General features: G+C 38.5%; 1 protein-coding gene and 1 pseudogene across 1 annotated transcript; one reads left to right on the top strand and one right to left on the bottom strand.

The window, feature by feature from the left end:
- The first annotated feature begins 28,105 nt into the window (after positions 1-28,105).
- Positions 28,106-30,690, top strand: LOC138242033 (uncharacterized). Its single transcript, XM_069196747.1, is given in 6 exon segments — positions 28,106-28,978; positions 28,980-29,105; positions 29,108-29,218; positions 29,220-29,947; positions 29,949-30,382; positions 30,602-30,690. Coding segments are annotated over 6 exon segments (2,361 nt in total).
- A 26,242-nt stretch (positions 30,691-56,932) lies between these two features.
- LOC138242031 (general transcription factor II-I repeat domain-containing protein 2A-like) lies at positions 56,933-57,626 on the bottom strand (annotated as a pseudogene).
- Positions 57,627-72,089: the final 14,463 nt, after the last annotated feature.

Genomic DNA, 72,089 nt, shown 5'->3' with positions numbered 1-72,089 from the left:
TAGTTTTAAGCTATTTTAATGAAAATGTTTATACATTTTTTAAAAAAAACATTATGTATACATAACAGTACATAATTGCTGCCAATGTATTGTTAATATAATGGCAAAATGGATAAGGCTAATTCCATGCATGTCTAATAGTAAAGTAGAAATGTTTCCAAATATAATAATGGATAAATGTTAAGTGAAATAAGATGGGGAGAGTAGTTAGAGACAAAGAAGCATGTTGAAAACATAACGTTAATTATAAAAAGTAAACTTACAGTACAATCTAGCTGTTCCAACTTCATAGCCAATTTCTCAGAGCATTCAGTTTTAAAATTAAGTTGTTCCTTCCGAGGCACTGCTTGTGTGGCTACCTGTTGGCTTGCAATTGAAAACTGTTTACTATTTTTTCCTTTTATTATGGTTTGGTGTTTTTCATTTTTTTCCCCCGTTTGTCCATCAGTCCTAGAAAATGTTTTAAGGCTTTTATTTTCTTTCACTGGCAGCACTATGTATTTTTATTCACCGATTTCTTGGATAACATGATTTTTTGGAACAAGAGTATACACCTACATTGAGCAGGAATTTTGTTTCTAAATCTCCAGCAGTGGTCAATGCTACAGTGGAGCAGGCATGATCTATCTGTATTGGAATATATTTTTGGAATTTGACATAGAGAAACTTAGTTTGATCATTGATACGCCCAAAAAAGAAACTGGAAAGAAGGGTGAGTTGAGACAAAAAACTGAAACTATCAATTAAAAGAAGGCCTATTTTAAATTACATATTCAATTGTTTGCCTAGCCTGATGTCTTTTTTTTTTTGCTTGTCTTGGGCTGCTGTAACACATCAATTTCCCTTTGGGATCAATAAAGTCTTATCAATGATATAGTATATCTAAAGCAGTTATTGCAGCAAAAAGCATCTCTTGCAAATGTTATGTGGGGTCTGAACACTTATGCAAACAGCATATTTTAGTTTAAGAGTTGTTGACAAAAATAATTTTGTGTTTATAAAAAAAAAAGTATTTAGACCTTGAAGTTTACAGTGAAAATACTGATTGGAAAAAGATGTACATTTGTAATCCAGCAACATTTGAAAACTTTTGAAGGGTTTGAATACTTTTCAGATCTACAGTACCTTGTATCACAAATGACCTGCTGAGCAGACAGGAAGATGAACTCTATGCAGTACCTTAGGGGTTAAGGTATAAGTGAGAAGTCTCCAGAGAAAACGGCTAGACGAGGGGCAAGGTCCAAGCTGAGTTCAGAGGTCCTTAATGAAGGTCAGTGAGAAGGTTTACAATCCAAAGGGTAAGACAGAAGATGTAGTCAAACAAAAGTTCCAAGGTTCAATACAAGTTGAGAGTAGAATCCAAAAACAAAGGCAAAATAGGCTCCAAAGAACAGCCAATACCAGGCAAAAAGCAGAGCGTTTAAGAGGGTTTAAGTATTGTGAGATGGAGGGGGTGTGCTGATTGATGGAGAGTCGTGGTTGACTGATTGACAGTAACGGTGTCGTTTGACAGAAGTGCTCAGGGCAGGTGTGTAATTAGCGTGGGTGCGTTTCCGTGCAAGAATGTGGTAGGAAGAGGGCGTGACACTTTGCAGATCATTCTCCGTGCCTGGATTTGGTTCTGCTGACCATAATACCACACCACATTTTCTTGCCTACAAGCCAGTCCAGCATGCAGGGGCAGTTGTGAAAACTGTTAAAGTTAAACAGTTCAAGAGTCAAGTACTTAAACTTTGAAAGGCTGCATTAACTGCATCAGTTGGCTCTCATAGCACTATGCTCAGATCGTAATGAGCAAGTTGGCCTAATTTCTTCATACCTTTTTTTCTGTGGTGATAATGAAATTAACTCCAAGAGCATCACTATCTAAATAATAAGCCATGGGTCACCAAAGAGCTCATGAGTATCCTCAATAAAAAGAAGAGCTATTCTACTGTGGATCACTGGAGGAAAGAATATAAGTGAATAAAGAAGTGAAACATGCAATATCGCAATCAAAAATTATTTATAAAACCTTAAGCAAGGCAATCTTTGCACTGCCCAGCAAAGAGATTAAAACAATGGCTGTGGTGAATATCAATGAGGGTTGCAAAACTCATCCTAGTGGTTGAAGTTAGGGGGCAGACACTACCTGACAAGTTAAACAAGTTTTTTTTACTAATTTCAAAAGTTGTAATTTCTCCATTCAACTCGGTGATCTCCAACAGCAAAAACACTGCAAATATCAACTTGTGTAGACGCAAACTATTTTAAAAATATCCAGGTCAAACAACGGGTCCAAGAGGAATATGTGACAGAGCATTAAAATATTGTGCTGAAGGTCTGAGTGGAGTGCTTCAAAACCTATTCCAATACTCTTTAGTCAATGGCACTATTCTACAGTAGCTATTGGAAGCACTCTACAGTTGTACCTGTTCTTACGAAGAAGACCTAATGCTGTCAATGACTTAAGGCCTACAGCTCTGACTTCATTAATGATGAAGACTTTTAAAAAAATAGTCAAGTCACGTTGTGACAATAGAGTCAGATCTTGACCCCCTTCAGTTTGCCTACTGTCCTGGAAGGTCAGTTGTGTAAAGATTCGGCCAATGAAACCGAAACCAAGTAATGAACCCACTTGCGGGAACTGAACAAATCACCCTGAAGGAGATCTATACTGAGAAACAAAACCAAGTCCAAAGAGGAAGCCAGTAATCCAAAACCAGGGAGAGAGTTACCGAAGCCAAGCTGTAATCCAAAAGCCGTAGTTGAAGGAGAAAATCAAGAGTCCAGGGGAAGCCAGTAAAACTAAACCAGGGAGAAAGTTACCGAAGCCAAGCTGTAATCCAAAAGCCGTGGTCGAAGGAGAAAACCATGAGTCTGTAACCAAAAAGTAACAACAAGAAGTAAGGCGAAGCGCAACAAAGTAGCTCAAACTGAAAACCAGTACTGAACGAGGAGGGAAGGAAAAACTGTGCTTAAGTAAAAGATGAGACGGAGGTGTGGTGGTGAATACGTGCTCTTATAGGTTGTCTTATTGAACTTGGGCTACGCCTTCTTCTGCCTCTTCCATTGCCGGGAAGCAGTTAGTTGACTATGCTTACATTTTTCTACTAGATGTTCTTTATAAACATGTAGGGTAGAAAAACTCTTCAGCTAGACCATTTTTGCTAATTTTTCATCAGCCTTTAATACAATGCAGCCACACATTTTGGTTGAAAAACATTTTCATGTTGATCATTAGTTTTCTGATAACAGAACAAAAAATGCACTTATTAATGGGCTGGCATCTGACGCTGTTTGTACTTTTACTGATTCACCACAAGGCTGTAATCTTTCCCTCCTCCTTTTATTCTTATATGCTGATATGGGCTAAGAAAACTGAGTTCCTTTGGAGTAAAAAAAAATCTATCAATATTTTATAACTCTTTTATGAAAAGTATTTTAACTTTTTCTTATATCTGTTGGGTCAATTGACTCGGTCAAGAAGACAAAACATCTTCAAAATGTTGTAAACCAAAATCATTGGTGAGCCTTTAAGACCCCCGAGCACAGCATTATTTTCAGCAGATCCTGAGGAAGGTCTGTGCCACCACTGAAGACCCATCTCATATCCTTCATCAGTCTTTTGAACTTTTGCCTTCAGGAAGTCTTCTTTTGCTGTCTACAGTGCAAAACAAATAAAAGGAAATTTAGCTTCATTCCAGAGAAATGAAGTTGAAAAATCACTTTTATTGGATAGTTCCACCTCTACAAATGTGCATGTACTTTAATACCTTCTTAAATATTGTTAATTACATCATTTTTATGGTCCTTTTGCTTTATATATATTTTTATTTGTAATGTTTTATTTGGTATGTATTGTTTGTTGCACTGCTTGCTGCTTAAACTAGCCCCCTGGGGATGAATAATGTATTTTGAATTGAATTGATATGGTTGAAAAATGGCTTACTATTGAGTAAGATTGTACAGCACAAGCCAACTTGTGATATATATTTATTTTCTGAGGGGGTCTGGGTGCAAGCAAAATAAAAATAATAATATCAAGTCCTCCCATAAGTCTGTGACTAGAAATTCCGTATCCAGATCACTTAGGTATCCAAGTGTACACACATATACACATATGCAAACATTTCACTATTTAAACAAAGGCAATAAATCTGATTTCAAACATAAACAAACTAGTCTGGAATTCCAGGGATATCTTTACTGTAACGAACAGTTCTTTCCAGACCCTATGCGGACGACACAGTCCGACGGAGTGGGGGAACACTAGGGAAACGTCATGCAGGAAAACGGGGCTGAAGACAAGGGGGCGTGTCCAAGGTGCGCTGGTGCACGGGGGAGGCGTGGCCGAGGCGAACAATCCCAAAGAGTAATCCTTAGAGTATCCAAAAACACATGAGTAAGTCCAAAACCAGGAGATCCATCAAAACAAGGGAATTAAAACCACGAAGGCCGGGTCGGAACCAGCGGACAGGGAACAGGAACAGGAACAGAGGTTAAAACCTTAACGGGACCAGGCGCTTCCAGGTCCCGGACTCGCACGATACGGAAATCAGATGCAGAGCCCGGATGAGCGTCAGCGCCTAGCTTTTAAGGTGGGCTGGGAATAGGGAGCAGGTGCACAGAATAAAGTCTCACGTGAAAGGGCTGGAGCACCCTTAAGGAGGGGGGACTATAATCGTGACAGTACGCCCCTCCTTTTCAGGGCGGCTCCGAACCCCTAAGAAAAAAAAAGGGGAGAAAAAAAAACAATGGAATCCAGGCTGCCAGGGTGCCGTCCGCGGGGTCCAGGTGTTGGCTCTGCATTCTGTAACGAACAGTTCTTTCCGGACCCTATGCGGACGACAGTCTGACGGAGTGGGGGAACACTAGGGAAACGTCATGCAGGAAAACGGGGCTGAAGACAAGGGGGCGTGTCCAAGGTGCGCTGGTGCACGGGGGAGGCGTGGCCGAGGCGAACAATCCCAAAGAGTAATCCTTAGAGTATCCAAAAACACATGAGTAAGTCCAAAACCAGGAGATCCATCAAAACAAGGGAATTAAAACCACGAAGGCCGGGTCGGAACCGGCGGACAGGGAACAGGAACAGGAACAGAGGTTAAAACCTTAACGGGACCAGGCGCTTCCAGGTCCCGGACTCGCAGGATACGGAAATCAGATGCAGAGCCCGGGTGAGCGTCAGCGCCTGGCTTTTAAGGTGGGCTGGGAATAGGGAGCAGGTGCACAGAATAAAGTCTCACGTGAAAGGGCTGGAGCACCCTTAAGGAGGGGGGACTATAATCGTGACATTTACTTGCTTTGTGGGTGCACACACAGAATAAAGTAAGGTTGTTCATGTATGGTCAAAATTAAACTAACTGAAACAAAACACCTGTTTTTCTTTGTTTTATAAGTGAAATGAACTAAACTGGTGTTTAACTCACGTGTTTCAAGTAAACACCTTGTTCTCATCTGCAAAATTATTTCTCCCGCAACCTGTAGGACCCTAACCTTAGCATGGCAACAGTGGCTGGCTTAGTAGTGCCTGTTCCAGGGTTGTGTATGCGTGGATTGATTTATAAGATACCATTGATAGGGGGTAGTGTTTTGTTAAAAATATGTATGTACATAAAAGGAGTAATGACATTTTATTTTTGTTAATAATATCTTAATCGTTTAATTGTGTATTTACTGGGGAAAGGTGTATAACAATCTATTTTCTAAATCAATTAATGTATATATTCTTGCACTATGGTTTTGTTGGAGTTGGTTTGTATTTTTCACTTTGTTTTATTTTTTTGGATGTGGACTTTGGGAACACAGTTCCTCACAATAAAAAATCTTTGCAGTTCATTGTAATTGTGTCTGTTCTATCATTATTTCTCAACCCATCTACGCTTCTAAACTTTTGAAGGACAAGACTGTGACAAGGTCTGACATTTTTAAAATGTATCTCTAAAATGTTTACTTTTTTATTCAAAATAAACTTTATTGCGCAATATATGTAAATCTTATAATGAGTGTATACCGTAACAGAACTTAAAATGTCTACTTAAAAAAGCTCTTAAAAGATGATTGTCCTTTTTCATTCTGTTTGCTGTGCAAGTGGTTTCTGGGACTAGATAAGAGAGTCCCACCAAACTCTACTACTTGCTGTTGTCCATGCCTTTTTTTCTGTCTTGGCTCTGAAAATGTGGTTGTCCAGTCCTCCTGCAGGAGCTAGAAGGAACAGGTTTTTCATCCTTAGTCCCTGTACAGGGCCCACAGTCTTTTCCAGCTCTCCTTCGCCATGGAGAAACTCCATTTGGTGACATTCCACTTCATCATCCTTCTGAGGTTCGCACGGATCCTCTCCTCCAGCTCCCTCTCTCCCCACCCTGTGTTGTGCTGGATGATGTTTTCCTTGTGGTCCCCAGACCTTGTTTTATTAGAGATACAAGCAGCCATAGCAGGTACCGTGTCAATTTGTCCAGTCCGGTCGGTGCTTGCACCGGCTCTGAAGCATTCACACATCTTTAGTATGTTATATACAAATGTTACATGAATTATTAATGAATTAAGTATTTTAGTTGTTGTTATTAGCACTAAACCTCATACTAGTGATTCAGGGTGGCTTCTAATTTTATTTTGTAACTTTGTTCTGTATAAAAGTTTTAAATATAACTTGTTAAACTGTCAATATGACATTATTTAAATATATCTTTAAAACACTTTAAGTTTATACTCTCTGTAGCTTGATATAGAGTCATTAGTTAAATGTATTAATACACTATTTGCATATCTAATAACAGAAACAATTCATAGATAAGGTAGACCCTATCAAATCTGCAAATGTTTTTTTCTCAGGTTCTAGAGTATCACAGAAATAAGTCTCGTTGGCACAGGGCTTTAGCACAGCAATACAACAAGGAAGTTTAGCTGTAGTCAGGAAGCGGTGCTGTAGATTGTTTGAATGCCATTCCTACAAAGTTTTTCTTTCAACATTGAAAACGTAAACAATTTACTGTATGCCTGGCAGGTGCCATTATGATTTTATGTTTTTTGGAAACTAAAAACAAATCTACATTCAGGGGCACTCTGAATGATTTGAATAAAACACCCTCAATCTCCACAATATACTTACAGATGCAGCCATTCAAAATACGCGGGCGATACCGCATTATTTTGCGGTACGCTGTACGCAGTCTACCGCGAGTTACCGGTAAATACCGCAAGTTACTGTAAATTCTCCTATAATACAGCAAGCAAAATAATAGTATCCAGAATTTCCGCAAGGTGGAGCTAATAAAGCTCAACCTCTCATGTTTTGAGCTGTCGCCATCAAAGTCTTTAACGAAGATATTACTAATAGTATTAATAATGAATGACCTTGGACAAGCTGTAAGTGTAAACTCAAAGTATTGCCCTGGTCAACATTCTTTTTTTCATTGACCGTCTTTGTAAAAGTAACACCACAGCATTTTGCAATCACGCATTTGTTTCCAATCATGCAAAGTACAGTGATTCACCATGCCTTTCACATGCTCATAAAAGAGATTGATTTAGGAACATAAACATATTACCGTATGCAAACTGTACTGTATACAGTATGTATATGTATATTTAATGTCTTAACTGTGCCCGTTTAAGTATTGAATATTCATATCTAATTTTACCACTGAAGGGAAATCTTAGTAGCTGAGCATAAAAAGAATAGGAGCATACTACAACGTGTGTGAAGGCCATAAACGATATTAATTTTGGAACATAAACATACAGTATATGGCTGGTCTCGGTACTTTAAAGAAAACATACACAAAACATGGTTTCATTATGACCAGAATCGGTCTTGAGATATTTTTAACTTGATTTACTGTATTTGAGAGGTATGTCTTAACACCGATACTACAGTGCTTAAGTACTGCTCATGTATATGTTTCTAGGTTTATATTATGCATTTCATACGGTCAAATTACTTTTGAGCAACTAATAAGAAGCGCGAAACGGTATGCGTTTTAGTTTCGTTTTGTGCTTGGACCCGTGGATTGATTAGAGATATCAAGTACATACAAGTCATTTTTTAAATGTTGTAGTTCGTCTTGAAAAAATTTTACGAGTACATCATCTATCAACAATTACACAGGTTCTGTTTCCATATTGCGGATTTTGGTTACATAATATTATTTTCTAGATTTCACGTTGTGAATATATGATTTGGGCAAACAGAGCCGCAAAGAAGTACATTATAGGTTGTTGGTTTTTTTTTGCAGTTTTATTTTTTTGCGATGCTTAAACCTTTGTCTGATTCTTGTGAAACTATCCACACGACAGTTACAGTACCTAGGAGTTGACTTCAGTGATGTCACTGATGGGATGTTTCTAAAAATCAATCCACTGTAAAATGTCTTCTCCAGTTGCCCTGCATATGTATTCGCTAATGAAGCTGTGTGTTCTGAGCCTGGTTCTCTACATTTCTGTATGAACCAGCTTAGAAGGCTAAAGACAGCCTGTTTTTAAATTGAGTGTAAGGTAATTTATGCTTCTAAAGTTAGGTCAGTATTTATTATTGTACTGTGTTGTAAACTTGTTCTGTGCCTAATTACATTATTTTATAGCTTTATCAAATCTGTACATTGTCTGTCGATAATGTTTCTGTAGTGCTTTTTCAGCACTCAGCATGTGACCGTGCCGGTGGCGCTGTGGGTTAGGTTCCTGACTCCCATATCACATGGTCTGTGATCAAATTCCATGGAACTATGACTATTTTTTAACAAACATTTCTTTGAAAAAATGAAACGTTTCCCTTGGTCAGAGATTAAATAAAACCTCACTCGCACCAAACAAATTTATATTTCTAAATATCACAACATGATTGAATTTAAGTCTTTTTAATAACAATGAATAGTCACCTATGCGTTACAAAATAAACATTTAAACAAGAACACTTCCTAATGGGGTTAGGCATACTTTTGATGAAGATGATGAAGTTAACAGACTATATGTTAACATAGATACTGAAATAAGGATTGTATTTTAGATTATGTGTAGTTGCTGGCATTGAACTGTGTGTTGGATGCACATGAATTGAAGGAATGGGCAAACATAGCTGATGCGGATCCACAGAGCCAGCATATTAAGATGTTTATAATTAGAGGCAATTTGTTTAAATAACTAGGTATGGATACTGATGTGCAAGAGAGGTGGAAAGGCTGTTTCCTTAAGCCAGCACTATAAAATGTTTTATTCTCAGTGAGATGCTGCCATTTCATAGTGGGTTTCTGGGTTTCTTCAGTGCCTTTACTTCCATCCATTTCTAATCTCTTTATCCAGTACAGAGGATTTGGAGCCTATCCCAGTAAGCGCGGACACAAGGCAGAATACACCCTGGACATAGCGCCAGTCCATCACAGGACAGACAGACACAAACACACACACACCAGGGCCAGTTTAAATCTAACCTCAGAACCTTTCTTTTCAGAAGACTTAGTGTCTGTATCTGCTTCATTTTCTAATTTTGGTAGCACCTCTAACTGCTTGTCTTTCTTATATGCATTTACTTTGTAATCTGTGGTCCTTTTATCTGTTTTTACATCTACTGTATTGCTTTGAGATGCCACCTTAAATGGTGATATATCAAATAAAGTTTTTTATTATTGTTATAGGGAAACATGATCAGATTTTCCCTGGTTCAGAAAAAAAGATCTAAAGTATACTAGTTTGTCACTCTTCTCATTCCCTTTGCTAAATGACTTTTCATACTAATCTGGTCAATCTAACTGACAGTTTTCTGTGCTTTCTCTATCTTGCTAGATTTGCAATTATTCTGAAAATTTTCATCTTGAAATAACTCATTTCTAAATACCTTTTTCACTGTTAACATCTTGCAGCAACTCTGCGACAAAATATACACTCTGACAGTTCATCCTGCTACCAACATTAAATAAAACAAATCTTAAGATTTCTATATTTATGCCTTTATTTAGTGGTTTCATTAGTGACAAAGGCTAAACTTTCTTGGAAAAATGTCTTTTATGTGTTGCGGAAAAAACTAACTTGCTTTAACAAAATATGTTTACAAATCCTTTCACCTGGCATTTTCGTAGTTAGAAATTATGGAACGCTCTGTTAAAAGCAAGGGAGTTTTTATGTCAGTTGCAGTTCTTTTGCAACATGAATATAATTATATCGTTATTAATTTCTTGAGATACGCGATTCCATATTATATTCCCTTTTAATCAAATTCTAAAAGTATGCTTGTTGACTCCGGTATCGCGTTAGTTAAAGACTTCGATGCTTAAAATGTTTAGGGAGAAATGGAATACTGGTGTGTATGTTTTCTTTAAAGTACCGAGACCAGCCATATACTGTATGTTTAAATTCCAAAATTAATATCGTTTATGGACTTCACACGCGTTGCAGTATGCTCCTATTCTTTTTATGCTCAGGCACCAAGTAAAAGGAGATGCTTCATATTGCTTGACTAATTTTAAAAACTAAGTTATAAATGCAGACGCTCCCTCGGTGCGCTGCTCTGGTGTGTCGGCTCTTACACAGTGCCTCTCTGCCGTAAGCGTTACAATATACATACCCAACACTGCTTGTACAAATCTGTCATGCAAATAAAACACCTTGAATTGAATTGAATTGAGGGGAGAAGGGGGGAATACTAAAGCCAATACTGGCTCAATGGGCTTTGACGTGCTAATGCGTTGGTTTAACATTCCGGGTGTGGCAGGCTTCCAATGTCAACTCGACTCGATTGGAAGACAATGAACGTATTTTAGCCCTAAATGAATTAATAGCAAACATGGTTTACATAAAATACATTTTTCCAAGAAAGTTTATAATAATACGATCTATAGTTGAAATCTGAGCCTACTTTAAAAATAAAGAAAAAGCATTTTCAGAGAGCAATCACACTGTTTATGTAGAAAAAGCGATTAGGTTTATGAGCAATCTAATTACCTATTCGCTTAAAACGCTATATAAAATAAAGTTTATTTAGAGATGAATGATATTTTGAAATCTAAAAGTCAATTGATTGTCCATAATATCGCTTACCTATTTTTTCGAAGAAATGTTTGTTAAAAAAAAAGTCCAGCACCAGCTGGATTCGAACACACAACCTGCCAGTTGGTAGTCACGCACCTAGACCAGTATGCTACAAGACAGCTCGCATGAACAGGCAGGCGAAACAGCCCTACACAGCCTTGTCTCAGCACACGGATATAATCATGCCGTTATTAAATTCTTGAGATATTATATCCATATTATATTCCCTTTTAATCAAATTCTAAAAGTATGCTTGTTGACTCCAGTATCACGTTAGTTAAAGACTTCGAAGCTTACAATGTTTAGGGAGAAATGGAATACTTGTGTGTATTTTTTTCTTTAAAGTACCAAGACCAGCTATATACTGTATGTTTATGTTCCAAAATTAATATCGTTTATGGCCTTCACACGCGTTACAGTATGGTCCTATTCTTTTTATGCTCAGCTACTAAAATTTCCCTTTAGTGGTAAAATTCCATATAAATATTCAAAACTAAGCGGATTGAAATGTGCACAGTAAAGACATTAAATGATTAAATCTTTTTGGCCAGCCAATCACTTGCCCTGCGGTGCCCTACGGTGCCCTGCGGGTTGGTTACTGCACCGCGGGTTTTTACCGCTCATTTTGAATGGCTGCATCTGTATACAGTCATTACACTACTGGCAAGCAATAACATAACAAAGTGTCACTCATTAGCCTTGGATATAAGCCTTGGATCTAAGCCTGTAAATTTTTATTAAGGACAACCAAACCTTGGCAGCTCTGAACTAGCAACAAAAGCAGTGTCTTTACAAGTACATTCAAGGCCCTTTTCATGGGTCTTGCATTAAGCTGTTTGACCTTCAATATTTCGATTTAGTTAGTTTCATTCAATTCTGTGCTGCTGTATATTCTTAGATTACATTTCACACTACCTAGTGCAGCAGAAAAAAACTTTTGAAGTAGCTTTTCAATGGTGTTGAAGAAATTTAGAACAATTGAATCCCAAGACTAATGTCATACATTAACATTAACATTTAACCCTGAGGATTAACATTGAATTTTTGCCTGTGATCAAAACCAGTGCCTACATTTCCCTGTTCAAAATACGTTAACACATGCTAGGGATGGAGTTGTAAATTCTATCCATATTCCCATTGCCTTTTATGATTAAGAAGTCTTACAGTCTACAGACTTGCAGTTTTTAACTTTCTCTCTTTCTTTAAATTCTAAAATTTAGTTATTAAAATTAATTGCTTTTTAATTATTTTATGTCAGACTGATTTCAATTCTTTTGAAAGGTTAATTGGCAGCATAATCAGGTTGGTGGCAGGTTGGTGGCAGATGTAGACATGCTATTTTTTCATTAAAAGGGTCCACATGCAAACACATATGAATATATAGTTTTCCACAAGAGCAGATCATTGATAAGGTCATTGATTTAGCAATTTAACTTTTTAGTCTTGTTTTTATCTCTTGCTCATATTGCAGTTAATAGTCAATGTTGTATTTATAATAACTGTATCTTCTCATGCTGAATACGTCAGGAGATTGCTTCAAAATCCAGTAAGGCATTTGCTGTGATATCCTGCTGTTCTTTGGAGAGATGAGAAATGTGATCTAATTAAAGCAAGAAAGCTTCAGGATACAGGCAAGCAGGGCACTAGAGTGCAGTGAGGTAGCTGTGTGGAGCTCCAGTTCAGACTTAAATAAGAAAAAATCCAGAAGAGACAGGCCAGTCTCTAATATATCTGTATATGTGACCAGGCATGTTTAAATATATTGACATTGTATTGTGCTTTCTGTTGAGCACCCTTCATTATTTCATTATAGACGAAACATGAACATGTTTTTCACCATTGCATCTGACACTGGAGTTACTACTACTACTGTAGTTAAAATAGTTATACTTTTAATTCTAAAATTGTGTGTACTTCCTTAGAAAGTGTCTTTAGAAATAATAATGCTTTGCCTCAAATCAATTATTAATATTTCCAAAAGCCATATAAAATACTGTGCATTTATACTTTGAATTTTCTGTTTCTTCCCTTATATACTTTTAAAACTATTGTTTTATGATCTTATAATTAAAGAAAGCTACATAATCTGCACCGTTTTTAAGTCCTTTCGGACACGAGTAGTGTTTTTTTTTACTGCATTTGAGAAGGAAACCCAAAGAGCTGCTATGCAGTATAATTCTAATTTATACCGTGCGCTACATAAAATGAAAGATTAAAGCAAATTGTTTCCCTTTGGAATAGAACTTATTCAGTCATCAGTTACTTTGATCTTCAGAACAAAGAAAGCATGGCAATTTTTAGCTTGCCAAATGATTGAGATAGCATAGAACAAAAGTCTGCAAAAAGGCTATCTAAAGGCTTTATTACAGGGGCACTTTTATCTGTAAATTTTCTAATTAGAAACTGCAAAGCTTTTGTTGTGCAAGCAATCTCTTCAAGTATTGTTTCTGTTTTCAAGAAAAAACAAATTACTATTGTCAAAATGGAAGTAGCTTTAGATGTTTCACAATACTAGAATGCAAAACAGGTTGTTACAACACTGTTACAAAATATACAATGTTTCCATCTTTATCCTTTAAATTCAGTAGTAAGGAAAAGACAAGTAAAGAATATATATGTTAAAAAAATTAAATCTTATTAGGAATCACTCAATTTAATTACTGTAATCACTCAAGATGAAAAAATATCCATGGTTCAATGGTATCCTACCTATTCTATTTAAGAAGACAAGATGTTATTCAGAAGCCTTGACATAACACTTCCAACAGCTGATCAGGCTAGAGATAGTACCCATGGACTGGAGAACTATTAAAGTTGCTTAATGTTGTGTGGCACCTAAGGATTGGGGGCCTAAACAAGGATCTTTTACAGGTGGATCTCAGAAGAACAGACACAAACATAAGTTAAAAACAATCCTCTTTATTTATATGTTGAAAAAATCCTTATCTTGTATTTGAGCTATAAGTAGACTTCTTTGAAGTTCCTCTCTTTTCTTCACAAACATATCACAATATTCCCAAAACATACAGGTTCCACAGGTGGTTGGATACTTCCTTTCTTCAAATCTTCTCAGTCTGGTGCAATGCATAAAAACTTTCACTAGTTGCTAAGTAATAGTTAAAAGCGTAGAATTTAAATTATGGGATATTATGTTATAATTGCACAATGAAGTAGTAGGATGTGTATCATGTTGGCAGACGTGTAAAAAGTCCTCAAATATTTTACTTGAGTAAAAGTACTGTTATTACCAAAAAATAAAGTAATTCAATAAAAATAATTTCCATTTGAGAAAACAACTCAAGTAAAAGTACGAAAGTATCATCTCTTATAGGTACTAAAGTATTAGAAACTAAAAAAGTATCCATCCTTTCTGATGTTACCATGACCCATGTTATCAAGTTCTGGTTTAAATTGAAGTTCCTTGAGAGTTTCTGTCTAAACTAAGAGTTTTTGTGAGATAGTGGCTGTTAGCCTGAAAGATTTTGGAATGGGAATAGTAAATTTCTTTCACAGAAAGGAGGTGATCTACAAAATTAAAACATCTGAAAATGAAAGTTAAAAGTTTCACATAACTGATCTACACACAATTGTAGGAACTCTTCCACACTCGTTGTCTGGAGCTGCCTTTGCTTTACATTAACTATCCTAACCTGTCTACTCACCTTTGTTGATCAGCTCTTGGTAGTTGTGGGACTTACAAATGGGCATAAAACACATTTAAATTACTTGCATCTATCAAAATATAGCTAGTAGTTTTAAACCAGTTAGCAAAATAATAAATTACATATACATACACATCAGATGTAGGCTGAGTCTTCCACTTCTCACAATCACTGCACTATAAACAGGGATATGCTATGGGCCGTGGACATAAATTCCCCATCTTTAATGTAAACGCATCTTACATTTTATTGTAAACCTGTAAAATGCCACATTCCGAGTAAAATCATTGCTATGTTTTATATAAAAGTGTATATTATTACTGTATATTATGACTATATGTGTGTTAGATGTATACAGTATTTTTGCATTTTTCTATGCTTTGACTTTACGTCTTCTAAATGCAAAGCGCCTTATCAAAGTTCACAGAAATGTCAAGAAGAACAGTCTAAGTTGTTAGATAAGTTGTTGGGAAGTGTAGTGAAGTAAAAGTACTGTTTTTCCTAAATTATCATCATACTTGAGTAAAAGTCAGTGTCCCAAAAATAAAATATGTACTGTAAAGTACATATCTCAAACAAATGTTCTTAAATACTACCGCAAAGTAATTCTACTTCAATTCTTCAAACCCGTTCATTTTGGTCACAACAAAATATTGCTTCTCCAGAATTAGTCAATAGAATAGTAACATGATACATTCCCAGGCTAAAGAAATGTCCTAAAATGAAAAGCTTAAAGAGATTAAAGTCTCAAGACTGTGAGTGGACCTGATACAAATACTTGTAATACTCGGACAAAATAAACTCAGTGATGTTCTATTCTATTGAGGAAATTTCTTTAAGTTAGTATAATATCTTGTTAACTATATATCTTTTTACTTATATTTTACTAAAGCCGTATCTGGATATCTGGTCTCAAAAGATAACATAGCCACATGATGACTTTATGAACAGCTGACATAGTTCTCATGGAACTGACCGTATGACCTCTCCTGGAAAAGGTCAGTTCAGCAGAAGGGGCTGCTTGTCATGCAAGCCGCCAATACAGGATATATATGTAATGGCCAACTTTGTAGAATGACCATATATAGCCACAATGCAAGCAGAGAGTCATGTGGGAGTATTGTATTGTTTATTGTTTATATTTATATTGTTTGTTCCACTATATAAAGGATCACTGTAAACGTTGGTTTTTAAGTCTTGTGCCAAAAGCATTCCATATGCATATGAAATAAAGATGACTTTCAACACACAAGCGCTCAGCCAATGCCATTTTTTTCTGGCACAACACTATCAATAGTAAAACATGATGCATAGATCATAACTCAAAGCTTTCTAAGCCAGCCAATTAAAATTTAAGAACAAGCTTCTATTTGTTAAAGCTGACTTCTTCCAAGAAATGGTCTGATTAAGCCTTTAGATCAATGATTCTACTTACTACCAAATGTGCTGCTAGGCCTTGTTATATTATTACCCTTTCTGTATGTGTTTAAGAGGATGTACAGATTCAACCATTCAAAATGTGCGGGGTACGCTGTGTTAAAACCCAGTAGGCATGGTGCATTATACCTCATTATACCACATTTTAATTGAATTATAATTATAGTATCTGGAAGCACCTTGTAAAACCGCCAGGTAGAGCTAATAAAGCTTAACCTCTCATGTACAGCATTTGAGCTCTCGCCAGAAAATGCCCGTTTCAAATCCCGGTCACTGTAGAGGGACAATACACAATAATTTTAAATTGTGTATTACAGCATGTTAATCATTAAACATTAAAAAGTCAGTATATTTTATAAAAGATTGCTCAGTTGGAAAATTACACAACCTTCCACCTTCATCATAAATATTTTAATTATGCAAAATATTTTATGTATCAAAGTCTTTACGGAAGATATTATTAATAGTATTTATAATGAATGACCTTGGACAGGCTGTAAGTACGCTGGGCAAATGTTCCGAGGTCAAATTCTTCAACGATGGGGGTACCTTTAAAGCGCAGACTGTTACGATCCCTGCCTCTCGGCAACGGAGGAGGCAGAAGTAGGTGTAGCCCCTATCCATCAGTTCACCTATCGGTTTTCCCATTCACCACCACACCCCCGTCTCATCCTACTTAAACACCTGTCCTTCCCTACCTCGTTGCTCAGTATTGGTTTTCCCTATCAAGCTTCCTGGTTGCGCTTCTTCTACTCTGTGTTTGTCTTGGATTTCGGCTTACGGTTTTTCCCTTTGGACTTCGGCTTTTCGGATCTCGGCTTGGATTGGTACTTTCGCTCTGTCTTGGATAACTGGCTACCTCTGGATTCTCGGATTGCTCTACGGACTACGACTTCGGATCACACTTCGGCTTCGGTACACGTTCCCTTTCGGATATCTTGCTCCCCCTGGACTCTCGGCTCGTTCCTACGATTACGGTTTACTTTCGGTTTACGACTTGGCTTTGTTCGCTCCTGCAAGTGGGTTCACTCACTAGTCGGTCCCTATTACCGAACTCGTAACACAGACAACAGCACCAAAAATTTTTGGCGCACCCTCTCTTTAAAGCCTTGGCCATATACGAAAACAGTATGTACAGTTATAATTCAAACTGAATTAAAAACTACACATCCCAGTTACCATGGTGGTGCTTGTGATCATTGTGTTTAACCAACAAAACAGGGCAAAAAATCAGTCACATGACTTTGGGGCTGCGTTTTGAAAGCTTAACCTATCAGCAACAAAGCGAAATCTACATGATAGGCTACCTCAAACTGTCAGTTACACAACTGTGTATGTCGCTTAAGCCACTCCTATTTGGCATTTTAGTTATGGAGGTGAAAAGACGCCCCCCCCCCCCCCCTCTGGGTGCCTGACTTGTCGCAATCTTTAACCGTTCCAAGTCCGAATCGCAGTAGGTAGAGACACGTACGAAACAAAGTTAATCCCAGCTAAAACACATATATATTTTTGTGGTAACAGGGAGCAAAACATCAGTATTTACTGCTAGTAATTAGTGTACGATTTGTAGTTGAAATCTGAGCCTAAATAGTTAAAATCTAGACAAAGCAATCTAGGAAATGCGCACACAGAAACACACAGAGAAAATAAATCTCAAATCACTTTTGATCAAGGTCTCTAAAACAAACAAGAAAAAGAGCATTTCCAGAGAGCAATTAGGCTGTTTATGGAGAATCAAATTAAACACAGTGATTAGATTTATTAAATTTATGAGCAATCTAATATGTTATCAGTTTAAAACTGTGATATGTCAGCTGCAAAAGATCACACCAGAGACGGCACTAGAAAGGGTGAATGAAGTCATGTCAAGTACAATAATTCGGTGGTCAATAATAACAGTTGTAGGACAAGAAACAAAAGATAGTTAAAACTTAAGCTTTTTAAGGCTAAAACTAAAATTCAGTCTAAAAATGAAGGCAAATAAAAAATTTTGATGTTAAAGTGCTAGAGGTGTAAAAAATACAAAAATGCACGTGAGCAAAAAGTTTTAGAAATTGATGATTATACAGAGTGCAGAAGAGAGATACAGGAACACTTGCTTAAATATACAAAAAAGTCACAGAAAGGTATATGTTAAAAAAGAACATGCAAACATGAAAGAAAGTGAGGAATCAGAAAATTAGCAAGCATAAAAAACAGCAATTCTGTCAGAGAGCCTTAAATAAATAAATAGCAAACATGGTTTCATGGAGGGCTTCTCAGATAGTTGGGCATTCACGTAGATTTCCAGGCAAAAGGATTTGTAAGTATATTTTGTTAAAGCAAGTCAATTTTTTGCAAGAAAGTTTACCCTTTGTCACTAATGAAACCACTAAATAAAGACATATAGAAATCTACGGATTTTTTTTATTCAATGTTGGTAGGATTAACTCTCAGGTTGAGCTAAGTGTATATTTTATCGCAGAGTTGCTGCAAGATGTTTACAGTGAAAACAGGTATTTAGAAATGAGTCATTTCAAGAAGAAAGTTTTCAGAATAATTATAATCTAGCAGGATAAAGAAAGCACAGAAAATAGGCAGTTAGATTGATCAAGATTAGTTAGATTAGTAAGAAAAGCCATTTAGCAAAAAGGGTGTGAGAAGAGTGACAAACTAGTATACTTTAGATCTTTTTTTTCTGAACCAGGGAAAATCTGATCATGTTTCTCTATAACAATGATAAAAAACTTTATTTTATATATCACCTTTAAAAGTGGCATCTCAAAGCAATACAGTAGATGTAAAAACAGTTATAAGGACCACGGAGTACAAAGTAAATACATATAAGAAGGACAAGCAGTTAGAAGTGCTACCAAAATCAGAAAATGAAGCACAGACACTAAGTCTGAAAAGAAAGGTTTTGAGGTTAGATTTAAATGCACTCAGGGTAGGTGACTGATATCACTGGGGATACAAATCCAGAGCTCTGGGGTGCAGCTAGAGAAGGTCCTGTCACCCTCAGAATGTAGATGTTCTTGAAGTCAGCTAGAAGACCAGAGTCAGACGGACAAAGATGGGAGTAGACAGATAATAAGCCAGATAGGTACTGAATGAGGATGAGGATTTTGAAGTTGACTTGAAACCTGATAGGAAGCCAATGCAAGAACTTGAAGATTAACTTAATGCATCCCGAGCAGGAGTCTGGCTGTCATATTCTGCACATATCGGAAATTGCTCAGTGTGAATTTAATTTCCCCAGTAAACAGGATGTGCATTTATTCATTCTAGAAAAAATAAGCCTTTCTTGATTTCTCTAGTTCCCTTTAAAAGGAACTATTAATCCACAATGCTGAGTATTACGTGGCCAGTATTTACATATATTTGTGATTTAAAGAAATTAACACAAGCAGCTTTTGGGGATTTAAGTGTCGGCTGAGTTATTGCAGGATAAAAGACTAGAGATGTTGGTAGGAAAAAGATAGTTTGGGGAAAGTTGAGGAATACACTGATAACAAGAACGCTTCCTGATGGGGTTAGGCATACTTTTGATGAAGATGATGAAGTTAACAGACTGTATGTTTACATAGATACTGAAATGAGGATTGTATTTTAGATTTTGTGTAGTTGCTAGCATTGAACTGTGTGTTGGATGCACATGAATTGAACGAATGGGCAAACATAGCTGATGCTGACCCACAGAGCTAGCATCTTAAGATGAGGCAGTTTAAATAACTAACTAGGTATAGATACTGATATGCAAGAGAGGTGGAAAGGCTGTTTCCTTAAGCCAGCACTATAAAATAATTTATCCTCAGTGAGATGCTGCCATCTCATAGTGGGCTTCTAACACTGTGTATAGTTCCATCCACACAGTGCCTTTACTTCCATTCATTTACTAATATCTTTATCCAGTACAGAAGATTTGGAGCCTATCCCAGTAAGCAAAGGACACAAAGCAGAATACACCCTGGACATAGTGCCAGTCCATCACAGGACAGACAGACACAAACACACCAGGGCCAGTTTTCCCATAAGCCAGTTAACCTACCAGTATGTTTTGGAGTGGGAGAGGGAGTCATATCACACATATGGAGAAAACCACGTAACCCAGAGAGAACATGCAAACTCTACACACACAGGACGACAGGATTTGAACCTAGGGCCCCAGTGCTGCAAGATAGCAATGCTAACCACTTCGCCACCATTATAAATGGATGGATATCTTAGTTATCTTTCTAGTTCAGAGGTTTGCATTCATAATTTAATTTTGAAAGCCACTGAGACATCAGGTACTACTGTTGTATTTATGAAAAAGAAAAAAAAATAAAAACATACTGACAACTGTGCCATCCTATTCCTTAGTTAATACATTGTATTTTTATAAACAGTTAACATTGTAAGCAAAATATTTTGAATTATATTTTACCCTATTTTTTCTTTAATTTTGTCAGATTTAATGTATATTTAAACAATGAAAATATATTTTTACAAAATGCTGGGAAAAGTGCAACAATTTATTACAGTGCTAAATTTAATATTAGTGATTAATAATAGTTTATGCTAACACCTAACTTTCTTAATTAGATGTATTTAAAACAATGAACTAAGTGTAACATAACATTCAGAAATACAATCGAGAATAGTTTTGTGGTGTTTGTATAGATAAAACGTTTCTAAAATGTATAACAAAACTAAAGATGATTCAAATCTGTTATCTTACCACTTGTAATGTCATTAGAAAGTACAAGTTCCTGCTTTGTCTAAGGATGGTATCAAAGAGTAGTCTAAGTGGCAAGAAAGCTGTGCTTAATGATAATTAAGGGACTTAGAAGTCAAAGAAAATTATTTACGTTTATGTTGTTTAATTTTAAGTTATGAGTGCAGACGCATTGGTGCCATTCGCACTCCATGCTATAGAACGGCCAGTGCGCAATACTGAGCTCCGCGCCACCTCCCCCTCTGACAGAATGCAGTGGACGATACGCTATTTTCAGAGCCTCTGATTGGGGAAAAAAAGACCTGCTGATCAGTTTCACACAACAGGAAGAGAAAATAATGGGATTTTTTCTCTTCGAAACGTGTGTTGTCTTTATGAATGTCGTGTATTTTAAACATTTAATTAAGAATTAAAAACCTTCCAGCATACACAAAGTTTCTGAGCTGATCACAAGGAAGAAAAATCACCCGTTTTTCACACATAAAAAGTGGTAATTAACTATCGAAACCTTTTTTTATGGGTTAAGCAGGGATACATCATTATATCTCATTTGTTATTTCTTTTTTTTTAAATCAAAAAAAATGTTTGCCCAGCCTACTTGTAAGCTCGAAGTATTACCGTGGTCCACTTTCTTTGTTACCTTCTGCATCAGTTTAACTCATTTACCCGTGATGACATGAAGACATTTTGCCTGCCCTTTTCAGCTACAGCTTACATTGTTAAGCGGCGCGTTGGTGTAATGACTTAGGCGTGTGCCTTGCGTGCTAGAGGTCGGGGAGTTCAAGCCCATCTGTCACTATGAGTTTTCTTTTATCAAATAAACATTTCTTTAAAAAACTAAAATAGTAAATTTATTCGACACTATATTGAATTTGTTGGTATTTCTAAATATCACAACACATTCAGTGTTAAGTGATTAACCTTTTCTATGAATACTTGTGCTTGTTATTGCAGTAAAAAACCTCATACTTTTTAGAATCCGCTTAATAGGGAATATAATATGGAACTTATCTAAAGAAATTAATAACTATATTAATTTAAAAATCTAAATATATGTATTTATATAGCTGGTAGTCCACTGTCCGTTCACCTCACAGTCCTTCACCCCAGACACCCTCTACATGTCCTGAGATCCCTCCTACTCCCCTCCCCTCCTCGGCCTATCCATCACAGCTGACCAGGTCAGAAGGAAGCTGAGGAGACTCCATGCAGGGAAAGCAGCAGGTCCTGACAGTGTCAGCTCTAGGGTGCTAAAGATCTGTGTGGACCAACTGGGTGGAGTGCTGCAGTACATCTTCAACCTGAGCCTGAGATTAGAAAGTCTTGAATGACTACAGACCAGTGGCACTGACATGACACCTGATGAAAACTCTGGAAAGGCTTGTACTAGACCACCTCAGAACCCTGGTGAGTACACCCCTGTAGGTCGCCTATCGGTCACACATGGGAGTGGAGAATGCAGTCATCTATCTGCTACACAGAGCTAACTCTCACCTGGAGAAGACGGGGAGCATTGTGAGAGTTATGTTCTTTGATTTTTCCAGTGCCTTTAACACCATCCATTTCCCATTACTGAGAGATAAGCTAAGGGCGGTGCAGGTGGACACTCCCTTGGTGTCCTGGATTATAGCCTATCTGACCTGCAGGCCACAGTATGTACAGCTACAGAGCTGTGTGTTCGAACAGGTTGTTAGCAGTACTGTCCTTGCTCCATTCCTGTTCACTTTTTACACCTCTGCTTCAAGTACAACTCTGAGGCATTTCATCTGCAGACGTTTTCGAATGACTCTGCAATTGTGGGGCGTATTAGTGAGGGGAGGGAGAATATAGGAGCACTCCACCAGCTTTGTGGAGTGGTGTCTTCTTAACCATCTCCAGCTAAACGCCAGCAAGACTAAAGAAATTGTCATGGACTTTCGGAGGAATAAGTCTATGCTGAACCCTGTTTCCATCCAGAGTTAGGACATAGAGGAGGTGCAGTCCTACAAGTACTTAGGGGAATACCTGGATGATAAGCTGGAGTTGACTTTTAACGCTGATGCCCTGTACAAGATAAGTCAGAGCCGACTCTATTTTCTTAGGAGGCTCAGGTCCGTTGGTGTATATGGAACACTGCTACACATTTTTTATGAATCAGTGGTGGCAGCTGCCATCTTCAATGCTGTTGTGTACTAAGGCAGCAGCATCATGGCAAGAGATGTAAGTAGGCTCAATAAACTCATCAAGAAGGCTGGCTCTCTGCTGGGACTGAGCCTAGATCCCTTGGAGGTGGTGGCGGAAAGGAGAATGCTGACTTAGCTCACAGCAATCATGAAAAATTAGTGTGTATTTATTACTTAACATTTACGTTTATAATGGAGAGTCCCCATTACCCCCAGCGGGCCAGTAGATGAGAAGACATTTTCATACTATTTTAATTTATTTTTAATTAAAATCACAAATGTGTGTTTAATTAAATGCTTTTATTGATTCACAATCTGACAATGCAAGACAGAACAAAAGCATTTGTGAAATCACATTCCCGATTGACCCCCTCTGCACTCAACAATCTTAGAAAGAACACGAAACACCCTGTTAATAAAATTTTTGCAACTTTGTTTTGTCAGCTCTCCCAGAACTTGTAAATCACATTAGTTTAAAATAGGCACTTCGAGATTCTGACTGAAGTAATTCCCCTCATTTAGATGAAACGTATAAAGAAACCATGCAATAGTTATATGTATTGGAAGGCGCCCTGTTTTATTAACAGACACGCCGATTCAAACCTGTGTTGTACAGTGATATAGACTTGGGTAATGTCATCCCCATTAACCATTTACTACCAGTGACATATTTAGCCAATGTCCGCCTGGAATTTCCTCCCCATTAACATTTGTTATATCTCTGCAGCAGAACATAGCAGGAGCCTGGTTCAGGTCTTAAATTGAAGCTAACCCCCTTGGCTTTGAGTGTGAATAGTCAAATTTCTATATTATATTAATGTGTCCACTCAGCAGACAAACATATGAAAAAACAGCTGGCGAACATGTTTTTTTGGTCTTCAGAGGTCAGCTTTTTCAACTGTATGCATGTAAAAGGCCTGGGAATGATTTGAAAACCTTGTTCTAGGTGACTACTAGCTTGGATAAAAATCTGGGACAAATTGATCAATTAGAAAAAATTCTTCATCATGTTTTGTGAAGACTGGACCTGGAATGAAATTAATAAATTAATAAAAAATATTGAAAATATTGAAAATAAGAATAATAACCATTACAATTGCTATAAAAACCTTTAGACACTGCTAGTTATGCTAGTTCTGCTGTTATGCAATGAACAAAAACCTCAGAGTTGCCTTCTGGTGTGGAAAAAAAAGAGCACTGATAAGAAACTGATAAAAAACTGATTCTGAGTCAATGATTGACAGCTAAAAATGCAGCCTGAAGCTTCAAGAGGAAGTCTCACCCCCTAAGGGCTCTGAATGGCTGAAAATACAATGAATGACAGCGGTTTTTACCAATCAAATCGCCTTATTTCTGGCGGTCGTTCTTCAAACATTTACTACATAATCAATAACATTTACTAGTCTCTAGCTCTTGAGATAAACTAGTCTGGGTTATTTTGGATATATATCATGCTCCAGAAAAATGTACAAACATGGGAGATATATATATATATTTGCTGGTTTTTGCTTTTGCGGTTTTGTTGGTAAAAATGTATGATATTGATATGCTGTGCTTGCCGGGTTGCCGTGTGTTTTTATTGGGATTCTGCTAGTTCATTGATTTATTGGTTTATTGCATAATAGCATCATGTCTGTGGAAACAAACTTTATGGTTTTGTTGTGGTGATATTGGAGAATACGTGCATGTGAGAAAATTTGTTGATTGGTTTCAAACAAATGTTGTTTATCTCGCGTTTATCTTAAAAATAAAAAGTGTAATCTGGGGAGACAGGAGTGCCCCTCGGTGACCGCGATCCGGACTAACAGGTGTGCTTATCGCACAAATCCTGCATAACTAGAAATTAGACACAAGAAGAGTATTATTGGACAATGTTGTGTCGATCTGGTGGAATTTCTTTTTGTAAACTGAAGAGTTATAGAGGAGACACGTTGTGTATCACCTCTTTTTACACTTGTAAGAACATTCCAATGTTAATGCAACACACAAGATATCATTAATAACCTTTTAATAAATCGGAAGCTGTTAATTCTACTTCACACCTGCATGTCAAGATCACAGTTTCGAAATAAAAAAACATCAAACCTTCAATTGGATGAGAACGTCTTGATTGTTTCACAAGAATGTGAAACATGACCATTTGTTAAGGTTATCATCAGGAGAAAAACGCCAATGTAAACGTCATATTTACAATTGGTTGAAAAAAAAATGTTCTCTAAAGCTTTCTCAGTCAAGAGGTGACTCAGTTTCAAGTATGAAGAATACAGATCCCCAATTCAATTGCAGCCTAAACCTTTCCCCACACACCCTGCCCCCACTGCAATTGGAATATACACAAAGCACATCTTTACAGTAGATGATCAGGTGTTTCGCAGATGTTGGGATAGAACAGAATTCTGGCTTTATGAACTCACTGTTAATGGGCTAATCCTTCAGTATTTCTCTCTGATGCAGTGCATCAGCTGGTCAGGTGACTGAGGGTGGCACATTCTTTCCCAGTGCATTCGGGGGAATGTAGTTTTGACAAGAACCTCCATCTTGTCTCCATCTATTACTCTCTCACAATTCATCATGCAGAATGATTCAAATTAAATTAAAAATAAAATGTGTTTACAAAGAAAGTGGATTAAAGTAATACTACCAGATATATAAATACCTATATTTAGATCCTTAAATTAATATTGTTATTCATTTATTTAGATACACGATTCCATATTATATTCCCTAATAATCAAATTCTAAAAAGTATGCACTTCTTTCAGTTGGGTATGCATGATTAGAAACACGGGGTCATTGTTATGATTTCTCTATTATCAAATCCCTCAACTCATTCACTTGTGGTTATTTTGGAAACATTTTGACATTTTGTAGTTCCTTTTAACTACATTGCTGTGGATATTATAGCAATAGACAAAATGCAACACTTGGAGTTTGTAATGTAGGGCGCTTTGAACGAGTTAAACTTTGATGCAGGACAAATAAATGTATTTCCCATAAGCTATACTATAGTGGCATTACAACAGTTTGAAATGATTCGGTGTTATTAATAAACCACTTAGCTTTGAACATGTTGTGATATTTAGAAATATAATAAATGGCAATATACAGTGCCTTGCGAAAGTATTCGGCCCCCTTGAACTTTTCAACCTTTTGCCACATTTCAGGCTTCAAACATAAAGATATAAATTTTTTATTTTATGTGAAGAATCACCAACAAGTGGGACACAATTGTGAAGTGGAACGAAATCTATTGGATTTTTGAAACTTTTTTAACTAATAAAAAAATGAAAAGTGGGGCGTGCAAAATTATTCGGCCCCCTTGCGTTAATACTTTGTAGAGCCACCTTTTGCTGCGATTACAGCTGCAAGTCGCTTGGGGTATGTCTCTATCAGTTTTGCACATCGAGAGACTGAAATTCTTGCCCATTCTTCCTTGCAAAACAGCTCGAGCTCAGTGAGGTTGGATGGAGAGCGTTTGTGAACAGCAGTTTTCAGCTCTTTCCACAGATTCTCGATTGGATTCAGGTCTGGACTTTGACTTGGCCATTCAAACACCTGGATACGTTTATTTGTGAACCATTCCTTTGTAGATTTTGCTGTATGTTTGGGATCATTGTCTTGTTGGAAGATAAATCTCCGTCCCAGTTTCAGGTCTTTTGCAGACTCCAACAGGTTTTCATCCAGAATGGTCCTGTATTTGGCTGCATCCATCTCCCCCTCAATTTTAACCATCTTCCCTGTCCCTGCTGAAGAAAAGCAGGCCCAAACCATGATGCTGCCACCACCATGTTTGACATTGGGGATGGTGTGTTGAGGGTGATGAGCTGTGTTGCTTTTACGCCAAACATATCGTTTTGCATTGTGGCCAAAAAGTTCGATTTTGGTTTCATCTGACCAGAGCACCTTCTTCCACATGTTTGGGGTGTCTCCCAGGTGGCTTGTGGCAAACTTTAGATGAGACTTTTTATGGATATCTTTGAGAAATGGCTTTCTTCTTGCCACTCTTCCATAAAGGCCAGATTTGTGCAGTGTAAGACTGATTGTTGTCCTATGGACAGACTCTCCCACCTCAGCTGTAGTTCTCTGCAGTTCATCCAGAGTGATCATGGGCCTCTTGGCTGCATCTCTGATCAGTCTTCTCCTTGTCTGAGCTGAAAGTTTAGAGGGACGGCCAGGTCTTAGTAGATTTGCAGTGGTCTGATACTCCTTCCATTTCAAGATGATCGCTTGCACAGTGCTCCTTGGGATGTTTGATGCTTGGGAAATCTTTTTGTATCCAAATCTGGCTTTAAACTTCTCCACAACAGTATTACGGACCTGCCTGGTGTGTTCCTTGGTCTTCATGATGCTCTCTGCGCTTTCAACAGAACCTTGAGACTATCACAGAGCAGGTGCATTTATACAGAGACTTGATTACACACAGGTGGATTCTATTTATCACCATCAGTCATTTAGGACAACATTGGATCATTCAGAGATCCTCGCTGAACTTCTGGAGTGAGTTTGCTGCACTGAAAGTAAAGGGGCCGAATAATTTTGCACGCCCCACTTTTCATTTTTTTATTAGTTAATTAAAAAGTTTCAAAAATCCAATAGATTTCGCCTAAGCCATTACACCATACACGTAATCATGGGTGAATGAGTTCAACTGATGCAGACATTTACAAAGAAAGTGTACTACTTTGATCATTTGAGCTATATTGTTTTTAATTTCTTTAGAATTGTATTGATAGGGAATATAAAATGGAATCACTAAAACATTATAACTTTTTATGAAGTATATAAACTGTATATAATCAGAAGGATGAATTATGCAAACGGACATGTGATAATGAGTACGGTGTGTGTGCAGAAAGATCTGCAAGAACAATCGAGGCCAAAAGATTCATCAGTCTCAAATGAAATGTTTGGAGGGGCAAGTAGTGATAACGCTCAGGTATTAAACCTGGTGAGGCACAGGAGGAACCAGGCTCCGGAATCACCCCCACAGTGCCCGGAGCCTCCATGTGTTAAAACATGTCCAGCCAAGCAGATTATTTGTGAAAATTTTAGTCAAAGTTTGCAAATCCAAAGTCTGGCAGCAGTTTGATGAAGATATAGATAAAGTGCTGAAAGTGACGGCGAAAGGTGATGTTGAAAGAAGGCTGTAGGCTATGACAACAATCATAGTCAGCTTAGCTGCGAAGAGGTTTGGTACAGAGGAGCAGAGGCCAGCTAGGGCATCTTACTCCATGAATTAGAGAGCTGTGAAGATTTGTAAGATCCGGCAAGAGTTGAAGTTTCTAAAGAAGCAGTATAAAGTGGCTAGTGAGGAGGACCGACCACAGAGGTAAGCAGAGGTAAAGGCAATTTTGAGGAAGAAGTTGATAACCTTATATAGAGCTGAGTGGTGCGGAAGATGCCGGGAGGAAAGAGGTAGAAAGCTAACTGCCTTCATAGCCAATCCTTTTGGCTTCATGAGACATCTCCTGGGGCAGAAGCAAAGCGGGAGCCTGGAGTGTTCTAAGGAGAAAGTCGATCAGTACCTTCAGAGATTCTTCAGTAATCCCTGAAGGGAGCAGGAACTGGGTCAGTGCAATATTTTGATGGATCCGCCTGCACCAAGTATTGAATTTGACACCAGGGAGCCACTCTTGAAGGAGGTGTGGGAGGTAGTAAGAAAACCAAGGAAAAGTTCAGCCCCTGGCGCAAGCGGAGTACCCTATAAGGTACATAAGCACTGCCCTTTGCTGCTCAAGAGGCTCTGGAAGATCTTGAAGGTCATATGGAGAAGAGAGAAGGTGGCCAAGCAATGGAGATTCACTGAAGGAGTTTTAATCCCTAAGGAGGAAAACTCTAAGGGAATCGACCAGTTAAGGATCATCTCCTTGCTAAGTATTGAAGGGAAGATTTTCTTTAGCATTGTGGCAAGGAGGATGATGGATTTTCTCCTCAAGAATGGCTACATTGATACATTGGTGCAAAAGGGAGGTATCCCAAATATTTTGGGCTGTCTGGAGCACACAGGAGTGGTGACCCACCTTATTTAGAAAAGCACAGGAAAGTAGGGGTAGCCTGGTAGTGCTCTGGCTCGACCTGGCCCATGCCTATGGATCCATTCCCTACCATTTGGTCCAAGCAACTATGCGCATGTACTATGTTCCTATGTTCCAGGTAGAATGGTGAATCTCATCCTTGATTATTACGATCAATTTAACATTTCGTTAGCATCAATAACATCAGAGTGGCACAGATTGGAGGTTGGGATACTCACAGGCTGCACGATCCATCTCTGTGACTCTCTTTGCCCTGGCGATGAATGTGATTGTCAAGTCTGCTGAACCTGAATGCTGGGGCCCCAAAACTAAGACTGGAGTAAGGCAGCAACAAATCTGTGCTTTTATGGACAACCTGACAGTTACAACGGAGTCAGTGCCAGAAAGTAGGTGGATCCTGCAAGGCCTGGAGATGCTGATCGTGTGGGCAAGGATGAGCTTTGAGACAGAAAAATTAAGGTCGCTAGTGTTGAAGAGGGGTAAGGTTGTGGATAGTTTCCACTTCAACTTAGCAGGTACGCCCATTCCGGGTGTCTCTGAGAAGCCCGTAAAGAGCCTTGGCAAGGTGTTTGATAGCAGCCTCGAGGACTCGACTTCAGTAGAGGCCACGTGTCAGGAGATTGAGAGATGGTTAAAAATGGTGGATCGGTCAGGGTTACCTGGCAAATTTAAAGTGTGGATTTATCAACACGGCATCCTCCCCAGGATACTCTGGCCACTATTGGTATATGAAGTCCCTATCTCAATTGTAGTGAATTTGGAGAGAAAGGTCAATGGCTTCCTTCGAAGGTAGCTAGGCTTGCCCAGGAGCCTCAGTAGCATTGCACAATATGGAAACGTTACTAAGCTGAGGCTGCCCTTGAAGTTCATGGAAGAGGAGTTTAAAGTGGCCAGAGCAAGAGAGGTCTTGTATAAAGAGTCAAGCGACCCAAAGGTAGCCCAGGGGGGCATAGAGGTTAAGTGGGAGGAAGTGGAGAGCAGAGGAGGCCATTCAGTGGGCAGAATCTTGTCTGGATCACAGAGCTTTGGTGGGAGTAGTGTCCAATGGAAAAGCTGGACTTGGCACCTTCTTAGCCATGAGGTATGACACTGCTAGAAGGGAGGAGAGGCATAGGTTGGTTCAGGAGGATGTGAGGGCAGCAGTGCAGGAGGAGAGGTTTAGTAGAGCAGTGGGGATGAGACAGCAAGGAGCCTGGACAATGTGGGAGAGGGTATTGGAGAAGAGAGTCACATGGGCTGTTCTCTGGCAGGCAGATCCTCAGCAGATTAAGTTCCTGGTCCAGTCTGTGTATGATGTCCTTCCTAGCCCTTCAAATTTGTACAGCTGGGGGAAAGTGGAGTCACCAGATTGTCAGCTGTGCTTCAAGAGAATAAGGAGGCTCTTGGAGAGGGCAGGTACCATTGGTGTCATGATCAGATGCTAAGAGTTGGAGAGCAGTTGGCTCAGGAGTTCAGTTAAGAGTAGGGATTCTGGAGACTGCACAGGACTGGCAACTCATGACCGACTTGGAAAAACAAAATGGTTCCCACAGCACATTGTCAAGACCACTTTTAGGCCAGATATTGTTCTAGTCCTCAAGTCAACCAAAAATAACATCCTTTTGGAATTGACAGTGCCGTGGGAGGATCGGCTAGAGGAGGCCTACAAGAGGAAAATGGCCAAGTACGAGGAGCTTGTAAATGACGGCCAGATTCAGGGTTGAAAATCTAGGTGTATGCCTATTGAGGTTGACTGTAGGGGTTTTGCTGGTCAATCCCTCTACAAACCCCTCAGTGTATTGGGCATCACTGGAGAGAGAAGGATTAGAGCCATTTGTAATATCACTGAGGCAGCAGAGAAGCTTCAGGATGGCTCTGGTAAAGAAGAGAAGGTCCATGGGGTTCTGCAGCTTAATGTCACTTGAACACAGGTCGTGGCCTGTTGAACCACAGCTGGGTCACCTGGGCTAGCGTGTCTGATGTTGAAAGACCTGAAATACGCAATGACCCCGGGAACATTACTGAGGATGTGTTCAAGAGTAAAATCTTAGGATGTATCTTGTAAAATCTATACTATTTAATATCCCTAACATCATATGCATTTTTTTATTTAAAATACTTTAGAACACCATGCATGTATTTGAATTCTGTAGTGTACATCTATTTCACAGATTTTAATGTTTTCAGTGGGCCATCAGTAATACCAAGACAAACTGTCAGGATTCAAGCTAAATCAACCTCCCACAAGTTTTAAAAGGACGTGCATGGAAATCTGCTCCACTTCAATCTACAATCATAGGATTCCTTCACAGGAATTTTAAAGAATTTAATTTTAAAGAAAGCAGATTATGAAAAATTTTAAGTTATAAAAAAATTAAAGGTTGATAATGTCTTTGCTCAAAAAGAATAGATTTCTTTTGTGCTGATATATTGGTTGTTTTGAAATAGATTGTATTCTCTCAGTTCAGCAGGAAGCCAGGCAATAAAGATAAATGCATTGGAATATGTGGTATATTCACAAATTAGTTTTCATTGCCTTTTCTTTTACGTAAAGTGTTACAGATATTGTCAGAATTATGTGTCATAAAGGTCTTATGTCAATGCTTAGCATACACAATCAGACATATATAGGCACAGAGATACATATTATATATATAAACATATGTCATCCTCTTTAGTCTTTTTTATTACACTGTTTATTACGGTGTATTTCTTCCTCAGATTTATAATAAAGATTTAACATATGTTTTAACATACAGAATCAGCATTGAATTTGCTATTGAAAATTTCTTGATTTCATCTTATCATTTATTTGTAAATTTAATATGAAATATACAGTATATATGATCTTTGTATGGTAACATTGAAAATACAATGTAAACAATATTTGTTTCAAAAGCATCAATGCTCAATATAGTATTATTAATTTCTGTTTAGTATTGTTATACCATCCATACAATGTCAGAAAGCTAATTTTAAAAGGTATCTGCAACCAAGAACCTATTCTGGAAATGTAGGGTTCTAAGTGAGAAGAATACAGGTCATGTCGTGCTCTGTATAGAATAGTATGCCGTCAGTCCAATGTAGGGTCACAGAGAAAAAGACATTTTATTATTAGTAGTAATATTAAAATGTGATTGTAATAGTTGTATTTGTTGTAGCAGTAGTCTCCAGGGCAATTTACATTTAAAACCAACAATGACACTGTATGAAATTAACAGTACACGGGTACATACTGTACAGTGATAGAAATAGAATGAAATTGGATGTTAAAATAATTGAATATAGTAAATGAACAAAACGATGATGTAGTAATAGCATATTTCTCCAATAAATATAAGCTTTGGTCGTGTCTCCCAGCACCTTATCTTCACCATGGGAGTTGGTAACAGGTAAAGCACAGGATTGCTGGACAGGATGATGTATGGTGGGTGACTTCTGTCACCTGGACCGTTATGGTTGCCATGAACACCTGTCTGGAATTACCTGGAAACATGCTTACTATTGGGGCTATGGTGAAGCTACTCACTGCCTTGTGATGTACAGAAGGATGAAGGATAAGAAAGTAAACCCCCACAGAATAATTTTGGGTTGAAACTAAGCAGCCCACTTCAGTGGAGTAGACAAGCAGTGCTCCAGATGGTCAGTGGCAATTTATGGAAGTGTCACTGGATTCTCCTGGGGCTTTAGGATGAGTCTCCCAATTGTCACGGTTCTGGCACTGTGGATGGACCCAGACTGCTCCTGGTTGACTCCTGTGCTGCAGCTGAAGTGCAACAGACACTGCACATAAATATTTTCACACACAAGAAACTACCAGAATTTTTGTACCACCTTTTATCACTAAAACAATGCTTAAGTCCTTGAGTGACTGGTTAGTGGTGAGCGGAGTAGGCCAGTTGGATGATATGATATCAGCGATAGGATGATATCAAAGAAACCTACTACAGTTTACGTCACCAAATACTTATAACTGCACCTAAACAGACAAACTGATCTTGATTGGTATTTTTAATGGCAGAGTCAGGAGAGATCCATACTGTGGGAAGATGTGATAGAAAGAGAGAATATTGGAAAGTCCAGATTGAATGGACTGTACAAAACAGTTAAACAGATAAAGAACAATAAGGCCAGCAGACCAGACCAGATATCTGCTGAGAATTATGAACACAGGGGGGATGTCCTTTTTTTCCAACTCCACTCTTTTCTGGTCAAGATCTGGAACAAAGAGAACATTTTAAGTGAGCTAAGAGATGCCATCCCTGTCATCATTTTCAAGAAAGGTGACAACTACAGTAAAATCTCCATATTGGCCACCCCTGAAAAGAATTCTATGTCTCGCCAAGAGTGGCATGAGACTTGAGTCTAACAGTGGTTTTAGATAGGGCAGAGGAACATCTGACATGTTGTTCCAGCCTGCAAACTCCAAGAAAGGTACCAGTAACAGAGACTGTCATTATACTTGGCCTTTTTTGACTTAACTAAGGCCTTTGACTTTCGCAATCGTGACGTAATGTGGAAAGTGAGATATGGCTGCCTGACAAAATTTGTTAACATCCTTCTCCTTCATGATGATATGAAGACTGTTATCTTCTCCAGTGGAGAAACCACATAACCCTTCAAAGTCAGAACTTCGAAATTGAACCAGTGCAATATTCACCTTTTTAGCAGGCATGCTGCACCCCAATGAGTCCAGACTCTAGAGGAATCTACATCAACTACAGGACTGATATGAAGGTCTTTAACATCAGCTGCTTTGAGTCCAAATCCAAAATCATGACCTCATCTGTATTGGGTTTCCAGTATGCTGATGATGCCCAAGTTAGTACCTGCTCAGAAACAGACTTCAAAGCCTTTGTCAACATAGTCTCATGAGGCATATAGCAGGATGGGACTCACTAATAACAAAAATACAAGGTCCTTTTCCTACCACATCCTCGTTCTTTTATCACAGTTAATGTTGTCACTCTGGAAAAAGTCCCCAGTTTCCTATAGCTTAGCTGTCATCTCACTAGTAAGAGCAGCATAGATGATGAAATCCAATATCTGATCTCCCAAGCTTGTGCTGCCCTTCACCCAACTCAGGAAGGACTCTTCGAGGACCACTATTGTACAAATCACAATTAATACGAAAATTGATGTGTACAATGCAGCTGTTATCCAAAACCTATTTTATTTGTCAAAAACATTGACAATATACAGTAGACACCTCTAAGCCCTGGAAAAAATGTCACCAGCACTGTTAAGAGGAATTCTGCAGAGCTGAAAAGATAAATAAACCAACAGCTGCAGCATTGAAACCATTATCATGAAACAACAACATTGCTGGGTTGGACATTTTGTTCAAATGAGTGACTCAAGACTGCCTAAGCAAATCTTTTACTTCCAACTGGATAAATGAACTTGGGCACCTGATGGTCATAAGAAGCAGTTCTGCAACTCTCTAAAATCCCAAATCAAACAGTTCCTTGGACCTAAACTGCTGGGAAAAACTTGCCCTAAATAGAACTGCGTGGATGGCCTCAATTTCAAAGGAAATCTGAATAGGTTGAAAAGAGGAGCTATTTGAGACAAACAGAAGAGGCGAGTAAAAGATCTCAGAGAAAATTGTCAAAAGTTTACGGGAAGTCTTTTCCTCCACTGTCAATAAAACATCCTTGCCTCCATTGCAATAAGTTCTGCGGATCAAGAATAGATATTTTCAATCATCTTCACATCCCTGACAAGACTGCCTCAAAACATTATCTGGTTTTGTACCTTTCTGTAGAAAAACAAACTTGATCTGAGGAATCCAGTCAATCATATTCTGGGACAATAGCATATGTGACTTAACCTTAGACCCTGTTGTAAGCACTTTTGACCACAAGACCCAATCAGTGTGTCCCGGGATTCTGAAACACCAAGAGCAGGTATAAAATAGGTCTTTTGATCTAATGATAATTACCACACCAACCCTTATATGACCGTGTCCTCTGAAAACATGGCCAGATTAATGTGATAATTAACACATGCTTAACACCTGAATTCAAGATAGTGGTGAGGTTGATCTGTGTGAATTCAAATCAAGACTGCTTCGGTTTATTTAAATTGGTTTAATAGAAATAACATGAATACAAACAAAGACTTATGGAAAGAGATTAAAAGATGGATGAAAATAAAGAATTAGAAAAGTGCAAGTTGCTAAAATATAGAACAGTGTAAATAAACTTGATTCCTAACTCAAGACAAAAGACATAAGGTTACATTAAACTCTCATTAAGATAACTATTTTATGCTATCAAGCATTAACCCCAAACACAAAGTGAATATAACCTATGTGTGCAAATGAGAGAGCTTGGTATGTTCCTATTGCTTATATTCTGAATAGTGGGGATGTAGGCATCACATGATCCATGAAGATTTGTTAGGTGAGGGAGCTGTGACCCAGCTCAGGAGCTGATCCGATGTAGCTGTGGAGCTGCTGTCTGGAGAGGGTGGTGCAACGTATTTGGCTTTGCTTCCCTGGTCCAATTGAGCTCTTTGCTACTTTTTCTTCTTTGTATGCTGGTTCCTTGGGTCTTGATGTCCTGTCCTCTTGAGCCTAACTTCCTGGACTTCACTTCTTGGACCTAACTTCTGGTCCTTCCGGGCCTAACTTCCAAGGGATTGTTCTTGGCTTTACCTATTTATAAGCCTGAGACAAACACATTCCAGTGTCTTGTGTGCCAGAGTTCTGATTGGCCTATTCACATCTGTGATTTTAATATCTCTCCTTCAGGAATTTTTATTGCTTCAATCAGGAGAGATAGGAAAATGTCCAGTGTCTTGGAAAACTCATAACATCTTCTGAGTGATACATACAAGTTTGATAATTAGAATTATGAACTACTCATGTTTTGCCCATTCTTTTGATACCAAACAAGCATAACCCTCTTCATGAAATAATTATGATGTCTTATATTGTATTTTAATATTCTGGATTTACACTTTTGTAAGGGAATGAAGTATGTAATGTGGCAATACAGCCAGTACTACATCCAGTCTTTTATCAATGTGAAATGAAGGATGCTATTTTATCAGGTCAAAAATCTGGTTTGCTAAACAAGCAATAGGATAGGAAATATCCCATTTCACCAAAAGAGGGGTGACTCAGTTTTTCTAACTGGGACACTCAATCGATGTGGATGGATCAGAATAATCTGTTTTCTAAATCCTAAATCCTTTCAATAATGCTTGTTGCAATCAGAATTTTGACTGTTTCGTCTGTTTTATTATAAATTGCTCTTCGATTTAAAACCAAACAATTGATATCTATGGACATTTGCTCTGACATGCCTTGTTTCTTGAGGTTTAATGCAATTGGATATGTCTCTTTTTGGTATAACAAAGTGATTTCTTCATTTAATATCTGTAGAATGGCAAAACATGGTGTTTGTGGTACATGAAATATATATGGATGATTTTAAGGTATGTTTGCTCAGCTTCTTGAGACTGCAGCTTACAAAAGTCATTTCTTGCATTCCTTGCTAAGTAGTGGCCTCAAATTTATGGCTTTGTGTCTGGTGTTGGTGAATCTCTTTCTCTTGAGAATCACCAGGCCTTTTTTATTCATGGCCTAATGATTTTATGGCTGTTTCTGTGCAACTCTTTTTTCTCCTTGAGAGAGTTTCACAGTTCTTGTAGCCTTTGTGGAGACACAAGGAATAACAAATCCCCTATTATTCACAGATGCAGGCATGGGGACTTTTTGTTAGCAAGAACTGAGTAAAAACACACCATAACATCAAATAGTATACCTTATATATTGATGTTTTCAAGTCCCCAGGCTGAGGGAGTTCTCCTCTAGCTCAGCTGGCAAGTTTCCTGTTGCGTGACGCTGGAGACCCGGGTTCGCACCCAGGCACTGAGGGACGAACTGGCAAGGCAGAAGCAGCAGGGGTGGAAACCCCAAGAACTGTTATACTCACAGAGCAATAACTTTTCTGATATTCAATGCCCAGGCCTTTCTATGCAGTGATGTAGATCTGTTGATATCTCAATGTCGAAATCAGTATTAGTATGTTCTTATGTAAAATACATGCACAGTAAAACCCCATACCACATGAAATTCTATGCAGAATGACGCGGAATACTGCAGTATGTGATTTGCTGGCCACATGTGTCACTTGTGATGCATTGGTTGTTAGTGAAACGATTGTTTAATTTAATCTCTTTAGTGTGCATGTTTAAATCGGCTTAATATGGAATATTAATATGGAATAACGTCTCTGAACGTCATAAACTATACACAACAGTATTCCACTTTCTTTATAAACATAAACATTTGAAGCAAAAAGGTCTTTCACTCGGTTGCTTACTGTGGTTATTTTGGAACAGTTTTGACGTTGAGTACTTCCACTCATTATCGCAGAAAAATACTGCATACTTTTTACTCTGCTTAATAGGGAATATAATATGGAATTGCGTATCTAAAGAAATTAATATTATTAATTTAAGGATCTAAATCTATTTATATAGCTCAAAGTATTACCATAGTCCACTTTCTTTGTAAACATCTGCATCAATATGACTCATTCACTCATGATTACTTGGAAACTTTTTGCCTGCCCCTTTCAGCTATAGCCTAAGCTGCCAAGCAGTTTGTCGGCCTAAAGGCTTCAGTGCATGACTCGGGGGTTCGAATCCTGCTCACAGCGTGAGTTCTCCTTTAACAAATACACATTTATTTAAAAAAATACTAAATATTATGTGTAGTAATATTGAATTTATTTTATATTTATGACGATAGATACTTTATTGATCCCATGAGGGAAATTGCAGTGCAACAGCAGCTTAACACAGACAACACAGCCATAGTGTAACCAATGATACAATAATAATACAATACATACAATGCAATCAGTATGGTGAGAAGTGCACTAAGAAGAGTTACTCACAGTCCAGAACACACAAAGAACAAACTAGAACAGAACAGTACACAAAAAAGTTGTATTGCACAATATGATTATAAATATAAATGTATTGCTCAGGTCCCTGGCATATATTGCACAAAAACGGTTGTAAACGGGAAAAGAAAAAGAACAGATGTATCAGTTTACTGTTCGGTGCAGAAAAAGGTCACTGTCAATGTTGCCTCTTCCCAGACGCAAGGTGGATGCGTTGTACAGTCTTATGGCAGAAGGCAAGATTGACCTCCTGTAGCGCTCCCTGTCACACCGTGGAAGAATCAGTCTATTGCTGAACGTGCTCTTTGAACGTGGTCAATTTGAACGTGGTCAATTTCTGCAAGCAGAGGGGATGGGAGACGTTGTCCATGATGGCCTCTAGTTTGGACACCATTCTCCTCTCAGCCATTACCTCCAGGGGTCCAGGCCAGACCCAATGACAGAGCTTACTCTTCTGATGAGCTTGTTCAGCCTGTTAGAATCCACTGCTCTAATTCCAGAGCCCCAGCATATCACTGCGTAGAAAATGGCACTCGCCACCACCGACTGATAGAACATATGTAGCATCTTACTACAAACATTTAAGGACCTGAGCCTCCTCAAGAAGTAAAGTCGGCTCTGACCCTTCTTGTAAATGGCCTCGATGTTCTTAGACCATTCCAGTCCATCGCCGATGTGCACTCCCACGTACTTGTTCGAGTCCACCATCTCCACGCCACTCCCATGGATGTAGACACGAGTAGGCTGGACCCTCCTCCTCCTGAAGTCTATCACCAACTCCTTCATCTTTGTTACATTCAGTTGCAGGTGGTTCTCCCCACACCACTCCACAAAGCTGCTGACCAGTCCTCTGTACTTTTCCTCCTACCCACCCTTGATACATCCCACAATTGCAGTGTCATCTGAGAACTTCTGCAGGTGGCACGACTTTGAGTTGTATTTAAAGTCTGAGGTATAGAGGGTGAAGAGGAATGGAGAAAGAACCGTCCCCTGAGGAGCCCCTGTGTAACTTACTACCTGTTCAGATACACAGTTCTGAAGTCTCACAGACTGTGGTCTGCCTGTCAGGTAGTCAGTGATCCACGAGATCATGGAGGCATCGACTTGCATCTCCTCCAGCTTCTTCCTTAGAAGTAAGGGCTGGATGGTATTGAAGGCACTGGAGAAGTCAAAAAACATAATCCTTACGATGTTGCCAGCCTTGTCCAGGTGTGAGTAGGCCCTTTGCAGCATGTAGATGATTGCATCCTCCACACCAACACTGGGCTGGTAAGCGAACTGTAGGGTGTCCAGTGATGAGCTAACCAGGGGTCTCAGGTGGGATAAGACTAGCCTCTCCAGTGTCTTCATGACATGTGAAGTCAGTGCAACTGGTCTGTAGTCATTGAGGATAGAGGGGTGCCCTTTCTTTGGTACTGGGACCAGGCATGATGTCTTCTAGAGCACAGGAACTTTCTCAAAGCGCAGGCTCAGGTTGCTGGAGCACTCCGCTCAGCTGATCAGCACAAGCCCTCAGAACTCTGGGACAGACGTCATCTGGTCCTGTGGCCTTACCCTGGTGCAGCCTCTTCAGCTCCTTCTTCACCTGGTCAGCCATGATGGTCAGCCTGGCCTGGGGGATGGTACTCGTAGCGCTTTCAGTGCTGCAGGTGTTAATGGCAGAGGTGTTGGAGAGTGGCAGCTGTGGGGGATGGGGGGGGTGAGTAGCTGTTGGGGGTTGTAGCTGTAGGCCGCCATGACTGTGGGGGGATGGAGGAGGTGTTGGGCAGTCACAGCTCTGAAGGGTTAGGGAGCGTGTGGCTGTGGGGGGATGGGTGTTGAGCCACAGAGGGCCCTGAATCAAACCTGTTAAAAAACTTGTTCAACTTGTTGGCCATCTCCAGGTTCCCCTCCATTGCACCCCCAGCCTGTTTGAAGCCAGTGATCTCTTTCATGCTGCTCCATACGTCCCTCACCCTATTCCTTTGCAGCTTGTCCTCTACCTTCCTCCTGTAAGCATTCTTGCTCTCTCTTAACTTCTGCTTTAGTTCCCTCTATACACGCTTGACCTCTTCCTTATCCTCCCTCCAAAAGGCTCTCTTCTTGTCATTCAGAAGAGCCTTCAGGTCACTGGTGATCCAGGGTTTGTTATTGGAAAAGCAGTGTACGTCTTTGGTGGGGATGGTGTTATCTACACGGAAGTTAATGTACTAAGTGACACAGTCCACCATGTTGTCTATGTCGTCCCCATGTGATTCGCACAGCACATCCCAGTCGGTAGCCTCCAAAGCACCATGTAGATCCTCCATAGCCTCCTGAGACCATCTCCTCACAGTCCATTGTTGCAGGTTGGCGCTGGACAATAGGCGTATATAGCGGTGTAAGCAAAACAAGGTTGTGATCTTATCTGCCAAGGGGGGGAAGGGCTGTGGAATTATATGCATCCTTAGCATTGGCATATAATAAGTCCAGTGTTTTGTTTTCTCTGGTTGGGCACTTAACAAACTGTTAGGGATCCCTGGTGGGAAGATAGAAGGATCCTGTGCAGATGCAGGCACGGGTAATAGATGAGGCAGGCGAACACTCCAAAACGAGAGGCAAGGTCGTGGTCAAAAGGAGTAAGGCAAATCGTAATCCTGGGAGAACTCCGGTAGCAAACAGTCCGAGGCGAGAGGCGAGGTGCAAAGTCGAAAAGGCAGAAGGGGAGTCCAATAACCAGAATAAACGAGGTAAAGGAAAAACGCCAGGTAGAGCTCTCAAGGAGTAGACTCAATACCGAGCAGTGGGAAGCAGGTGAAGATGGTATAAATAGCACTGCGCACCGCACGGTAGAGTGTGAGCAGGTGGTCTAACTCGTGCGGCGGCGTTTGTTAATAATCACACGCTGCTGGTGCCAATTAGCTCGCTTAAGAGTTGGTCTTGACTGCCTGGTGGTCGTGACACAAAGTGGTGGAAAAAGAGACATGGTTAAAGTCCCCTGAAACAGCTATAAAAGCTATAAAATATCACAACGTGTTCAAAGTTAAATTAGATCAACAACATGAACGGACAAACGGACAAACATGTATACTGTCAATACTGGAAGTTATAAACAGTTCAACCAGTTTAGTTCAAGTCAATTCAAAATACTGTATTCATTCAATTGGGGCATTTAAAGACAAGCCTTTACAACAAGCCTTAAAATGAAATTGTATATATTATAATTATAACTGATAATAACAAAATGGTATTAAAAAGACAGCTGAAACTGAACTATAATAACTATATAACTGATATATGATATTTATTATCAATATGAGTTTATTAATAACTAATCATTTCGAACTGCTTCTAGTCTGAAATTGTATTTTGTGTGGGGTGATTTGTCACAGTTTTCACAACCATTAAAACGCCTATTTTTGAGACAGAGTGTTCCAGACCTCTCTTTAATTTGTGAAGCTCCCTCTGTATTTCCTGTTTTCACACAGAAAAGAATAAACTACATACTGTATGCAAGTCTTTTTGAAGGCGGAAAGCTGTTCTGTGCTCAGTAGCTCTTTCCCCACAGTGTGCATTATTTTACATTTTTAAGCATTAGTCAAAGCATTCTGAAGTCTGTCAGAATTGTAAAAAATAACCAAATAGTGTAGGTGAGACTGCGATCTGTCCTGGATAAAGCGGTTTGAAAATAGGTGGATTTACACTTGTAAAAACATTCTAATTTTAATGTGATATGGAAGATATTATTAATAATGGATGACCTTGGATGATCTTTAAACTGGGGAATTATAGTGGAAACACATTGAGTCTTCTTTTCAGCTTGCAATTAACTTTTACGTATTACATTTGTAGTGTGCTCTCACGAGGCACCAGTTCTGTAGGGTTTGGACATTTACTGGGACAATTATTAATTGTAGCAGTAAATCACAAAATGATTCTTTTAATGGCTTTAGAATCCAACCATGCGATATAACTCAAACAACGCACACACACAGGTACTAATACACGAGGATACATTTATTAATGCATAGAATATGCATGTAAACCTAACAGATCTTATGGTGAGGGTTATCAGAATACAACAGATATATATTCAGTCAGTTATAAAGAGTTACATATATCAAGAGGAGATACGTTCGGTATATCATTCATTTAGACCGTTTCGTAAAGTGAACTTGGTTACAACTTCTACATTAGATACTAAAAACAAGTACATAACTCTTGGGAATTAAATAGATATCAACTGGTTGGGATAACAATTGAATTCTCAAGCAGTAATGTATTGAAGTTGAATACTCATCCAATCTCTGGGGATTCAGATCTCCTGCGGGCTCTCTGGCTCCGTGCCAGGCTGTGCTGTGCGGCTTGCGACGGTGCGCTGCTGATGCTCACTGACCGGCTAGTTAGTGTTTGCTTTAACTAGCAAAGTTTGTGCACAGGAGAAAAGATGACTCTGGGTCCCAGCAAGTCAGGAAGAGGACCTGCTCGTTCCTGATGAAGCGTTAGTTCTGAATAGTGATTCAGCTGTCCACAGTTCCGATCTGTTCACGAGGCTTACTGCTGGTGCTAACCTCGGGTGGATCCTCTGGCTACTCGTGGCAACCTCCGCTCTCGACTCTTAGAACAGAGGAAAGTTCTGGCACTCAGACACACTGGCCGTTCCATGGTTGTCCGGGCTGAGTCTCAGGATGGTCAGGAGGAGCGCTGCGAGAATGTCCTGCCCTTGGGAGCCTTTCTGCCCCTGGGCCGTCCTGCCCTGGAATTCTCCTTTGAGATTCTCCCTTTCAGAAAAGTCCACTACAGGCTCTCTGTGTTGCCTGTTTTTACCTGGAGGAACTTCAGCTCGTTCATGGTTGAAAGTTTCATGGGCATCAGAATTCCATGTGGGTTACTCGGCTCTACCAGTCCCTGATTGGTTGATCAAGGTGAGATATGAGTCACTTACTCCTGACACTTAGGAATGCAGTCCAGATGTCCATCTGGCACTCCCTAGACAGATAGGCGCCAATGGATGACCATTGATCATGATAGCCAGGCTTAGCTAAGTGCATCCCCCTTTGGGAGCTGTCCTAGGAAACCTTATCAAAAGAAACCTTAAATCAGCCTGCATGAATAGTTTCTCTGTGGCTGCACCACAGAGATGAACAGAGAAATGGGGCCTCATTTGGGAAAGCACAGCAACACTTAATTCTTTCTTATTAATAAGCCTCGCCGCTACAATTATGAAATGTGAACTAGAACTTAAATGAGTGAAAGATGCCCTCAGTGACATCGGTGTTCTCTCCCAATCAGGTATCAGAAGCACTGAAGCTATGATCATCCTCTGTAGGTTCTATTGGTTTGGTTATGTCATTTGCATGTAAGACTGTATGATTCCAAAGGTTCACTTCTTAACCACACCAGAGGTGGACAGAAAAATTGTTTAAAAAATATGATCAAAGCTAACATGAAAAAGTTAGTTTATGGCACAGCATACAATCAAATATCTCCTGAAACCAAACCTGCTCAGTCTGCCAGACAGTGTGCACATCCTGTGCTGGCCTTATCAGTCACCTTTGGATTAATGCTTGACTGGAAAGTATACTCAATAAATGATATACATGGCCTACAGAAAAAGTAGGGTTTTGAGTTTGGAAAATGGCCTAAGGTTTAGAATTATACTATTACTAGTATAGTATTATATAGTATATATTGCTAGCATATAGTACTAGTATACTATTATAATAAGACACACTATTACTGAATTTTTAAACATAAATTAAGAAACAAAAACAGAATAGGTCCACAGTTAAAATTACAGTACCAACACAGTCATACGGTTTTATCCAAAGCTCATTAAATACTAGTTTTAATATGCATGAATGTAAAAAAAACACTATCTGTATGTACTTTTTGAGGAAAAATAATATTTCTAATAGCCATGGATATCCCTTCCCAAGATTGGATTTAGGATTTTCCTTTTTTAATCTACCTATTGTACATTGTACATCTGCAATATGATCCACTAAATTATACTGAAAGGGGTTATTTTCTTATGGGATCTTCTGCAAAACCATCAAGAATCCTGTTTGAAATAATTTTAGTATAAAATGTCTCATGCAGAATATTCTGGATGTGTGTACACTAATTATTCAAAAGACATACTGTTTATAGTGTGATGTCATCATGAACTTTTGTTATGTTTCGAGAACAACTTTTGAAAAAGTAATTTCTCATCCAATTTTGTGGAGTTGTGGAAAAAATATCTGTGCTGCAAACTTCACACTCTTTAAATCAAGCTATTAACATACAATATGTAGAAATAACTGGAAAATCAAGAATCCTAATTTATGCATCTAACAGAACTTGACACAGTATTTTGTCATAAAGAACAAGAACAAGATGCAAAATTGGAGGTTAATGTCATTCTTACCTATGGATGTATGAATTCTAATACAAGGGGATTTAGAATTTTAGAATATTTAAAAAAAATATATTTTATTTCTCATTTGTGCCTTTGCTATTTCTTCCATAGATAATTGTGATGAACCACTGGTATCGATGCTGCCTCAGACTTCCTTCGAAAGTTCATCAAAACTTTCTGCCAGTCATTCGCCTCGCTTTGCCAAGCTTAACAGAAGAGATGGTAAGCTGCAGATGATTTGATATCACTTTTGTCAGGGTCAGAGACCTGACAAAATGATTCACTCCAAATTAAAGTTAATTCATATACTGTATGCTTATATAGCTGTGGCATATTCATAATTCTTTACATTTCACATAATCACAAATCAATGTTAGTATTAACTAAACGTACTTAAGTAAGTTAGTACTTAAGTAAAACATTCAAGAAATACATTGTATATCTTTATAAAGACATCCAGATATCATTCAGGCATCAGTACATTTTGTACCATTTTATTGAGTGGTTATTTTGTCATTTATTTTTCCTGACTGCATTATTTCATATCCTAATATACTAATTAGATCAATATTCCTAGTTCATAGTTAATAAAACGTGAGCAAACTCAGATGTAATGACCCTAAAGGGCTGCTACTACTGCTACTACATGCTAAATGTTGCTCCCTTGACAGTGGAAGCTTCATTTGGATTTTGTGTCCTTTCACATATTGTCTATGCTATCCCACAGCAGTTTCATAAACTTCATGAACTTCACTCATCTCTGTTGTGTTTTGCAGTTTGACAATTAGGTGCTTAGGGGTTACTCCGATTTCATCTGTATAGAATGATTCCAATAATAGCAATGCCTCCAGTTTTTCTGTTTCTCATGTAGTGTTTGATTTAATCAGGAAACTTGAAATCCTGAAGGCAAAAGTAACACTTGAAATCCTGTTTGCCTGAATGCAATTACAATGAGTCACAATCAAAACACAATTGCCAATGTTTTATAAAACCGAACATATATTTAATATAGTTCAGGTGGGTAGCTGCGTCTCCATGCGTAGTCTCCAAAAGAACAAGTAATAGGTTTATCCTATGCTGATAAGAGAAGAGAGAAAACACAACTTTTCAGCTGTGAAACCTTCTTCAGGTGTGAGAAAGACAGGGCAGAAAGCAAAGATTAAATAGCACAGAAGAACAAAAGCTGGGAGAGGGGAGGAGCCAGGAGGGCCAGAGAGGCAGAGAGGCCACTCAGGAAGTGCAAAGTGCAGACGGGTAAAGAAAGGTGTGAAGTCAAAACCTGTATGATAATAGAGAAGATTACACGAAAACAAGTCAGCCATTGAGAGAAGGGGGATGGTGTGAACCTAGTTTGTGGATGTGTTTAGTTTCTGTTGTTTTTCTGCTATGGAAGTTGAGAAACCCTTCTTTGAGAACAGAGAGATCAGTGTGATCATGGCCATCTGAGGTGAAATGAGAAGCTATGGGCTTGGAGAAATCTTTAATCTTCACAGCCCGAACATGTTCTCTGAAGCGGTCTCCTAGTCTCCTTCCGGTTTCCCTAACGTAGATAGCTGGGCATTTTTAGCAGGAGATACAGTAAATGAGGCTCCTGGAGGTACAGGATGTCGTTTGGGTGATCTGTAATTGACCTGAGGGGCCCTGAATGAGTGTGTTGTTACAGTAGATATGTATTTGCAGGTGATGCAGCAAGTTCTGTTGCAGGGGAAGGTGCCTAGTGGGGATGATTTCCGAGTGCAGTCAAGGGAGCTGTGAACCAGAAGTTGGTATGTAGATTGGGTCGGTGGTATGAGATAATTGGGCAGTTAGAAAAGATGGTGAGACCGGGAGTTCCTGGTTGAATTGATGAGCCGAGGGCTGTTTTTGGCCCGGGTGAGGGCCCTATTGATAACATGAGTGGGGTATTCTCTGTTGATGAAAAAAGAATACATTTTAAGTGCTTGATTCTGGAAATTCATGTCATCACTGCAGAGTCAATGTAGCCTGAGGAACTGTGAAAAAGGGAGAGAATTTTTGGTGTGAATGGGATTAAAAGAGCTGAACAGGAGATAGCTGTGTGAATCTGGTGGTTTGTAATAGACTGAGGATGACTGTCGTGGATGGGTAACAGATCAATTTATGTCTAGATACAGAAGAGTGGTGGATGATATGTTAACTGTATATTTGATGGACAGGTGAGAGTTAGTGAATTGATGCAGGAAGTGCTCTAGCTGGTCAGTAGAGCATGTAGCAGCACCGATGCAGTCATCGATGTTTCGCTTGTAGAGGTCAGGGACAAAGCCAGTATAGGAGGCAAAGGAGCATTTTTCTACCCAGCCGACAAAAATACTGGCATAGCTAGATCCCATTATGGTGCCCATGGCGACTCCACTAACCTGATGATAAAAAAGGTTATTATATGAGAAGGCATTGAGTGTGAGAACTAATTGTGCAAGACGCACTAGAGTGTGGGTGGGTTGATCAAGCACTGTGGGTTTGTCTAGCATGTGCTTGAGGGCTGTAAGACCGTCATTGTGGGGAATGATGGTTATAAAAAATATGATATTTTAATATTAATACTAAATATATTTTATTATTTTATTTGGATTGATTATTCTTTATCATTTTATTAGTTATTATTTAATATTAAATATTGAGTGTTTAATATTAAATATTACATATTTTTAATATTGCTGGCTTTTTAAATTGTTATCAAACTGGTTAAGATAAAAGATTGAGTTAAAGTAAAGCAATTTAATTTAAAAAAGCACCAGGTTTTCTAAAATATTTCTAAAATTAGCTACTTGAGAATCTGCATACATAGATATTCAATAACATAATTTAAGTGAATTCAGGACAGCAAAACATGGCATATGACCATGTCACATTTAAGGAATAAAGACTAGCTCAAAAACGTAAGTTAAATAAAATAAAATCAGAATCTCCATGGAAAATAAATGAATTACTTAAGGATAGCTCTAGAAAGACCTAACCAGAAACATTCTACAATAAAATACAATACATTCTACAACAAAATGAAAGACATTTTGAAATTCTGAATGAAGCACTATTTTGAAAGTGGTCTGAGTTGAACAAATCATGGGATAAACACAAGTAGTCATTAAAGTAGCACAGGTCAAAAACTTGCACCAGAGAGAAGATATATTGATGCAGCCACTCAACTGTGCCATGGTGTGATTTGTTACACTACCCAAAGAATCTTCACTAGTCGAAGAAGATTGATAGGTGGCACTTGCAATGCATTAGATGTTAGTGAAAACATTAGCTTAATTTAATCTGATGTATTACTTCTTTAAATCCACTTAATATGGAATATTAATATGTAGTCATGTAACTAAAGGGATGTTTTGTTAGCTGAAAATAAAAATACATTTCTGAATGTCAATAACAATATAAAATAATGAATATAAACGTAATATATTTATATATCTGGTAGTGGTAGCAAATTTCACTTTTTTAATATTAACATCTCCATCAAAGTAACACGGTCACTTGTGCTTATTGTTATTGAAGAATACAAGCCAAAATGTAAACCCAAAAGTAGGACTAATGTCCTTAATTAAAAAACAAGACAGCTATGTTTTCTAGTTTTTACTTTCAAAACATACAAATATTTTTTTTTATTCATACAAGAAATTTAGGAAACATTTGATTTTTGTCAGTGACGTTTAAAGACATTGAGAACAAAATTTATATTAACAAATGCATAGCACTATAGCCAAATAGATTTAAGATTCCAAACATGGGTGAAAATCTCCAAATATCCAATCGTCATCCAAATAAAATTGGGGGGGGGGAACAAAAATAAAAACCAGTTTGCCAGAAGCAGGTGGGGAGTGTGTGACTAATGTTCAAGTCCAAGCGGATTGTTAAAAATATGTACAGAACGGAAATCTTGCCAGATGTCACCAATTAAAAAGAGGCAGTCATTCAAATTTAGTGCCAATCAGTGTGAGATCGACCTGTAAGTCTCTATAAAATTTCATCTGCAGCCCTACTATGTGATACTTAGGTTCAGTGATAGAATTTTCACCTTTTAGTTAGATGGCCCCAGGTTGTATTCCCAGCCAATGCAGAGGACACTTTAGATAGATAATACTTTATTAATCCCGTAGGGAAATTGATGTGTTACAGCAGTCCAGCCCAAGACAAGCAAAACAGACATCAAAATAGTTATAAAACAAAAGTCCAAAAAAGTACAATGGAGTAAACATGCTGTCCATAGAGGAGCAAATGAAGGGCTAACAGTCCTAGCCTAGCGCAGCATTATACATCCTGACAGCTGCTGGGAGGAAAAACCTGCGGAAACGTTCCCTTGAACACCGTAGCTGGAGCAGTCTATTGCTAAATGTGCTCCGCTGCCCAGTAACAGTCCCATGAAGCGGATGAGAGGTGTTGTTCATGATGGCTGTGAGCTTGGTCAGCATTCTCCTCTCAGCCACCACCTCCATGGGGTCAAGGCTCATCCCCAACACAGTGCCAGCCTTCTTGATGAGTTTATTGAGCCTATTTGCATCTTTTGTCATGATGCTGCTGCCCCAGCACACCACAGCGTAGAAGATGGCCGCCGCCACCACTGGTTCATAAAAAATGTGTAGCAGTGTTCCACACTCACCAAAGGACCTGAGTCTCCTAAGAAAATAGAGTTGGCTCTGACCTTTCTTGTACAGGGCGTCAGTGTTACCAGACCACTCCAGCTTATCATCCAGGTGTACCCCTAAGTACCTGTAGGAATGTACGCCCTCTACGTCCTCACCCTGGATGGAAACAGGGTTCAGTGGAAACTTATTCCTTCAAAAGTCAAAGATCATTTCTTGCTGGTCTTGCTGGTGTTAAGCTGGAGATGGTTAAGATGACACCACTCCACAAAATTGGTAATCAAGCTCCTATATTCCTCCTCCCTGCCCTCTCTAATACACCCCACAATTGCAGAGTCATCCGAAAACTTCTGCAGATGACATGTCTCAGAGTTGTACCTGTAGTCAGAGGTGTAAAAGGTGAACAGGAATGGAGCAAGGACAGTCCCCTGTGGAGCCCCAGTACTGCTAACAATCTGTTCGGACACACAGCTCTGTAGCCGCACATACTGTGGCCTGCAGGTCAGATAGTCTATAATCCAGGACAGCAGGGGAGTGTCCACCTGCGCCGCCCTTAGCTTATCTCTCAGTAAAGGTGGATGGATGGTGTTAAAGGCACTGGAGAAGTCAAAGAACATAACTCTCACAATGCTCCCCGTCTTCTCCAGGTGAGAGTTAGCTCTGTGTAGCAGATAGATGACTGCATCCTCCACTCCCAGGTGTGACCAGTAGGCGAACTGCAGGGGGTCCAGTGCTGTACTCACCAGGGTTCTGAGGTGGTCCAGTACAAGCCTTTCCAGAGTTTTCATTAGGTGTGATGTAAGTGCCATTGGTCTGTAGTAATTCAAGACTTTAGGGTGCCCCTTTTTGGGTACTGGCACCAGGCAAGATGTCTTCCAGAGCATCGGAACCTTTTCTAATCTCAGGCTGAGGTTGAAGATGTACTGCAGCACTGAACCCAGTTGGTCCGCACAGATCTTTAGCACCCTGGAGCTGACAATGTCAGGACCCGCTGCATTCCCTGCATGGAGTCTCCTCAACTCCCCTCTGACCTTATGTATTTGCTTAGTATAAAATAATACAAAAATGGTCTTGTAAATGTTAACGAACTTGTTCATGCTAAAGTTTTTAGATACGTAGCTCTAAAGACAGGTTAAATCATAAAACGTCCTTTGAATTGTCTATTTATTTAAAATCATACAATGAGAAACTCCTTTGATTACTTCTTCAGTTTATAAAAAAATATTTAAAAAAACGCATCCAATTATCATGAGATGCTATTTAAAGAAAATAAAATCCTCATAAGTAATTAAATTTGCACAACCTATTAGAGTGTTACTAACTATAAACGTCTTTATATAGACAGCCACGTGATTACCCAAAACAGAAGGTGCTATTTCTAAGGAATGAAAGCAGCTCTTATGCTACTTTGCACAAACAGGCATTAACGCATCATTGACAAATGAGACCAGTTCAGTTCTGCTACACCAATGTTGGGATGCTGAGTGACTGCTCAACAGAAAGTCTTGCAGTATGAACTGATGACTATACAAAAACAAAAAAGTTAAGCTGTCTAAAAATTGGGTCAAAGATATTACCATATTTAAATATAATTTGTGGAGAAAACCACAAATAGCACACTTTTAAACATAATTGGTTTGAAAGAAAATAGAACTGAAGGTGCATCAATGATGAGATGTCTGGTCCACACACACAGAATCTCTAATTTTAGTGGTTTATTTTGGGAAAAGGAAACACGAGACATGCAATAACCGCAAGATTCTGTTTTCCTGATATTCTAATTTGGTGACAAAGAACACAAAAAGAAAGTGAAACAACCTGTAGTGGCGAGCTAACTGTGAGTAACATAAAAAGATTCAGAGGATCGATTCTTACATTTTTGTATCTTAACTGATAACTTAAAACTGAACCAATACTTTACAAAGTGTTCTCACTGTAAACATTTTCAGTATTTATGTGAACCTTGGGCTAGTTTTGTGGGTCCAGACTGTTAGGTGCGGGGCAACATGACTGTAAGGGTGATTAGTATGCCTGAGTGAAACACTATGCAATGATTTCTAAAATTCAGGAATACAAAATTCCTGATATTTTAGAATTAAAAGCTAAAATATTTATATGTGTATTTTTTCAGTAGCTGCCCTTTTTCTTTATCATTAGTAATTACCTGTTACACCCTTTTGATAACTATACCTACAGTTCAACCAATGGGTCATTACAATAACTAGTTTCTGGGCCAATATACATGATAAAGAGACCAACTGCATTTTTAGTGGGAGGGGGACAGTTTATAAGTTTCATGTTATATTGGTTAATCCATGTCATTGCTACGTTTATTTATATTATCATAGTGTTTAACATACTGTGATATATTAAAATAATACAATGTCAATATAATATATACTGTATAGTACTTACTGTATTTTATTATTCGAGAAAGAGTCTTAATTATCACAATTTTATTAAAAACAATACTTGTGCATGGGGTGGCATTCGAACCTACGTTGTTGGAGTAGCAGGCATAAAGTTTACCTCTGGATTAAAGCATTGCCCAGCTTGAACAAAATAAGTTTAAAACTAATAGTGTTTCATTTTCCATTACACTGCAAATAAGTATTGTATTGTATATATATACATTTTTATTGTATAAACAACACACAATTAAAACGACTGATGTTATAATTGCTTGCAGAGGAAGTGAAACTAAAGGAAACCAAAGTTCATGTTTTTAGAATTGTTTTAAACTGAAAGTATATGAATAAAAAACACTGAACAAAACTTGCACAAAGTTACCGAGAACTACACTAAAACATGTTATAAATCTATATTTCGTTGATATAACTAACAAGGATGGGAGATTAGCTAGCCAATATGATAAAGGAATAAATTACTTTTTTTTTGTTTATTTCTTTAGCACATTTATTTGAACATTTCCATTGATTGTACAAGCACTGAAAAACTGTCCAATCCCTAGTTCGTCGGGCATTTTCTTTTAGTATAACAGACATAAAAACTCCCTTGCTTTTAACATAGCGTTTCATAATTTCTAACAACGAAAATTATTTAAACTGCAACACTTATCATTCAACCAGAGCTCAAAATATCACAAGGATCCTCAAGAGCACAACAAAGACTGTTTTAAAAGATACTTGTACCAGATACATGAGAATCCAAACTTTATCTACGTCTTTGAAATTTATCACACAGTAACAAGTCAAATTTCAGGGGCGTCCGTATACCAGAGATTATGGTACCGCTTCAGAAGGGTGTCAGCCAGTCAGATTCCAGGACCGGAATTATCTGTTTTATAATCGAGAATATGTAAGCACGTATCTAAATAAATTAATCATTATATTAATTTAAGGATCTAAATTTCTAACTCTATGTATCTATATAGCTGATAGTATTACTGTATTTCACTTTCTTTGTAAACACGTTTTGTTAACATCCGAATCGCAGGTGGATTCTGTTTTTTGGCCTGTTATGATCTGAGGGGGGCGGAACCAGGGAACTATTTACATGGAAAACGGGCGATCCCCCCAGACTGTACGCCCGTTTCACTGTTACTTGGATACCTCTTGGGGGATATCCTCTATATCGTTTTGGAAGGAATATCCTCTTGGGGGATATTCTAACAACAAGTGATTATAAGACAATCTGTCAAAGTGCAATGAAATACAATATGCTGGACAGTATGCTTCTCAAAGCGCTTTACAGGATAACAACAATAACAACAACAATTTTACAAGTCCTGGGAAGAAGGATTTCATCAATATAAATAATAATAATAAACTTTATTTTATATAGCACCTTTAAAGGTGTCTTTTAAAAAAAAACTTTTTTAAATGCATTTGCATTTGCACACAGAGCAGTGTTTACTTGAACATAGAGATGCCATACTGAATAATTCCTGCACATAACCATTGCAGCAGAATTTGCATCATTTGGCAGGGCTATGATTCATACAAGTGGTGGTGGATCTGGAGACAAAATGTATTTACATTGGGTTGCTGTAAGTGGAGCACTAATAAGCCCAAAGCTCTACTTATTATTTTACAAAAGAATGCACCTGACAAGCTGGAGAGTATGCTTCTCAAAGCGCTTTACAGGATAACAACAACAATTTACAAGTTTTAGGAGGAAGAATATGATTAATATTATTAATAATAATAATATTAATAATAATAATAATAATAATAATAATAAACTTTGTTATATAGCGCCTTTAAAGGTGGCTCCTCAAAGCGCTTTACAGGATAACAACCGATGAAACAACATTGGTTGGGGGTTGAAAATACCTGTGAAACCGGTTTGTTCACAATGTACTGTAGACACAGAGTGTTACACCAACGCATTAGCATGTTAAAGCAATTCCATTGAGGAGCCGGGCGCGATAATTGTTTTGTTCCTTGATACGGTATCTGATCTGCAAGGCCATTTGAAACAAAACAAAAACTAAAAATAAGATACAATCTACAGACATTCACAACATAAACATATCTTAAAACATTTACATATATTGTTAAATTATTACTTTAGATATATACTTTAGGTTACTGAAACAGACAGTTAATAAAATCGTTGCAATTTTGTTCTTATTTGGAGGTGGGGATATTCTGACAACAATTGATTTAAAGACAATCTGTCATAGTGCAATGAAACAATAATTACGCTGGGTGAACGTTCCGAGGTCAAATTCTTCCGCGACAGGGGTACCTTTAAAGCGCAGACGACGGCACTGAAAATTTTTTGTGCGCCCTCTCTTTAAAGCCCTGGCGAAATACGAAGACAGTACGTACAGTTATAATTCAAACTGAATTAAAAACTACTCCTATTTGGCATTTTAGTTATGATAATTTAGTTATGATTAGTTAAATAATTTTTTTAAATTAAAATTCATTCTATACACCAATCGCATATTTGGGTACCGTTTTATAAAACTTTCATGCTTAAAATGTTTAGTGAGAAATGGAAGACTGGTGTGTATTTTTTCTTTAAACTACCAAGACCAGCCATACACAGTACAGTTTACATACAGTAATGTTTATGTTCCTAAATTAATATCGTTTATGACCTTCAGATGCGTTATGCTCCTCTTCTTTTTATGCTCAGCTACTAAAATTTCCCTTTAGTGGTAAAATTTCATATAAATATTCAATACTAAGTGGATTAAAATGTGCACAGTAAAGAGATTAAATGATTAAATCTTTTCACTACCGACCAATGCACCACGAGCGCCTGTCGGTCATTTTGGCCAGCCAATCACTTACCTCGGTGCCCTGTGGTGGCTTGTGGGTAGTTTCCCGTACTGTGGGTTTGTACCGTGCATTTTGAATGGCTGCATCTGTAAATACAACAATAAGATATAGATCTTTAAGTAGTTTCACAAAATTGAGTTGCCTCTTTTTGTGGTTTAATTCAGTTAGGTTTCTTCCTTGCAATCTAGCCATAAGTAACATTCATGTAGCCATTAAAATCACTAATGGTAGTTTTTAAAACCTTTTTTTGATGATTCCCAACTTTCTTTTAATTTATGGTTGCCTTCTGAACTAAACAACTCGCAGCCTGTATTGGCAAGATATATTTGCATCCTCTTTTTGTCAGGGTTCCCACTATACCAGTAGCCACAGATTTCTTAATCAGACTCAGCTTTCTGTGGGCTCTGTGGAGTCATCACCCTACTTATGGAAGTCAATGACCATTTGCCTGCATCCTTTGGAGAGCTCTCTGACCTTCATGTATTTGCATGCTATGCATACTGCTGCTGAATGGATACATATACTTCCAGAAACATGCATTGTAGTTCCAAAGCATTTTATCATCGATTTCTTGTTGTTTGATTTCATTTAAAGGAACACATAAAGGTGGAAATAAATGGGACAATCTTCCTTTCCAGAATTCTATTAATTATTTGTGACAGATTAGTTTGCTCTACGGAATTCTATTAAAATTGCAATATAACATTCTTAGAACGTTTTAATCAAGACACATATACACACTATATGTAACATTCTGATATGTTATTTTATGTTGTTTTATCTAAGATATGAAAATATGTAACACTGCATAGTATTGCTTTTTACTTCTTTAAAGAGAAACACAGAAAAAAGTGTAAGGGAAGAAAAAAGAAACTGCAAGGGAATTATGGGTCTTTGAAGAAATCAACAAAAATGTCCAGTCAAAAATATAAGAAAAGGTAAAGAGTACTTTATCAAAGTAAAGAGAGGAAGAACTGGCAATCAATATGTAATATATAACTAGAGCCACTATTAATTTACCTATTTTCTCAAATTTGATATAATGCGGTATATATTTGACCAATCATCATGACTAGGCTGGACAGCTTTCAGTTCAACAAAAGCACAAAGCTGTAGACTGCATCAGGATCTGTGGTCTCATTAAATTTTGAAACTGTATAAAGGGCCACTTCAGGCTGCTGCTACAGATAGCCTATGCCCTATGTAAGTTTAAAATCCATTATAGGCTTATTAGTTCAATGTTAACAATAACCTGAGAGAAATACACCCAAATGGCTTCTTGATTAATGAGAGCTGTACAGCTGATCACCTCTTTTTGAGAGAGCCTCAAAATCCGTTGATAACTGTGTTGTGGCAATCCGTAATACACAGCTCATGTGGTGGTCACTAAGCTGTGATCTGTGATGTGATTTGTTGATGTTCATCAAGCTGAATGTTTGCTCACACACATAAGTAGATCCAAATAACACCAGTATCTTTTGTGCTGCTTGTCGAATATGGGAAAACTTGACCTCGTTCAGTGATGCGAAGAATTCATCCAGCTTTACAGAATGAAACTTTTCCTTCAGAGTTACGTCAGATCGATCAGTTCCACCTGAAATTCTTGTGCTGCCGTCTCGTAGTTGAAAGTCAGAGGACATGACACCAACATTAGAGACCTCTCAATTTGATCAAAGCCAGCAAATTGACGGGAAAATTCTCCATGCAAATCTGTGATGCCTTGTATCTTAGTGCTTAAGCGTATGACACATCTATGTCCAAAGAGTGGGGAAACATGCAAATGAGTGGCTGATCATCTGTTTTGAGAACAAGGTGAGCTTAGCTCTAAAGGCATTCACATTCAAGTAAAGTTCTAGAACAAACACACTTTTTCCTTGCAGTTTTACATTAAGCTCATTCAAGTGAGCGAAAATGTCCACAGCGAACGCAAAGTCGCAGAGCCAGTCTGAATCTCTGAGTTCAGGGAAATCTGTGGCTTTCCCCAGCTTCTCCAAATATATAAGAAAAGGTAAAGAGTACTTTATCAAAGTAAAGAGAGGAAGAACTGGCAATCAATATGTAATATATAACTAGAGCCACTATTAATTTACCTATTTTCTCAAATTTGATATAATGCGGTATATATTTGACCAATCATCATGACTAGGCTGGACAGCTTTCAGTTCAACAAAAGCACAAAGCTGTAGACTGCATCAGGATCTGTGGTCTCATTAAATTTTGAAACTGTATAAAGGGCCACTTCAGGCTGCTGCTACAGATAGCCTATGCCCTATGTAAGTTTAAAATCCATTATAGGCTTATTAGTTCAATGTTAACAATAACCTGAGAGAAATACACCCAAATGGCTTCTTGATTAATGAGAGCTGTACAGCTGATCACCTCTTTTTGAGAGAGCCTCAAAATCCGTTGATAACTGTGTTGTGGCAATCTGTAATACACAGCTCATGTGGTGGTCACTAAGCTGTGATCTGTGATGTGATTTGTTGATGTTCATCAAGCTGAATGTTTGCTCACACACATAAGTAGATCCAAATAACACCAGTATCTTTTGTGCTGCTTGTCGAATATGGGAAAACTTGACCTCGTTCAGTGATGCGAAGAATTCATCCAGCTTTACAGAATGAAACTTTTCCTTCAGAGTTACGTCACACCGCAGATCGATCAGTTCCACCTGAAATTCTTGTGCTGCCGTCTCGTAGTTGAAAGTCAGAGGACATGACACCAACATTAGAGACCTCTCAATTTGATCAAAGCCAGCAAATTGACGGGAAAATTCTCCATGCAAATCTGTGATGCCTTGTATCTTAGTGCTTAAGCGTATGACAAATCTATGTCCAAAGAGTGGGGAAACGTGCAAATGAGTGGCTGATCATCTGTTTTGAGAACAAGGTGAGCTTAGCTCTAAAGGCATTCACATTCAAGTAAAGTTCTAGAACAAACACACTTTTTCCTTGCAGTTTTACATTAAGCTCATTCAAGTGAGCGAAAATGTCCACAGCGAACGCAAAGTCGCAGAGCCAGTCTGAATCTCTGAGTTCAGGGAAATCTGTGGCTTTCCCCAGCTTCTCCAAAAAGGAGTCGATCTCTCCTCTCAGCTTCCACTTTCACTTGAAAACTTTTCTCAAGCTGAGCCAACGAACATTTGAATGAAAGAGAAAGTCAGTGTGATCTGCGCCAATATCTTCAAGAAACTAAATGAACTGATGATGATTAAGTCTCCTCGCACGTACAAAGTTCACAAGTTTTAAAACAGCTTTCATGACATTTCATGAGGCCCAAAATGTTTTTGCACAGGGCGTCCTGATGAATGATGCAGTGGAGATATATTACCACTGCCTCAGGGTCATTTTCTTTCACTTTGTCCTGTATTCTCTTCAGTAGTCCAACATTTTTCCCGGTTAGATTCGGAGATCCATCTGTGGTTACGTTTACTAATTTGCTCCACGGTAGCTTCATTCGGTCAATACAACCAGACACCTTGTCATACAAGTCCGAGCCCTTTGTTCCTTTAATAGACTCCATTGATAAAAGTTCCTCTGTAATTTCAAAAGTGTCATTAATTCCCTTGACAAAAAATAGAAGTTGTGCAGTGTACTTTATATCAGTACTTTCATCCAATGCAATTTAATAAAACTTGAAGTTCTTCATTTTCTTGTTCAACTCACAAGTTTTCACCGATTACCTCGACCCGATGAGTAACTGTTCTATGTGATAAACATATTTTCTCAAATTTGCTCTTGCTGTGTAGACAAAGAATATCTGTGGTTTCTATCATACACTCCTTCAAAAACTCCACTTCAGAGAACGTCTTGCTTTGTTTAGCAATTTTATATGCAAGCAGGTAGCTTGCTTTTGTGCTGGCCTCTTGGATGGCAGAAGGGCGGAAAAATACATTTTGCTGAGCCTGTAAACTAGCGGCTTGTTTGGAAGCTCTATTAGCCCATTCCTCGCACAACTCCTCGCTAGCATAGTTAGCATGTTTGGTAGAAACATTCTGGAATTTCTAATGACCAGAGAGAGTCAGGACCTCAATTTTACGTCTCATCCAAAGGATGGTGCCCTTTTACAGTATGGTATGGTCACTATGCTGGGGTGTTAGGACCCACACAGACCGCAGGGTGAGTCCCAGTAATGCCTCTTCCAGCAGCAACCTTAGTTTTTCCCAGGAGGTCTCCAATCGAGGTACTGGCCAGGCTTACACCTGCTTAGTTTCAGTGGGTTGCCAGGTGAGTTGCAGGGTGACATGGCTGCTGGCTATAAGTGAGAGAGCAGTGTGTAAACTTTTTCTTGATGTGATCTGCTAAAATTAAATTTAAAGTGACTGTTATTTAGTCAAAGAAATTCATTAACATTTAAATTATATATGTTGTACCAAACAAAAGGCATCAGCTGAGAGTTTGTGTGTTGAAAATCGTTTTTATTTCATATGCATATGGGAGTCCTGTGTTTGTACACAAGACTTCCAAAGACAACATTTACAGTGCTCTTTTATATATTGAAACAAACAATACAAGAAACACTCCCACAAGACTCTCTGCTTGCATTGTGGCTATATATGGTATTTTAAAAAGCTGACCAGTACATATATTTTCTTTACTGCCGGCTTGCGTGAGAAGCAGCCCCTTCTGCTGAATAGATCATTTGATAAAGGAGAGTTCACTCAGTCATTTCCCTGAAAACTATGCCAGCTATGTGTAAAGACACCATGTGGCTATGTTATCTTTTGAGACCAGACATCCTGAGACGGATATAGTAAAATTTAAGTAAAAAGATACATAGTCAACAAGATATAATACAAACTTTTAGTAAAACCTTTAGTTAATTCCCTCACATACAGATGCAGCCATTCAAAATGCGCGGGCGATACCGCATTATTTTCCGGTACGCTGTACGCAGTCAACCGCGAGTTACCGGTAAATACCGCTAGTTACCGTAAATTCTCCTATAATATGACAAGCAAAATAATAGTATCTGGAATTTCCGCAAGGTGGAGCTAATAAAGCTCAACCTCTCATGTTTGAGCTGTGGCCATCAAAATCTTTAACGAAGATATTACTAATAGTATTAATAATGAATGACCTTGGACAAGCTGTAAGTGTAAACTCAAAGTATTGCCCTGGTCAACATTACTTTTTTCATTGACCGTCTTTGTAAAAGTAACACCACAGCATTTCGCAATCACGCATTTGTTTCCAATCATGCAAAGTACAGTAATGTTTGAGAATCGATTCACCATGCCTTTCACATGCTCATAAAAGAGATTGATTTAGAAACATAAACATTACTGTATGAAAACTGTACTGTATACAGTATGTATATGTATATTCAATGTCTTAACTGTGCCCGTTTAAGTATTGAATATTCATATCTAATTTTACCACTGAAGGGAAATCTTAGTAGCTGAGCATAAAAAGAATAGGAGCATACTGCAACGCGTGTGAAGGCCATAAACGATATTAATTTTGGAACATAAACATACAGTATATGGCTGGTCTCGGTACTTTAAAGAAAACATACACGAAACATGGTTTCATTATGTCCAGAATCGGTCTTGAGATATTTTTAACTTGATTTACAGTATTTGAGAGGTATGTCTTAACACCGATACTACAGTACGTAAATACTGCTCACGTATATGTTTCTAGGTTTATATTATGCATTTCATACGGTCAAATTACTTTTGAGCAACTAATAAAAAGCGCGAAGAGGTATGCCCAGGGCGTTTTAGTTTCGTTTTGTGCTGGGACTCTGCTTTTAACAATGTCGCCGTGGATTGATTAGAGATATCAAGTACATACAAGTCATTTTTTAAATGTTGTAGTTCGTCTTGTAAAAATGTTACGAGTACATCATCTATCAACAATTACACAGGTTCTGTTTCCATATTGCGGATTTTGGTTACGTAATATTATTTTCTAGATTTCACGTTGTGAATATATGATTTGGGCAAATAGAGCTGCAAAGAAGTACATTATGGGTTGTTGTTTTTTTTTTGCAGTTTTATCTAGAACAAGCGATGCTTAAACCTTTGATTCTTGTGAAACTATCCAGATGACAGTTACAGTACCTAGGAGTTGACTTCAGTGATGTCACTGATGGGATGTTTCTAAAAATCCATCCTCTGTAAAACGTCTTCTCTAGTTGTCCTGCATATGTATTCGCTAATGAAGCTGTGTGTTCTGAGCCTGGATCTCTACATTTCTGTATGAACCAGCTTAGAGGGCTAAAGACAGCTTGTGTTTAAATTGAGTGTAAGGTTATTTATGCTTCTAAAGTCATGGTCAGTATTTATTATTGTACTGTGCTGTAAACTTGTTCTGTGCCTAGTCACATTATTTTATGGCGTTTTTATAGCGTTATCAAATCTGGTGGCGCTGTGTGTTAGTTTCCTGACTCCCATGTCACATGGTCTGTGATTGAATCCCATGGAACTATGACTTTATTTTTTAACAAACATTTCTTTGAAAAAATGAAACGTTTCCCTTGGTCAGAGATTAAATAAAACTTCACTCGCACCAAACAAATTTATATTTCTAAATATCACAACATGATCGAATTTAAGTCTTTTTAATAACAATGAATAGTCACCTATACGTTACAAAATAAACATTTATATTGATTTGAATCGCGTTTTGATTTAAATCATAAACGCGTGTTTAAATATATGTGTTTAAAGGCGATATACTGTATAAAAGCGCTGATTCTTATGGAGTGTGTTCCGCCGGGGATTCAAAAAATTTATTTTTTTTAATCGCCTATCTAAGGAAAATTGCAGTATAACTTTGTTCATGCACAAACATTGGCATGTTACATTATAATTTGGTTTCTTGCCAGAAAGCTCTAAATTGCATTTTGAGTGCGGTTTTTGACTTTTTCTAAATTGCAACCCAGAAATAAAGCTGATAAAGCTTAGACTAACTGTATTCTAAACTGTATTACAACAGCACATTGGACAATGCAACGTAAATTGCAAAAATGCACTTGGAATCTGTCCAAGCCCTCCTATGAAAATTATTTAAACTGCGACACTGATCATTCATCTCTAAATAAACTTTATTTTATATAGCGTTTTAAGCGAATAGGTAATTAGATTACTCATAAACCTAATCGCTTTTTCTACATAAACACAGCGTGATTGCTCTCTGAAAATGCTTTTCCTTTATATTTAGGCTCAGATTTCAACTATAGATCGTATTATTATAAACTTTCTTAGAAAAATGTATTTTATGTAAACCATGTTTGCTATAAATTCATTTAGGGCTAAACTACGTTCATTGTCTTCCAATCGAGTTGAGTTGACATTGGAAGCTTGCCACTCCCGGACTGTTACACCAACGCATTAGCATGTTAAAGCGATTCCATTGAGGAGCCCAGCTACCAGTTAACACTGTACTTCCTACTTTGAAAATACCTGTGAAACCGGTTTAATTCGTCACAGCCAGCACTCCGGCAGAGAGGGGGTTGTACTCGTAAAGTAGAAGTAGGTGAGATTTCCAGCGAAAGACACCTCCCCCCCCTCAAAAACCCAGTAAGCAGTAATGCTTTATGTTGAAAATTGAGGTGGATTTTGTTTATGATAAAGAGGATAAACTGGGATGGGAGGAGGGTTTGGTTTTGCATAAGGGGCGGGATTATGATAATTGGAGGAATTTGCGAGAGTATAATGGTTTGATATACAGATGCAGCCATTCAAAGTGCGCGGTACAGACACGTTCCGGAGGTAATTGGCTACGGCGTTGTGAATCGTGACGCGCGATGACGCAAAATTCCGCGGTACGTGATTGGTTGACCGACAGGGGCACTCGTGGTCCATTGGTCTGTCGTAGAAAGACTTACTGTAAACGTCTTTACTGTGCCTGTTGTAGATATTGAATTTTACCACTGAAGGGAAATCTTAGTAGCTGAGCATAAAAAGAATAGGACCATACTGTAACGCGTGTGAAGGCCATAAACGATATTAATTTTGGAACATAAACATACAGTATATAGCTGGTCTTGGTACTTTAAAGAAAAAAATACACACCAGTATTCCATTTCTCCCTAAACATTGTAAGCTTCGAAGTCTTTAATGTGATACCGGAGTCAACAAGCATACTTTTAGAATTTGATTAAAAGGGAATATAATATGGAATCGCGTATCTCAAGAATTTAATAACGGTATGATTATATCCTGTACTGCGGCAGGGCTGTGTAGGGCTGTTTCGCCTGCCTGTTCATGCGAGCTGTCTTGTAGCCTACTGGTCTAGGTGCGTGACTACCAACTGACAGGTTGTGTGTTCGAATCCAGCTGGTGCTGGACTTTTCATTTTCATTTTTATTTATTTATTTTTTAATCGCGTAACATAAACATATTACCGTATGCAAACTGTACTGTATACAGTATGTATATGTATATTTAATGTCTTAACTGTGCCCGTTTAATTGAATTTTAAAAAATTATTAAACACGAACATTAAGCTGTTTACATCTTCCGCCTGAGAACAGTCACCTGTTGCTACCCAACGCAGAAACACAGCCACTAAACTAGCAAAGAGAGGACATTAGCTAGCCAATATGATAAAGAAATAAATGATTATTTTGTTTATTTCTTTTGCACATTTATTTGAACATTTCCATCAATTGTACAAGCACTTGGAAACTGTCCAATCCCTAGTTCATCAGACATTTTACCGGTCTGGCGCCGGTCTGTGTCTTCTAGGATATAATGCCAGCGAACTCTTGTTTTTATGTCCACTATAACAGACAATCTCCTTTGCTTTTAACCCAGCGTTTAATAATTTCCTAAAATGAAAATGATTTACTTTATTTCCCTCACGGGATCAATAAAAGTATCTATCATCTGTCTAAACTATGGGACAGAATTCTGGGGTCTCCCCATACCAGAGATTATGGTAGGGCTTCAGAATGGTGATTGGCTGACACCATCTGACACCCCTCTGATTGGAGAAAAAAGACGTGCTGGTTTGCTATACATACAGTACTGTACCAGGAAGAGGATTTCTTTCTATTCGAAACATGTATTTTAAAAGTTTAAGAAGTAAAAACCTTACAGCGTACACAGATTTCTAAACTGATCAGGATCGTTATCTTTGTCTTATGCATAATAATGTTCACCGCTCTGTCCAGCAAATTAATAATAAACTTTATTCTATATAGCATTTTAAACGAATAAGTAATTAGATTGCTCATAAACCTAATCACTTGCTTTTTCTTTTTATTTAGGCTCAGATTTCAACTATAGATCGTATTATTAATAACCATAATAACAACCAACCAACAAAAACAACCATATAAACATAATACCAACCAAAAACATAGATAACAACCACAATACAAAATCAAATAATCAAACCATTTTACTCTCGCAAAGTCCTCCAATTATCATAATCCCGCCCCTTATGCAAAACCAAACCTTCCTCCCATCCCAGTTTATCCTGTTTATCATAAACAAAATCCACCTCAATTTTCAACATAAAGCATTACACAAAATCAATACCTCAACACTCCATACTCAACAACGATAATTCATAAACAGCCAGAACATGTAACTACACATTCCCAAACAGACCTAATTTCCATAGCCCCGCCCCTTATGCAAAACCAACATCCCTCCCCTGTTCTCTCTCTCCCCTGGCGGTTGTAATTGTTTTTATTTTCAAATAAATTTTAGCAAAGTCATGTATTTAAAAAATCTTAAGATTTTTATATTTATGTCTTTATTTAGTGGTTTCATTAGTGACAAAGGCTAAACTTTCTTGGAAAAATGTATTTTATGTAAACCATGTTTGCTATTAATTCATTCAGGGCTAAAATATGTTCATTGTCTTCTAATGAAAGAAGGGTTCCTTTCGCCGTAGTCGGGAGCCTAGCCTTTAACTAGTAAGTACTGTACTTACTGGGTTTTTGAGGGGGGGGAGGTGTCTTTCGCTGGAAATCTCGCCTCCTACTTTGAAAATACCCGTGAAACCAGTTCAATTCATCACAGCCAGTATTCCTGCAGATTGGGGGGTTGTACTTGCAGTGTATACAGTACACGCGTTATGCTCTTTGTTAATGTCTGTGAAGTTTTATTTAATCTCTGAGCCATACTGATTCTTCTGGAAGCCAGTTTCCGCCAGGGAGTAAAAAAAAAAACACACTATGGTATTCTCTCCAATGCAGTGCAGTTAAAAACATACTGCTGCTCCTAAATGAATATCGTTTATGACCATCAGAAGCTTTATGCTCCTTTTCTTTTTTCCAGTGGATTGAACAGGGAGAGGCATTTCATGATGTACTTTTCACTGATGAAACAACAGTGGCTCTGGAACAGTTTTCAACCAAGTCATTTTATAAAAAGGGGAGATATGTACACGTTACTGAAGCTAAAAGTTTAGCCTTTGTAACTAATGTAACCACTAAATAAAGACATATAGAAATCCCTACGTTACAGACTGTATGTGGCTGGTATTGGTAGTGTAGCGGCGAGGCTTAATAGTAATGCAGAATTAAGTGTTTCTGAGCTTTCCCAAATTAGGCCTCATTTCTCTGTTCATCTCTGTGGTGCAGCCACAGAGAAACCATTCATGCAAGGTGATTTAAGGTCCAAGGACAGCTCCCAAAGGGGGATGCACTTAGCTAAGCCTGGCTATCATGATCAATGGTCACCCATTGGCGCCTATCTGTCTAGGGAGTGCGAGTTGGACATCTGGACTGCATTACTAAGTGTCAGGACTAAGTGACTCATATCTCACCTTGATCAACCAATCAGGGACTGGTAGGGCCGAGTAACCCACGTGGGACTCTGATGCCCATGGAACTTTCAGCCAATCAATGAGCTGAAGTTCCTCCAGGTAAAAACAGGCAACACAGAGAGCCTGAGAGATTCAGATTCAGTTTTCAGATTCAGACTGAGATTCAGATTCAACAATTCTTAAGGGAATTCAAAGGAGAATCCCAAGGGCAGGACATTCTCGCAGCGCGCCTCCTTACCATCCTGAGACTCAGCCCGGACAACCACGGAACGGCCAGTGTGTCCGAGTGCCAGAACTTTCCTTTGTTCTAAGAGTCTAGAGTTGAGGTTGCCAGAGAGTAACCAGCAGCAGGCCTCGTGAACAGGTCGGAACTGTGGACAGCTGAATCACTATTCAGAACTAGCTCTTCATCAGGAACGAACCAGTCCTCTTCCTGACTTGCTGGGACCCACAGTCATCTTTTCTCCTGTGCACAAACTTTGCTAGTTAAAGCCAACAGTGAGCATCAGCAGCGCACCGTCGCAAGCCGCACAGCACAGCCTGGCACCGAGCCAGAGAGCGCGGATTGGACAGCAACAGCCTGCAACTGTTTCTTTGTGCCCGCAGGAGATCTGAATCCCCAAAAATTGGATGAGTATTCAACTTCAATGCATTACAGCTCGAGAATTCAATTGTTATCCAAACCAGTTGATATCAATTTAATTCCTAAGAGTTATGTACTTGTTTTGAGTATCTAATGTAGAAGTTGTAACCAAGTTCACTTTACGAAACGGTCTTAATGAATGATATACTGAACGTATGTCCTCTTGATATGTGTAACACTTTGTAACTGACTGAATATATATCTTTTGTATTCTGATAACCCTCTCGATAAGATCTGTTAGGTTTATATGCATATTCTATGTATTAATAAATGTATCCTCGTGTATTAGTACCTGTGTGTGCGCGTTGTTTGAGTTATGTCGCATGGTTGGATTCTAAAGCCATCAAAAGAATCAACTTTGTGATTTACTGCTACAATTAATAATTGTCTCAGTAAATGCCCAAACCCTACAGAACTGGTGCCTTCAGAGAGCCACTATGATTACATATTTGGCGTCCCTGAACCGGTTTTCTCTACAGTAGTTTAAAGAAAAAATACACACCAGTATTCCACTTTCTCCCTAAACATTTTAAGCATCAGAGTCTTACATGTGGTTATTTCGGAAACGTTTGTACGTGCTCCTTCTGACCATGTTACTGTTTACTGTTACTGACCATATTAAGTTTAAGTGCCTGTGGGCACTTTTCCTGTCCGTGGGGGGTGGACCGTCTTTCATTAGAAGGTTAGTCTGTTCTACTCTGAGAATGTAGAGGGGGTGCAAAGTGCCCGTGGTCATTTAATTAGTATTAAAATTCACACTGATTCCCTTGCGAAGATACGGACATAGGAATATTCATGCGTGGTCAAAAAATGGCATAAAAACGACAAAGTGAAGGCTGTGAAAACATTCACAATGTACTTTATACACAAAGCAAATATACCCCCCCCCCCCTCTCAATTCAATTCAAGCTGCTTTATTAGCATGACAGATGGGTACAATCAGTGTTGGGTATTTACTTTGCTTTGGGATGCCACTTTTAGAGGTGATATATAAAATCAAGGCTTTAACTTGCTTTAACTCTGCAAGTTTGAGTTCTCGTGTCTGTCCTATCCGAATTCGAAAGTATTACAATATGTACTTTATAGCAGGTGGTGTACAGCTTTTTAGTATAGATAACACTTTTCTAAAATGTATTTAAAAAATAAAAACGATTACAATCTAATCTTTCCACGTTTGATCCCAAGATCCCAAGAAAAATACATCTAAACGGGGAGAAAGCTATGCTGAAAGTTTATTAAGATACTTAGAAGACAAAGATATCAATTTATGTTGCATTTGTCTGATTGTGAATCAAAAAACACATATATTTAAATCGCATTTGCGATTTAAATCAAAACGTTATTTAAATCAATATAAATGTTTATATTGTAACGCCTAGGTGACTATTCATTGTTATTAAAATGACTTAAATTCGATCATGTTGTGATATTTAGAAATATAAATTTGTTTGGTGCGAGTGAGGTTTTATTTAATCTCTGACTCAGTGATGGCCTGGCATGGTGAGGTGCGCTGGCAGCTATGTGGTGTTACGCAGTGGTGGCCTGACACGGTGAGGTGCCCTGGCAGCTGTATGATGCAGTGGTGGCCTGGCACGGTCTGGTCCGCTTGCAGCTATGTGACGCAGTGGTGGCCTGGCATGGTGAGGTGCGCTGACAGCTATGTGGTGTGGCGCAGTTGTGGCCTGGCACGGTGAAGTGCGCTGGCAGCTGTGTGATGCAGTGGTGGCCGAGCACGCTGAGGTGCCCTGGCAGCTGTATGATGCAGTGGTGGCCTGGCACGGTGAGGTGCGCTTGCAGCTATGTGACGCAGTGGTGGCCTGACACGGTGAGGCGCGCTGACAGCTGTGTGGTGTGGCGCAGTTGTGGCCTGGCATGGTGAAGTGCGCTGGCAGCTGTGTGATGCAGTGATGGCCGGGCACGGTGAGGTGCGCTGGCAGGTGGCTGATGCAGTGCACCTCACCGTGCCAGGCCACCACTGCGTCACATAGCTGCAAGCGCACCTCACCGTGCCAGGCCACAACTGCGCCACACCACACAGCTGTCAGCGCACCTCACCGTGCCAGGCCACCACTGCGTCACATAGCTGCAAGCGCACCTCACCGTGCCAGGCCACCACTGCATCATACAGCTGCCAGGGCACCTCACTGTGTCAGGCCACCACTGCATCACACAGCTGCCAGTGCACTTCACCGTACCAGGCCACAACTGCGCCACACCACACAGCTGTCAGCGCACCTCACGGTGCCAGGCCACCACTGCATCACCCACCTGCCAGCGCACCTCACCGTGCCCGGCCACCACTGCATCACACAGCTGCCAGCGCACTTCACCGTGCCAGGCCACAACTGCGCCACACCACACAGCTGTCAGCGCACCTCACCGTGCCAGGCCACCACTGCATCACACAGCTGCCAGTGCACTTCACCGTGCCAGGCCACCACTGCGTCACAACACACAGCTGCCAGTGCACCTCTACATACCCGACCACCACTGCATCACACAGCTGCCAGCGCACCTCACCGTGCCAGGCCACCACTGTGTCACATAGCTGCAAGCGCACCTCACCGTGCCAGGCCACCACTGCATCATACAGCTGCCAGGGCACCTCACCGTGTCAGGCCACCACTGCGTCACACATATTTCAGCGCCATATATTTCATGGATATTATGGAATATAATGGATGGATATCTTAGTTATCTTTCTAGTTCACAGGTTTGCATGCATAATTTAATTTTGAAAGCCACTGAGACATCAGGTACTACTGTTGTATTTATGAAAAAGAAACAAAACAAAAAACATACTAACAACTGTGCCATCCTACTCCTTAGTTAATACATTTTATTATTCATAAACAGTTAACATTGTTAGCAAAATATTTTGAATTATATTTAACCTTATTTTTTCTTTAGTTTTGTATTTAACTTATTATATGATAGTCAGACTTAATGTATATTTGAACAATGAAAATATATTTTTACAAGATTTTACATTAAGCACTTAAAATTAATATGGTTAATAATAGTAAACTGTAACATGCTTTAACAAGATCGGTTAAACTGCGAAGAAAATGCTTTCAGAGAAAATGTTTCAGGTGTGAAGAACATAGATCTCCAATGCAATTTCAACCAAACCTGTTCCCACACACCCTGCCCCCACTACCATTAGAATATACACAAACATTTTAGCATTTCATTCTGAGCAGACCCCTCACACCTGAAGAGTGCTGGCTGTGATGAATTAAACCGGTTTTACAGGTTTCAATCACAGACCATGTGACATGGGACTCAGTAAACTACAGTAACACCGTATTTGATATCGCTATAAAAACGCTATAAAATAATGTGACTTGGCACAGAACAAGTTTACAGCACAGTACAAAAATAAATGCTGACCATGACTTTAGAAGCATAAATTGCCTTACACTCAATTTAAACACAAGCTGTCTTTAGCCCTCTAAGCTGGTTCATACAGAAATGTAGAGATCCAGGCTCAGAACACACAGCTTCATTAGCGAATAGATATGCAGGACAACTAGAGAAGACATTTTACAGAGGATGGATTTTTAGAAACATCCCATCAGACATCCCATCATATTCACAGTGAAATCTAGAAAATAATATTACGTAACCAAAATCCGCAATATGGAAACAGAACCTGTGTAATTGTTGATAGATGATGTACTCGTAACATTTTTTCAAGACAAACTACAACATTTAAAAAATGACTTGTATGTACTTGATATCTCTAATCAATCCACGGGTCCCAGCACAAAACGAAACTAAAACGCATACCGTTTCGCGCTTCTTATTAGTTGCTCAAAAGTAATTCTAAAAGTATGCTTGTTGACTCTGGTATCACGTTAGTTAAAGACTTCGAAGCTTACAATGTTTAGGGAGAAATGGAATACTGGTGTGTATTTTTTCTTTAAAGTGCCGATTCCTGGAACACCCCTCTGAAGTGGTTCCATAAAATCTGGTATACGGAAAAGAAAGCATTGATAAATACAAGTGTCTTTTAATACACTCTTTGCTGTGCTCTTGAGGATCCTTGTGATATTTTAAGCTCTAGTTGAATGATAGGTGTCGCATTTTAAATCATTTTCGTAGTTAGAAATTATGAAACGCCCTGTTAAAAGCAAGGAAGTTTTTATGCCCGTTGAAGTAAAACAAAATGCCTGACAAAGTATGGCTTGGACAGATTCCAAGTGCTTGTACTTGTGCTAAAGAAATTATACTTTGAGTATACAGCTTGTCCAAAGTCATCCATTATTAATACTATTAGTAATATCTTCAGTAAAGGCTTTGATGCATAAATATTTCTGATAAAGGTAGGTTGTGTACTTTTGTCCAACTGAGCAATCTTGCTTTCATAAAATATACCAACATTTTAATGACTGATGATTAACATGCTGTAATACACAGTTCAAAATTAAAGGCTCAAATGCTGTACATGAGAGGTTAAGCTCCCCCTGGCGGTTTTACAAGGCGACGCCGGATAGTTAGTCACGTGACACACGTGAACTACGTGATACCCCGGTGGGCGTGTCGCGGTATGCCGTGAAATACCTCACCCATTTTGAATGGCTGCATCTTTATTTGATTTTGTATTGTGGTCGTTATCTATGTTTTTGGTTGGTATTATGTTTATATGGTTGTTTTTGTTGGTTGGTTGTTATTATGGTTATTAATTCTATGATCTATAGTTGAAATCTGAGCCTAAATAAAAAGAAAAAGAAAGTGATTAGGTTTATGAGCAATCTAATTACTTATTCGTTTAAAACGCTATATAAAATAAAGTTTATTATTAATTTGCTGGACAGAGCGGTGAACATTATTATGCATAAGACAAAGATAACGATCCTGATCAGTTTAGAAATCTGTGTACGCTGTAAGGTTTTTACTTCTTAAACTTTTAAAATACATGTTTCAAATAGAAAGAAATCCTCTTCCTGGTACAGTACTGTATGTATAGCAAACCAGCACGTCTTTTTTCTCCAATCAGAGGGGTGTCAGATGGTGTCAGCCAATCACCATTCTGAAGCCCTACCATAATCTCTGGTATGGGGAGACCCCAGAATTCTGTCCCATAGTTTAGACAGATGATAGATACTTTTATTGATCCCGTGAGGGAAATAAAGTAAATCATTTTCATTTTAGGAAATTATTAAACGCTCGGTTAAAAGCAAAGGAGATTGTCTGTTATAGTGGACATAAAAACAAGAGTTCGCTGGCATTATATCCTAGAAGACACAGACCGGCGCCAGACCGGTAAAATGTCTGATGATCTAGGGATTGGACAGTTTCCAAGTGCTTGTACAATTGATGGAAATGTTCAAATAAATGTGCAAAAGAAATAAACAAAATAATCATTTATTTCTTTATCATATTGGCTAGCTAATGTCCTCTCTTTGCTAGTTTAGTGGCTGTGTTTCTGCGTTGGGTAGCAACGGGTGACTGTTCTCAGGCGGAAGATGTAAACAGCTTAATTTTTTTTTAATTAAAATTCATTCTATACAGCAATCACATATTTGGGTACCGTTTCATAAAACTTTCATGCTTAAAATGTTTAGGGAGAAATGGAAGACTGGTGTGTATTTTCTCTTTAAACTTGCAAGACCAGCTATACACAGTACAGTTTATGTACATACAGTAATGTTTATGTTCCTAAATTAATATCGTTTATGACCTTCAGATGCGTTATGCTCCTCTTCTTTTTATGCTCAGCTACTAAAATTTCCCTTATAAATATCCATAAAATTCCATATAAATATTCAAAACTAAGCGGATTAAAATGTGTACAGTAAAGACATTAAATGATTAAATCTTTTCACTACCAACCAATGTACCACGAGTGCCCCTGTCGGTCATTTTGGCCAGCCAATCACTTACCGCGGTGCCCTGCGGGTAGGTTACTGTTTTTACCGCGCATTTTGAATGGCTGCATCTGTATATGTAATGTAGGAAAAAGCTACACAAGCACTGCAAACCTAAGGAGTTAATAGGAGACTTTTGTCTAGAGCTGAAAAAGTAAGAGGGCTAAAAGAGCTAGGGTGTGCTAAATAATCATATTGACTAAAAATGTAAATAACATTTTACCTCTCTGCAAGAGCTAAGGCATCCACATTGAAGAAGAATCCTCAGGCAAAGAAAATAGAGAAGAAGCATACAGTATACAGATATTGAACAGTCATTTGTGACTGAAAAATGAATATTTTGAATAAAGCTAGACTGCTCTGAAAAGACAAAAGAAGAAAAATACTTTCAAGTAGGTAAATAAGAGTGTTTGCCAGAATCATTACATTAGCAAGAGACTGGACAATAAGAGATACACTCAATGTAATGTTTTATAGTAAAGCTAGGGAGGCTTCATATACAGTAAGGGGAAAAGTCTAAAACCAATGACTCAGTAAAAAACATAGAAGCGAGCTGGGACTTAATTCTTTAATGAAATTAAATTGGCAACCCAAGAGTAGGAGTTTTTCCTATTTACATGGAATTCATTGCTAATGATACTTTATTCATGGAAAATGGCTCTTTTCAGTTAGTTGATTATCAGAACATTAATTGAGGTTAACTAAGGAATCTAACAAGGAATAGTCTACAGCTTCA

This window comes from Lepisosteus oculatus, chromosome 12, assembly GCF_040954835.1.
Source record: "Lepisosteus oculatus isolate fLepOcu1 chromosome 12, fLepOcu1.hap2, whole genome shotgun sequence".
Taxonomy (NCBI): Eukaryota; Metazoa; Chordata; class Actinopteri; order Semionotiformes; family Lepisosteidae; genus Lepisosteus; species Lepisosteus oculatus.
This window is presented reverse-complemented; position numbering and strand designations above follow the sequence as displayed.